Source organism: Herpailurus yagouaroundi, unplaced genomic scaffold, assembly GCF_014898765.1.
Source record: "Herpailurus yagouaroundi ecotype Mexico unplaced genomic scaffold, PumYag 139, whole genome shotgun sequence".
In the NCBI taxonomy this organism is placed as follows: domain Eukaryota; kingdom Metazoa; phylum Chordata; class Mammalia; order Carnivora; family Felidae; genus Herpailurus; species Herpailurus yagouaroundi.
In genome coordinates, this window is record NW_024412394.1 from 1,814,846 (window position 1) to 1,877,113 (window position 62,268).

Here is a 62,268-nt window from a genome sequence, read left to right on the forward strand (position 1 = left end):
TTCTATCCCCTCCGAAAAGAATCAACTCAGGGTGCCTGGGTGGCTCAGTTGGTTAAGCATCCGACTTTGGCTCAGGTCATGACCTAGCTGTTGGTGACTTCAAGTCCTGTATTGGGCTCTGTGCTGATAGCTCAGAGCCCAGAGCCTGCTTTGGATTCTGTGTCTCATTCTCTCTCTGCCCCTCCCCTGCTTGTGCTCTGTCTCTCTCTGTCTCTCAAAAATAAATAAATGTAAAAAAAAAAATTGAAAAGAATCAACTTCGGGTGCTACACAAAGGTGGGTTTCTAGAACTGCAATATTAAGGCCCAGATATTTTCTTTAAAATGTCTTTTAGAGCTAGTTTGTCCAAACCAGATCTAACCCTGAACTGTATACTACATCTGATTGTTATGTCTGTTAAAAACATTTTAATCTAGAATGACATCTTTTCTTGACTTGGTGAAGGAAAGGGGCCCTTTGTCCTAGCGACTCTCCCACCTTCTGGTTGTTTGCTGCCTTTTGCTTTCTTTAGCTTGATCCTCTTGTCTATCTTAGAACTTGATTGGATCCAAGTGGAACACTTTTGGTAAGAATAGGTCACAGTTGACTGTCTATTTAATGTTAGCATCCTAGCAGGAGATACGTAATACCCAATTGCTCCACCATCAATAATGCTAACATTGACCACTGTTAGAGTAGTGAAAGCCTGATAATTTCATCCTGCAGTTAACTTTTAAGAGAGGAAATCATCTTTATGGTACACTTAACCTTGTTGAAGCTCAGTGTCCCCATTTGAAATGTGAACGATAGGATTATTGAATAGATCAAATAAATTAATGCATTCAAAGCACCTAGGACATAGTCAACATTCAAATAAGGTAGCAATTATTATTATTTTGGTTGCAACTCCACCACCAGAGAATATGGAACAGTAGAATCAAAAGCTCTACCTCTCCATTCCCAACATTTATTCCCCTTTTCTGAGCGGTCAGGCCATTTGGGAGTCTGATTGACCAGGCTGAAAGTTTGGCCCTGTTGCTAGAACAGCTTAGATCTGTGGACAAGATATTTCTATCAATATCCTTTTATGTAAAAAGATAACTGCCATATGTGGAGGACTTAGTATGTACAGATATTGCCCTAAACATTTTACAAGCATTTTCACATTTAATCGTTCCTTAAGCCCCACAAGTAAGAATTATTACCCATTATTTTCCAGTCGAGGAAAATGAGGCTCAGAAAGATTAGATAACTTTCTCAAGCAGCGAGGCTAGGAAGCGGGAGATGGGACTTGAAACTGGGGGTTCTATCATCTCCTAGGGTTAATGAGACTTAAAAAAGAGACGCCATGTAAAATCGCTTGCACCAAGCTTATTGCTTTAGGAAACCTATTATTTCACAGTTGTCACCTTCTCAGCAAGCTGTCTTATTTAAAGTTGAAAAATCCCTTCCTTGCGTCACTCCCCAACTCCCGCTCCTCCTCTACTCAACTCCATCTAACCTACTACATACTGACTTTATTATTTGATTCCCCCAACTCCTAGGGCCTACTCCACGAGGGCAGGACATTTGTCTGTTTCGTTCACTGCTGTCTTCTCTCAGCATTTATAGCAGGGCCTGGTACATAGCAGGCGATCCTTAGAAAGTCGTCCAAAGAATGAATACCATGCTTCCGGGAAGCATCAAGAATCAGGATTACAGGAGCGTGGATTGAACCTCGCAGGGACCCTTCGACCACCCCTTCCCGCCTAGCTGTAAGTGACGGGATGAAGAGAAAAGCCCCGCCCCTCGACCGGCCGCAGCGGGTAAGGCGGTCGCAGCGCAGCGCGGCGGCGGATTGGACGACTGGGTAGGGTTCCTAGAGTAGCGTTTGACTCATCGGTTCCGCGGCGTCGGCGCTTGTTGTGTGCGTCACTTCCGGGTGGCGCGGGACGGAGTGGCCAACGGTCTGCGAAGCAACATGCCTAAGTGAGTGGGGGCTCGAATCTGGGGGTGTTCGCGGTCACGGTCGCCATTGTGGCCCAGGAAGGGGAGTGCAGAGCGGATTCTAGCTCTTGAAGTTTCCCGGGAAGCGAGGGCGTGTGGGGGAGGGAGCCCGGGAGTTCTGGATACTGTCGTCTTTCGGTGTGTGTAGCTCGACCCCGCGCAACGCAACAGAAAAGCCTGGTTTGTGTCAGGTCGCTTAGATTGACGTCTTGGGATCGTGCATAGGTCTTTTTATATTTTACCTTCGTTGAACTGCCCACGTGGATGGGCATCTGTTAACTGGTTGTCGTCTTTTTCTCTATCTTCCACCCCTTTCCAGGTTTTATTGTGACTACTGCGACACATACCTCACCCATGACTCTGTAAGTAGTGTTTCTTTTCAGTTTCAAAACACCTTGTCTGTGAAAGATAAGATTTTGGGGGGGTATAAATGTGTGCTTTTCATGCTGTTGAGCTTTAAGTGCTCCTGCTTGGAAAAAATAACCTGGGTTTCTTTTCCTGCTTCCTTCCTGTAACTGGTTTCGTAATTTGAAATGATTGGCCTTCCAGCAGTTAGTGTTTTGAGTTGAGACCCAAAATGATAAAACTGTAGCAGAATTGAAGGTGCAGAAAATTTACATGACAAGTAAAAATTGTAGGAACGTGTCTTAAAGTTCAAATATTTGATTGTGACAAGGCATTCAGACATTTGATTGATTAACTGGAAAGAAATGCCCAAATTTAAAACCCGAGTGCTGTACTTCTATTTAATTAAAAACTGCTTAACAAATAATAACAACTAAGATTGAATATTTACTGTGTGTCAGGCAGTGTTCCAGATGCTTTACCTGTATCATGTTTAATGCTCATGATGAGCCTATATGGTTAGCATTATCTCCATTTTACAGAGGAGGAAACTGAGGCAGAGTATAGATAAATGACTGACTGGATGTTACTAAACTAGTAAGTTGTACAGAGCTGGAAGAAGAGCCTAGACAGTATAACTTTAGGGTTTCTATGCCAGCAGCTCTCAAACATTTTTTGTCTCGTGGTCCTTTTACACTCTTCAAAATTACTGAGTTCTTTTATTATTATTATTATTTTAATGTTTATTTTTGAGAGAGAGAGGAAAAAGCATGAGTGGGGGAGGGACAGAGAGAGGGAGACGTAGAATCCGAAGCAGGCTCCAGGCTCTGAGCTGTCAGCACAGAGCTGGACACGGGGCTCAAACTGACAGAACTATGAGACCATGACCTGAACCAAGGTCGAACGCCCAACCAACTGAGCCACCCAGGCACCCCAAAAATTACCAATTAAAAAAAAATTCTTAAAAAGTTCTTAAGGGGCACCTGGGTGGCTCAGTCTGTTAGCATCTGACTTCAGCTCAGGTCATGATCTCACAGTTCATGGGTTCGAGCCCCACATAGGGCTCTGTGCTGACAGCTTGGAGCCTGGAGCCTGCTTCAGATACTGTGTCTCCCTCTCTCTCTGCCTTTCTCTTGTTTGCACTCTGTCTCTCTCTCTCTCTCTCAAAAAAATTAAAAAAGTTACAGGGCTTATATTGACTTAACTATTAATATTTGCTGTATTTGAAATATTTCTGTATTTGCTATATTTAAAACCTACAATTTTAAAAATACTGATTGATTTGAAAGTAACAATAACAAACTTTTTATCTGTGATACAAATAACCTTTTAAAATGAAAAATAGGAGCTTCCTCGGTGGCTCAGTCAGCTAAGCGACTGACTCTTGATCTCAGCTTAGGTCTTGATATCAGGGTAGTGATTTCAAACCCTGCCTTGGGCTCTGCACTGGACGTGGAGCCTACATATAAAATAATAACAGTAAAATAAAAGTGGAACGTAGCTATTTAGAAAAAATTAGTGTGAAGAATGGCATTGCTATAACCTTTTTGCAAACCTCTGTAATGTCCGACTTAATGGAAGACCACTGGATTCTTATGTTCTGGATTAAACTTGTTGCACTTTGTTTTGGTTCAATTATATGAAAAATCCAGCCTCACGTGGATAAGGAGTTGAAAAAAAAGAGGAGTACCTTACTAGCCTTTTTAGATAATATTGGATATTCTTTAATACTTTATGTTACTACACCCAGACTCAACACATGGTTAGTTGTAGTGTGGAAACTTAAACCATATTAGACTTTTCACACTCTGCTACATCAAAACTTGTTGGTCTGTCTTGCACTTTGAGTGAATCTTTTACCAGACAGGATTTTGTAACATGCTCTGGTCATATGGAAAATGAATATTGGAATATTGGTTCACTCAGTTACACAAATCTTCCAAGTGTTGACACATTTGATTATGTACCATAAAAATTCGCATTAATGAGGCTGTAATCAGAAATGGATTTTTAAAAATTTTTTTTAATTAAATTACAATTTTTTTAATTAAAAGAATTTTTTTACTGTTTATTTTTGAGAGACAGAAACAGAGCACGAGTGGAGGAAGGGCAGAGACAGAGACAGAGACACAGAATCTGAAGCAGGGTCCAGGCTCTGAGCTGTCTGCACAGAGTCTGATGCGGGGCTTGAACCACGAGCTGTGAGATGATGACTGAGCCGAAGTTGGACGCTCAACCTACTGAGCCACCCAGGGGCCCCAGAGTTTATTCTTGAGAGAGAGACAGTGTGCTAGCAGGACGGGGACAGAGAGAGACAAGGAGGGGGAGACGCAGAATCTGAAGCAGGCTCCATGATGTCAGTGCAGAGCCTGATGCGGGGCTGGAACCCATGGACCGCGAGATCATGACCTGAGCCAAAGTTGGACACTTAACCAACTGAGCCATCCAGGCACCCTCAACCTTGTGATTTTTAAATCAGTTTTATTGAGTTATACTTTATGTTAGATTAAATGCACGTTTTAAGTGTACAGTGTGATGACTTGGCAAATACTTAACAGTTTGCTGTGTGCGTTGAGATAATAGAACATTCCATCACCCCAGAAAATTCCTTTGTGGTTTTTTGCAGTCAGTACCCTGTACCCTTGGCCCCGACTGATCTGGTTTTTATTATGAAAGATCAGTGTTACTGGTTTTAAAACTTGATATGAATGGAATTTTATAGTATATATAGTATACATTCTGTGTTTCTCCTTTTTTTTTTTTTTTTTGCTGAGCATGCTTTTGAGATTTGTCCATATTGTATCCGTGATTGTTTCTTTCTGATTAATATTCCATTGTACCATGAACATGTGATTATAACATGATTGAGATACTGCTTGTGAATTACATAGCATGGTGTCTGGTATGTGGTAGGTGTTAAATAAATGTTAACTTAAACATATGGTTATAACTGTGTGGAGTTTATCTTATATCAGTTTTACCTTGGTAAAGGTCTTAAAGAACAAAAGGATTAGTGGGCTAGAGACAAAAGTTTGTATGTGATTCACATAGTCTGTATTCTAGACCCATAGTCATTTAAAAGAAGATATTCTTGTAAACAGTATAGTTTAGATGTATGTGGACTATATTATTTTGCTATAGAATGACCTAAGAAAGGGCATTAAAGGGGCGCCTGGTGGCTCAGTCGGTAAAGCATCCGACTTCAGCTCAGGTCATGATCTCACCATCCATGAGTTCAAGCCCCGCATCAGGCTCTGTGCTGACAGCTCAGAGCCTGGAGCCTGCTTCGGATTCTGTTGTCTCCCTCTCTCTCTGACCCTCCCTGTTCATGTTCCGTCTCTCTCTGTCTCAAAAATAGATAAACATTAAAAGAAATTTTTTTTAAGAAAGGGCATTAAAATGGCATTATGTTCTAGATCAGGAGTTTGCAAACTTTTCCTTAAAGTGCCACATTGTAATTATTTTAAGTTTGTGGACCATATAGTTTTTGTTGTGATGACTTTGTAGGGAAAAAAAAATAGTATAACTCAATTCTGCTTTGTAGGGGAAAAAAATGGTACATGCACAAACGGATGTGGCTGTGTTCCACTAATTTGTTTTACAAAATCAGGTGGCCGGCCCGTGGGCCATAGTTTGCAGACCTCTGGTTTAGATAATATAGTAGGTAGATTACCACAGTGTGTTATTGGATAATGTTTATAAATAATGCTTTAGCACCCAGCTTAAGCGTCTAGAGGTAGCCAGGCTACTTACATAAAGGAAAGGCTTTATAAAATTTCTAGTTTGGGAAACTTGTTTCTGCGACTGATCTGACCTTTTTGTTTTACAGCCATCTGTGAGAAAGACACACTGCAGTGGTAGGAAACACAAAGAGAATGTGAAAGACTACTATCAGAAATGGATGGAAGAGCAAGCCCAGAGCCTGATCGACAAAACAAGTATGTTTCAGTCTCTTGTTCTGATGCGGGAGAATGGTCCCATTCTTTCTCGTCCCTGTCTCTCTGTTGTTTTGCACAGAAGCAACTCATTCTGACTGATAAATAGGAACATTCTGGTGTGTTGAATGAAAGAATTAGAAGGTCATTAGTTTCTCGGGGGATATAGGAACACATTAATATTAATTGTTGAGGTTAGAGCAATCAGGTATTGATTACATTGGGAAGCGGGGCAGAGAAGAATGAATTGTCTAATGATTCTTTATTGACACGGACCAGATTTTGTAGCCAATTTATGTGAAATCTTTCTTGTAGTGATCATAGGTTTTAGAACTATTTTCCTTTTGTAATAGGAAAAGGTGAGAGGTGGGTTTATAGTTAACCTTCAAAGACTCTGAGAGACTCTCAGTTTCTTAGTCTTGTAGTCCTGACAAAGACAACTGCTCAAAAAGGAAGCTGATGTGACACAATAATCTGGGTATGTTTTGGACCTCTGTTGGACATGCCATACTCTTTTTGTTTAATTAGGAAAATTTTTGTTTAGGTTAATTGAGTTCAGGACACAAGAAGTGAGCCTGGAGCCTGACACACGGCTCGATCTCATGAACCATGGGATCATGACCCGAGCCAAAATCAAGAATTGAATGCTTAACCCACTGAGCCACTCGGGCGCCCCAGCATATTTTTAATTTTAATTCCAGTATGGTATGAGTATATATTTAAGTATTTATTTGTGACTTTTTGTAAAGCCCAAATAAATGATCTTCAATTTCTTTTCATTTGTGCCTCATATTGTCAGAAAGAAAAAAGTTGATTGTATTGGACATTTTTTAAGATCATACCTTCCTTCAGGGTGGGCTCTTTAAAATCTTTGGTTTCTCATTCATGTCTCTTCGCTCAGTACATTAATTTCAAAACTGGTAAACCATAATGACGGAAAGTTTTGTAAAGCCTGACCTTTGGGCAGGTATCACACTTTTTTTTTTTTTTTTTTTAAGTTTATTTATTTATTTTAAGAGAGCGTGTGGGGGGGAGGGTCAGAAATAGAGGAGACAGAGAATCCCAAGCAGGCTTTGTGCTGTCAGCGCAGAGCCAGATGTGGGGCTTGAATTCATGAAACTGTGAGATCATGACCTGAGCCAAAACCAAGAGTCAGATGGTTAACCTACTGAGCCACCCGGGTGCGCCCCCAACATTTTTCAAACAAAACTGAATGGTTCAAATTGGTTGTAAACCACATCTACAGATTAAAGATGATTGCTTGTCTTTGGTAAGACATTGGTAGGTAAGAGGTCTTCACTCCAGGTTCTCATAGTTAATTCAGCCATAGCAATATTGACTAAATAAATATAGGTTAGAAAACCCAAAGCAGTAAACCAGTTAATTGTAATTTTTGCTGGTAAGTACTTACAGTTGATTTAAAAACTGTAGAGGCCATGATGTAGTAATCTTAAATGAATACTTTTTGGAGTGAAATCATTGTGAAATGGAAGAAAAGGGATATTTTCGTAAATGTGTTGTTGAGTTCTTATTAGTGTGTGTTTTTTTTCTCCAAAGCTGCTGCATTTCAGCAAGGAAAGATTCCTCCTACTCCATTCTCTGCTCCTCCTCCTGCAGGGGCGATGATTCCACCTCCCCCTAGTCTCCGTAAGTTTATGGAATTTTTATCTTAACAGCTATAATTTAAGGAGGTGCAGATTATCCTTTGATTTTGTTGGATTATTTTACAGTTGGCTTTTGAATGCCCGTTGAATGAATACATAGACAGTAAAAGAAAACATCAGTGGTATAATTTCTGAAATGTCTGCAGAGTTACCTTCGGATTGCATTATTACTAGGATATTGTATTTATGACATCCCAAGCGGGTTCAAGACAGTTGATTCAGTGGAAAGGTCAGAATGTACCTGTGATTAGATGAGCTAATATATGAAGAGGTGTTGATGAGTACATTAAATTATTTATTGCTCTGAACCCAACACTGAAAGATTAAAGTGTAGCGGATCAACTCTTCAGCATTTCTTCCTATCTCCTAACCCACCTAACACAAATATATACACCTTGGGAAAACCAAGAATTGGACAGTTGAAAGTGGGGTGAATCAAAGGCCTCTCTTCTCCGAGGTTTTTTGTTTCTAAATGACAGAAGGAGATAACTAGGCCATAAGTTCTGTGGCTCTCCTGGAAGGGCTTAGGATTGAAATTGAATTCAGAAACCTAAAATCAGTCCTGTAAGTAGCCACGGATATGAACAGAAGTGGGCTGTTTATAATAGTTGCACACTAATGCAGGTAGACAGCTAATGGCCCACCAAACCTTCCTTGGGCTTCCACCATCCTGGGGCTAGTCAGGCCTTGGGTCACAGCAGCTCTCAGGTTACCTGTCTGTCTTATTCTGTATCTTGGCTGGCTGGCACCCAGCCCCATTATTTTTAATAGTAGAATCTGTAGTATGAATGTGCCATAATTAACCTCACCATTTTCTTATTGTGGGACATTTAAGTTATTCCAAACTATTGTAAATGATGCTATCAGGAATATCTCTGCATACATGTCTGTGTATTTCCAAAAAATCTTTTAAAGATTTTGATTTTTTTTTTAAGTAAAAGAAGATATATATTTTAAAAAAATTTTTAATGTTTATTTTTGAGAGAGAGCAAGGAAGAGGTTAGAAAGAGAGGGATGCAGAGGATACGAGGCAGGCTCTGTGCTGACAGTAGAGTCAATGTGGGGCTCGAACTCCCCAACTCTGAGATCATGACCTGAACCAAAGTTGGACATTTAATCGCCTGAGCTACCCAGGTGCCCCAGAGGTTTTGATTTTCTTAAAAACAGATCTGAAATTACTTACTTGTGGCTTAAATTTGTCAGGAACTCTACAGAAGGCATAATACCCTTTAAAAAAATATTTTAACTTTTGAAATTTTTTCTAACCTGTGCTGACTTCATTTTATACTTCTGTCTAGGCAGTATTGTCCTTGTTTTTTAGTCATAAAGTTTTGTGGCATATTGATTTTTGTGGATCTACTGTTATAAAAGAAACCATAAGAAGTCTATTATTCTAGAACTTGGGCTGGGCCATGAGGCCCTACTAGTTTCATAGAAGAGGAAATGTTAATATGTAAGCATATCTTAAACTCAGCCCCCATTCGTTATTCCAGCGGGTCCTCCTCGCCCTGGTATGATGCCAGCACCCCATATGGGGGGCCCTCCCATGATGCCAATGATGGGCCCTCCTCCTCCTGGGATGATGCCAGTGGGACCTGGTAAGTTTGAATCTCTTTCCTTTTAGGATGCTCCATTGTGTTTTAGTTCTCCTTTTAAATGGAATTCTTAATACATTGTCTAAATGTGTTATTGCAGTAAACTATACTTGGTGAATCTGTAATGATAAAGAAAAATAAATATGTGTTTTAGCAGTATAATTGGATGATATCCAAAGGCCTTGTGCTACTAAAAACGGGATAAGGCTGCCTTTTTTTCCTTCTCCCTCCCTCCTGTTTCCTTGCCTCTTCCTGACTTGTGGTCATTTATAATGAAGAGAAAGGTAGTTGAGGTTTTCCAAAGGGGATAAGGTAGGTAAATAATTGTACTGCTACTTTTTTCAGTTTTGATCTGGAGTGGTGCTCTTGTTGCTGATTCAATCTTTAGTTAACTAGGCCAAATTAGCGTATGAAAAAGGCCTTAGCCCTGTAGTTAGTCGTTTATTCAGGAAGGGGGGAAAAACCCACCTCAAACATTGTATTTTAACATAAACATAAATATGTACTAATTTGCAGATTTTTCTGATACCTGGTCAGGGCCTTTGCTTTGAAAACGAGTCTACTGATTGGAGCACCATATATTTCTTGCCTAAACCGATAAACCGTACCCATAATGCATCCTTTACCAACTTTAGTTTCTATTTCTTTCAAGGTTAGAAACCTTGTGAGGCCATCTACTTCCAATCTTTTATAATTCTCTCACCTATCAAATTTGTGAGCACTTTTTGGGATAATTGTTTTTCTAAATATCCACATAGTTTCATGGAAACAGTTCTTTTTTATATACTCATTTTTGTTGACTTGCAGAAGTTAAATTCTATAATAAGAATAAATACAATAGACATAAGCCTACAACTCAACTGGTAAGACAAGGTGCAGAGGTATTAGATAGAGTAGCTTTTTAGCTAGAAGCATTCACTGTGCTTGCTACGGGTATCATTTAGAATGATAGGAGTAGAGTATAGGTAAGAGTTCCTTATGAAGCCAAAACAGAGTGATTTAGATGACGTTTTTTGCATTCTTTTTTTTTTTTTTCCCTCTTTTTTGAGAGTGAGAGTGAGCCTGTGTGCACTCTGCATGTGGAGGAGAGGCAGAGGAAGAGGGAGAGAGAATCTTAAGCAGGCTCCATGCCCAGCCTGGAGCTCTGTTTTGCTACCCTGAGATCATGACCTGAGCCACCCAGGCATCCCTTCTTTTGCATTCTTAAATCAAGGTCACAAATTCAAATTCCTAGAGGGTTTAGGGATATAGCGAACTGGGAATGCATGACACACCTAAAGATAAGGCTTCTAGAACTTAGCTTCAGCCTGCAGTTGACATTTGAGAATGCAGGCTTGGTGTTGCCAGTTCTCCTGAGTATTTTGTTGTTTTCACCAGGATAAAATAATACTGTGGAATTTGAATTAAAATAATTAGTTCAGGGTGGGCAAGGATAAGAATGGGTTGGCATGAGATAGAACGTTGGCCATGGGTGAATAATGATGGAAGCTGGATGATGGGTACATGGATGTCCATTATACTCTTTTCATTCTTGTGTATGTTTGAATATTTCCATAACAAAAAGTTGAAAAAGGGTATCTAGAGTTACTACTAATTAGACTTCTTAGTTGCCAGTGTTGGCAACTGATTGAAAGTAAATGTACTGTGGAGACCAAAGTAAACAAGTTTTCAGGTGCCTCGTTTTCAGTCTTTGGTCTAGATGAGCTTCTTCTAGGAAATGCTGAATATAGGTTATGTTATGTTGGGGTTTTTAATAAGATCCTTAGAAGTTTAGTATTATTTTCTGTTCCTTTTGAAATTGATCTTTTTTTTTTAAATTTTTTTTTTTTTAACGTTTATTTATTTTTTGGGGACAGAGAGAGACAGAGCATGAACGGGGGAGGGGCAGAGAGAGAGGGAGACACAGAATGGGAAACAGGCTCCAGGCTCTGAGCCATCAGCCCAGAGCCCGACGCGGGGCTCGAACTCACGGACCGCGAGATCGTGACCTGGCTGAAGTCGGACACTTAACCGACTGCGCCACCCAGGCGCCCCTGAAATTGATCTTAAAAACATTTATACCTGTTGAATTTTGTGTCTTTGCATATACTTGTGTTTTACTTTTTGTGATAAGGCTGTATTCGGCTTTGAATATAGTTTTCTCTTGAACTATTACAAACCTTTCATCAAAATGGTTTAGTAAGTAATTAGGTAAATTTTTATATTTGAAGAGAAGATCTATAACATGAAGACCATGAGGCATAATAATAAAATGAATACCCGTGAACCCACCACTCAGCTGAGGAAGTAGAATATTGCCAATTCTGTGAAGCTGCCTGTACTCCTCCCCAACCCCCACCTCTGCTTGCCCTCCCTTCCCTGGCTCATTTATTTGGCTGGTGTATCGATGGGACACTTCAAAAAAGTCCTTAACAGTTTCTAAAATGAATTAGAAAAATTAGATTTGTGTGTGTGTGCTAATTGTTGTAAATCACATTATTGCCTGTTTTTCTTGACTTGAGCGAAGTATGGTTACTAACAGGTTCTCAGCATGGGCCTCCTGCTCACCTTTCCTACAACTCCGAACAAACGCTTAGTGGTAAGATTGTCCTCTGTGCCTGTGTACATTCATGAAATAGCTCCTGGTTATATGGTGGATAGAACTGATTAAGAGAGCTGACTGGGTAACATGTGACTTGGTTGTGAATTTCCCTGAGTGAGAAAAGGTCAATTTAGGGAACTAGTGTCCCTGGTGGTTTCTGGAAAGCACTCTATTAATAGTTCCCCCTTACTATCATTAGATCATGATTCCCATATGGTTCTTGTGTTGACCTTTGTTCTTTGTTTGAGAATGTCTAAGTAATTTACAGATGTGATGAATTTGTTGCATTTCTTCTGTCAAGTATGTCTTTCTTCCAGCATTTTGCAGGGGGGCTACTTTTTGTCTTTAATTGAAGTCCCATTAAGCTCTCATAAGTAGTAGTTTCTGACTCTCTTTTTCCCTTTTCTTTGTTTGGTCCTGCAGCTCCTGGAATGAGGCCGCCTATGGGAGGCCACATGCCAATGATGCCTGGGCCCCCAATGATGAGACCTCCCGCCCGTCCCATGATGGTACCCACTCGGCCAGGAATGACTCGACCAGACAGATAAGGAGAGACAGGAACCTCTTTATATCCATTTTATATTACTTGTTCTTCACCAGGAGATCATGGTGCTGTGACTCTGGGTGTTTTCTAACAGCATGACAAGGAAGACTTGCTCCCCCTTCCTATCAAACAGAGAATAGTTTTTGCAAGGGAGTAGTGGGACAAAAAAAAAAAAAGCAATTTCCATTTGTATCGTGAAATGTGAAAATAAAATTGTCAACTGTTTTAGTTAAAAATGTGTTCCCTTTTTTCTCCCCTCTGTATTCCTTGTGCATCATAAAAGAGATGAGTATTCCAGTTGATTCCAGTTGTATTTCTCTAACTCATTCTCTCTTTAGCATGCCCTCTTCTGCATGACATTTTTTCCCCCTTAGCTATGGAGTGAGTCCCTTTGGACACCCTGCCTTTATTTAGTAAAGTTTTCATGTGCAAGATTTGGTAAATCTAACACTTGTAGAGCTTTTTGTTGATTAAAATAATAAATAGCACAATTGGTTACTTTTTCACATGAACAGCATTTGGGGTAGTAAGTGGAAAATTTTAAGTCTTCTGCTGAAGTAGGGAAAAAGACTTTTCAGTGTGTGCATGTCAGCTAAAGATGGCAAGAATGGCCTTAACCTCAGCTTCTCGTTTCTCTTAGTTCCTCTTTTTCATGGGTTTCAATAATCAGAAAACTTTCTAATAGCCATGGTAAAATTATGCAGATTTCCATGGTACAGAAGTTGTCTACAGAATGTCATTTGTTGTATCACTGGGCTACAAAGTGGGATATTTTCAGAGCAACATTTAGAAAGTAAGTCATTGGCTGTTCGTATTCAGTTTGATGTAAAATCTGAACTGCTATTTCGCATTGCAAATGGGAATAAAAATTGTAATCTTTGGGGAGGGCAGTTTAGCAATATCTATCAAAATTACCTTTGATTTAACATTTCCATGCCTAGGAATTTATTCTACAGATAGACTTGCATATGTACAAAATAACATGTACAAGATTATGAGTTGTAGCAAAAGATTGGCAATAACATACGTGTCCATCGAAGGGGCCTGATTTATCAAGTATGATAAATCTACCAAATGGCATATACTAGGCATGTTAAAATAAAGAAGCTCTCTGTGGGGAAAGATCTCCAAGATACACATTGTTTTGAACCTTGATTTGTTTAAAATGTATTATTCACTGCTGTTCTTATTTAAAGGAAATATCTACATGTGTACGCATAAAGGATCTTTGGAAGGACATATAAGCAACTGGTAATACTGGTTGCCAATGAAGAGTAGGTGGGTGGCTGGGGGACGGGGATGAGTGAGAAAAGCTTGTCATCTTTTTGTATCTTTTAGATTTTGAATCATTACATGTAAAACAAAACGGGGGGCTCCTGGGTGGCTCAGATGGTTAAGTGTCCAACTTCTGCTCAGGTCACGATCTCATGGTTCGTAGGTTCAAGCCCCGTGTTGGGCTCTGTGCTGACACCTCAACCTGGAGCCTGCTTTTGATTCTGTGTTTTCCTCTTTCTTTGCTCCTCCCCTGCTTATGCTCTCTCTCTGTCTCTGTCTCTCAAAAATAAATAAACATTGGAAAAAATAAAACTATCTTTGCCATCTGAGGTTATTGTTATAGTGATTTTATGGTAGAAGGTGCCCTAAGCCAGAAGTTACAACCTGGCTGATTATTAGAATCGTGGGGGATCATTTTTTAAAACAAAGATTCCAGATTTTGATTTAATATATCTGGGGTGAGGCTTAGGAAATTCGCTATTTTGGAAAGCTCCCTGGGAAATGTTTATTATTAGTGGGTTGGGCAAACTCTGTCTTAGGATCTATTTTACTCAGGAATATAATACTGGAGGTATGTGTGTGTCTATACTTTTTTATAAATTTGTAGCTAGAAATTGAAATAGCACTAGGTGGATGCTTTTTTCCCCTAGAAACTTGAAGAGGGGCTAATTTAGGCAAATAACCTTACCTAGGCAAACAAGTAGTTAAAAATAGGCATCCTGATAGGGATGATTTTGTGCTCTCTCTCTAAAAGCTGAGTCAATTTCCTAATCTGAGCCTTTGCTGGGACTACTTGTTGCTTTTTAGTTTCTCATTGTTACATCTTTTAAAGAAGGACTTATCAGAAATTGATTATTTATATATCTGACTTTTATAGCTCAGATTTTTAATTTAAATTTGCAGACTTAAGAGGTTGTTAGAGGAAACTGCCAACTGAGCTTAACATGTGACTCAGCAAGTTTGTGGTTTGGATGGCTCTGTCAGGCTCAAGGTGCTGAGGCTGGCTTTTGTATATACACAGAAAGCCCACAGGTACCTATTTTATTTTTTAAAATAGCCTCGGTACTTAGGAATAACCTCGGTCTTCCTAAAAGAAAGCTTTTTCCAAAGTATGTTTTTAAGGTTGAATATCCATTCTAGAAACACCCACCCACCCTTCCTTCCTTTTCCTTCCTTCCTTCCTTCCTTCCTTCCTTCCTTCCTTCCAAGTTATTTGTAAGTAATCTCCACACCCAGTGTTGAGTCTTGAACTCAGCCTGAGATCAAGAGTTGCGCACTCCGACTGAACTAACAAGGGGCCCCAAAACATTTCTTTGAAGAACGTGTTTTTATATAGCTTTAGAAAAACAGTGTGATGAATTAAAAGTTTAACAAACTTTACAATGAACACAAGTAGGAATAAATAATTCGAAGTTTCTTTTTGTCTTTATTAACTCCTTCAAAGTCAAACTGGGGCACCTGGGTGGCTCAGTTGATTAAATGTGTGACTTTGACTCGGTCATGAACTCATGGTTCGTAGGTTCCAGCCCCACGTTGGACTCTGCTGACAGCTCAGAGCTTGCTTCGACTTCTCTGTCTGCCTCTCTTTCTCTGCCCCTCCTCTGCTCATTTTCTCTCTCTCGCTCTCTCCCTCTCTCTCTCTGTCTCTCAAAAATAAATAAACATTAAGAAAACCTCTTAAGGGGCGCCTGGGTGGCGCAGTCGGTTAAGCGTCCGACTTCAGCCAGGTCACGATCTTGCGGTCCGTGAGTTCGAGCCCCGCATCGGGCTCTGGGCTGATGGCTCAGAGCCTGGAGCCTGTTTCCGATTCTGTGTCTCCCTCTCTTTCTGCCCCTCCCCCGTTCATGCTCTGTCTCTCTCTGTCCCAAAAATAAATAAACGTTAAAAAAATTAAAAAAAAAAAAAAAAAAAAAAGAAAACCTCTTAAAAGCCAAACTTACAGCTGACGATCATAAGACATTTCCTTTGTAAGAGGCTGTGAAGAACCCAAACTTATTTACTGCTGTTGATCTATGCCTTTACACATCTGGTTTTAACTGTAAAATATGAGTTGACTATGATGTGAGATTTGTATAGTGCAAACAAGAATGCCACTAGATCTCAAGAATTGAAGAAGTTAGCGTAGATATGGGGTAACATACTTTCTTCCTTTTCTGTGGGGAGATCTAGAGTCACTGAAGTGCATTTGAAGTCTAAGCTAGCATCATTTCCACTCCCTTGGCTTTAGTGGTTTGTCAGAATGCCAGTCCCCTTAATTCCCAGCTGCATGAGAAATGGGATCCTTGCATAGAGCCACAGGCTAATTTGGTCATCCTGTATGGAAAAAGTCCGGTGGTGATTAAGTGCGTGTCCCAATTAAGTAGCTTCGGTCAGATGGTATCTTTTAGGTTCCTGGATACATTTGGTGAACAGAAGAAAAAAGCCTGGCCTGCCTGAGGTTTTTCTGACAGAAGTGTCCTGAATAAATGTTATCTAACAGGGGTCATTTCTTTCCCTCCCAATTGAAAACTTAAGCGTTAGATTTTCTGGCAGAGAATCAAATAAAACATCCAGAACAGTTCATTAGACAGGTGCAGGATTAAGGTAATCTGCATGCTGCTTATTGTCCTCACTCTTCAGGGGTGGGAGGGATTTCAGACTTAACAGAAAAGTTGGCAAGAAAAGAACTGTACAAAGAACACTTAGATACCTTCCGACCAGGGTATCCGCTATTGGCATTTCACTTCATTTGTTTATTTGTGTACGTGTTTTCTCCCTCTCTCCCTCTCTCTGTATATACATGTATATATTTTTTTCCTGAACCATTTGAGAGTAAGTTGCTTGTATCATGCCTCTTACCATAAATACTTACGTATGTATTTCCTAAGAATGAGTACATTTTCTTACACAACCATGGTTTAGTTATCAAGCTCAAAAAAATGTAAACTTTACTCAATAATTTAATCTACCCACCATATTTCATTTTTGTCCGTTGATCCAACATGGCCCTTACAGTTTTTTCCCCTTTCCTGTACAGGATCCTCTCTAGAATCATGTACTTTATTTTTTGGTCAGATTTCCTTAGCCTCCTTTAATCTAGAACAATTCTCAGCCTTTGTCTTTTATGACACTGAGAATTTCACCAGCTTTTGTTTAATACAATGTTCCTCATTTCTCATTTTGGATTTGCCTGATGTTTTCTCAGGATTACATTCTAGTACATGTCCTCAGCTCTGTCCGTAGGATATCACATCTGTAGGCAGGCACACAGGGTCCGTCTGCCCCTCGGTGATGATAATTTTGATGACCCATCAAGGTGTTTTCCAGTTTCTCCACACGTGTTCTTTTTGAATAAGTGTCTTTCCTCAGCTGCCATTTAAGAAAAGCCCATTAACTTAGTGCTCATCTAATAATAAGACTTTGAACACAGCATAGGAAGCCAAAATCTCAAATCCCTTTGCGAGGACTTTTATTCAGCTTTCACAGTGACACTGAGAAACAGGTCTAAAACTTTTCCCTTTTCTTTGCCTGCACATCGCATCCTAGTAACTTTGGTGGCGGGGGAAAGGGGGGCTAGTTGTTGAAAGAATAAAGAAGTAAAAGGTAGGACAAAGAATTTTACCTCAGTGTTCAAATGCTACATTTCTCCTCTTTTTATCCCTTTTATCTCTTAGGCCTCTGCTGGTGCAGTGAAACAGGTAGAGAGAGACAAAAAGATGAGTAAGGTAATAGAGCCTAGAATGGCAGGCAGAATTACTACTTGCCCACCCCAGTATCTATTACTATCTGTAATCACAGAACCCCTAATTGTTTTTAAAGTTTATTTAATTTGAGAGTGAGAGAGAGAAAGAGAGAGAGTTCGAGCAGGGGCGGGGCAGAGATTGAGGGAGAGAGAATCCCGAGCAGGCTATGTGCTATATGCGCAGAACCTGAACTGGGGCTTGATCCCATGACCCTGGGATCACCATCTGACCTGAGCTAAAGTCAGCTGCTTAACCAACTGAGCCACCTAGACGCCCCTAGAACCCCTAATGCCCTTCAGCAATGAATAGCACATTTGCCATAGCTTTTAGTTAGGTGAGGCCACATGGCAGGAGAGAACATGTCTGTTTTTCCCGCCATTTTTCTTTCCTGTTGATAGGAATGTGGATATGATATTTGTTTGAAATGTAAACAACATCTTGCACCACAAACTGGCAACTAAGGATGATGTTAGCAAGATAGAAGGAGTCTAGGTCCCTAATGATTGATGAGCTGCCTGAACTGCCTACCTCAGACTTCTTTTACATGGAAGGGATATAAACATACTTTTTGTTGAAGTCTTGTCATTTTTTGAGTTTTCTGTTACATGCAGGGGAATCTAACCTGACTGATTAAAAAGAGATGCTTGGGGCGCCTGGGTGGCTCAGTCGGTTGAGCATCCGACTTTGGCTCAGGTCATGATCTCGCGGTCTGTGAGTTCGAGTCCCATGTCGGGCTCTGTGCTGACAGCTCAGAGCCTGGAGCCTGCTTCGGATTCTGTGTCTCCCTCTCTCTCTGCCCCTCCCCTGCTCATGCTCTGTCTCTCTCTGTCTCAAAAATAAAAATAAAAATGTTAAAAAAAAAAATTTTAAAAAGATGCTCAAGGAGAAGAGTAATATTGATGAATTTGTCCTGCTAGAAGTCAGACAGTAAGAAACAACACCTTTGTATGATACATGCTGTAAAGTAAGTAGGAGACATAGGGAGTGCCAGATCAGGGGTGGCTGCGGAGATGACATGAAGGGGTGGGGGCTGGGGGAGCCATGGAGATGTCTAGGGCATAAGCTTTCCAGGTAGAGGAAACAGCAAGTACAAAGACTCTGAAGTAGAAGTCTACTTAAAGTACTGCCGGACCATCAGGGAAGTCGGTGTGGCTCAGAACAGCTAGAGCTGTTGAGAGGGGTGGACGCGTTCATTGCCTTGATTGTGGTGGTGATGTCACTGGTGTGTGTATATGTCAAAACTTTAAAAACTGTGTGCTTTTCTGTATGTCAATCATACCTCAGTAAAGTGGTTTTATTTTTTAACTTTTTTTTTTTTTTTAACGTTTATTTATTTTTGAGACAGAGAGAGACAGAGCATGAGCAGGGGAGGGGCAGAGAGAGAGGGAGATGCAGAATCTGAAACAGGCTCCAGGCTCTGAACTGTCAGCACAGAGCCCGACGCGGGGCTTGAACTCACGGACCGTGAGATCATGACGTGAGCCGAAGTTGGACGCTTAACCGACCAAGCCACCCAGGCGCCCCAGTGAAGTGGTTTTAAAAACGTCATAGAGGGGCGCCTGGGTGGCGCAGTCGGTTAAGCGTCCGACTTCAGCCAGGTCACGATCTTGCGGTCCGTGAGTTCGAGCCCCGCGTCAGGCTCTGGGCTGATGGCTCAGAGCCTGGAGCCTGTTTCCGATTCTCTGTCTCCCTCTCTCTCTGACCCTCCCCCGTTCATGCTCTGTCTCTCCCTGTCCCAAAAATAAATAAACGTTGAAAAAAAAAAAATTAAAAACGTCATAGCTATCACAAACTAGAAAACTACTCTCGAGAATCCTAATAGGCAATGATAACCCATCTCTGCTTCTCAACACTCTTGCTCTTGAGTTCTCTATAAAATCACCTTTCCTTGTTTGCATACTCTTCTCCTTCTCTGGGTATAGGTGGGTAGAATATTGCTCAGTAATAAGAAGGAATAAACTACTGATAAAACTTGATGGATCTCAAGGGCAGTATGCTTGAGTGAAAAAAGCCACTCTGAAAAGTCACATACTGCATGTTTCCATTGATGACAAAATCAAGATGAAGAACAAATTAGTGGTTGCTAGGGGTTAGGGATGTGTTGGGAGTGAGGAGAGTAGGAAATGTCTGTAAAAAGGTAGCGTGAGGGAGATTTTTATAGTGACCGAGTAGGCTGTATCTTGATTGTGGTAGTAGTTATATAAGTCTATCCATGTGATTAAATGAGGAATTATACACACCTATCAATATTGTGCTCTTTTTTTTTTTTTTAAGTTTACTTATTTTGAGAGAGACAGCAGAGGAGGGGCACAGAGAAAGGGAGAGAAAAAGAACCCCAAGCAGGCTCTGTGCTGTCAGCATGGAGCCCAACATGGGGCTTGAACCTATGAACAGTGAGATCATGACCTGAGCTGAAACCAAGAGTCCAAGTTGGGAAGTTGGATTTGGATGTAAATTTTAAAAAATAAAAAATTAAATTAAAAAAAAAAAGTGACTCATTTTGAGAGGGTGTATGTGTGCTCGCAGGGGAGGGGGGGGGCAGAAAGAGGGAGAGAGAATCCCGCTATCAACGCAGAGCCTGATGCAGGCCTCGATCTCATAAACTAAGAGATCATGACCTGAGCTGAAATCAAGAGACATAACGCTTAACCGACTGAGCCACCCAGGCGCCCCACAGTAAGGTTTTTTTAAATTAATTATCTTTTAATTTACACCCAAGTTAGTTAGCATATAGTGCAACAGTGATATCAGGAGTAGATTCCTTAATGTCCCTTACCCATTTAGCCCATCCACCCTCCCCCAATCCCTCCAGCAACCCTCTGGTGTTCTCTATATTTAAGAGTCTCTTATGTTTTGTCCCCTCCTTGTTTTTATATTATTTTTGCTTCCCTTCCCTTATGTTTATCTGTTTTGTAGCTTAAAGTCCTCATATGAGTGAAGTCATATGATATTTGTCACAGTAAGGTATTTTTTTAAAAAGGTATATACATTGTTTTTTTCAGACCTAATGCTATTGCACACTTAATAGACTACAGTATACTATAAACTTACATGTAGTAAGAAACCAAAAAACTTATTTGACTTGTCTTATTGTGATATTTGCTTTATTGTGGTGGTCTGGAAGGAACCAAACTCAGCCTGCAATATCTCTGAGATATGCCTGTATCCATTTCCTGGGTTTTATGTTTTATTGTAGTTATGTAAGATGTAACCATTGCAGGAAAGCTGGTGAAGGGTACACAGGGCTTCTCTGTATGATCTTCACAACTTCCTATGAATCTATAACTAATTCAAAATAAAATGTTAAAAACATTAAAGAAAATGTTTGGACTTAGGCTTCCAGAAAGATGGAGTAGATGTACTTTACCCTATCCTACTGCTAAGTATAACTAAAACCCTAGAATGAATGTGTGTGTATGCGTGTGTGTGCGGTGTGTGTGTGTAAAACAAGCATAAGAAGACTGAAAGGTGGAAAGAAGGCAGACCTTGGGACCCAAGGAACAACATAATGAGCTCTGGATTTTTCTTTTTGCTTCATATATCCCAGACTTGGGAGCAGAAGAAGCTAGCAACCAAGAAATACTGATAGGCCATAGACAAAGCACACCCCAAGAAAAGCCTGCTTGCTTTCTTTTAAAAAAGTTTTTCAAATGTTTATATATATTTTTGACAGAGAGAGAGAGTGAGCAGGGAGGGGCAGAGAGACAGGGAAATACAGAATCCAAAGTAGGCTCCAGGCTCTGAGCTGTCAGTACAGAGCCCAACGTGGGGCTTGAACTCACAAACCCAGAGATCATGACCTGCACTGAAGTCGGATACTTAACCAACTAAGCCACCCAGGTGCCCTGGAAAGCCTGCTTTCTACAGCCAAAGGACTAGAAAAGAGACAGCAAGATAGAAAACTTTTAGACAATAACCACTTTACTCCAGCCAAACACCACAGAAAAAACCCTGGCCCTATTCCTACTTGTGCCACAAAGACCAAGCGGGGCACTTACTCTTCTACCTTTGTGAGGGTGTATTGAAATTCCCCAGTATTGAAATTCCCCAAACTCCTGCTGGGGTGGTATCAGAGAAGGCCAAATAAGGAGCTGAGATTAGCAGCCCCATCAGTCAATAACAAGGCACTCAGCCTTCCTGACAGAGGTAATGGCAGAGAGGCCTAGGTAGGACCTTAAGGACTTTCAACAATGTCCAGTGGTCATGAGGCTGCACACCCCCCCCCCCCATGTCAGTGGATCCCTTATGAGGGGCTGTGTGCTACACCCTGCTAGGGAAGTATACGTTGAGCCCTACTAGAGAGCCAGAACGCCCATCTTAGCCTCGCAGTAATGAGGAACCCTTCCCTTGTGTGTCCAAGGAGGCTGATTGTCAACCTGGACTTCTATATAGCTTCACCTGACAGTAGCAAGAGGGCCCCTCTCCATTTTGCCAGACCAGTGTGAGAAAAAGTCAGCTAAACAGAAGGTTTAAATAAGATCCAGAGTCTTAAAATACGAAAATGTCCAGGTTTCAATCTAAAATCACTCATCATACCAAGAATCAGGAAGATCTCAAATTGAATTTAAAAAAAGGTAATCAGTAGATGTCAATACCAAGATGGCAGAGAGGCTAGAATTATTTGACAAGATTTTAGAGCAGCTATCATAAAAATGCTTCGATGAGCAATTATGAACATGCTCAAAACCAATGAAGAAATAGAAAGTCTCAGCAAAGAAATAGAAGACATGAAGAAGAAGCAAATGGAAATTTTGGAATCAAAAAACAAAAAATTCAGTGGATGGGCTTAACGGCAAATAATCAGTAACATGAAATAATCAGTAAACTTAAGCATAGAACAGTAAAAATACCCAGTCTGAACAATAGAAAATAAACTAAAAAAAAGAAAAAAAAGGTAGAACTTCAGGGACCTGTGGGACATAACAAAAGTCTAATATTCATGTTGTCAGAGCCCCAGGAGGAAAAAAAGGAAAGAGCCAAAGAGTGCACTAGCACAAATAATTGTTGAAAACGTTCCAGATTTGTAAGAGACATAAACCTATATATTCAAGAAATTGAATGACCCTCAATCAGGATAACTCATATACTTTTTCCCCCAGATTTTATTTTTAAGTAATCTCTCTGCCCAGAGTAGGGCTCAAATTTACGACCCCAAGATTAAGAGTCACATGCTCCATCAACTGAACCAGCCAGGTGTCCTTCAGTCAGGATAATTCAAAGAAATCCACATCAAGTTATGTCAGAGTCAAACTTGTGAAAACTAAAGACAAAAAGTTTGAAAACAGCCAGAGAAAAATGATACCTTATTCTTGAGGGAAAACAATTTGAAGGACAGATGTCTCATCAGAAACAATGGACACCAGAGGGAAGTGGCAGAATAGTTTTCAAGAGCTGAAATAAAAGAGCTCTTAGCCCAGAATCCAATATCCAGTAAAAATATGCTTCAGGAATAAATGGAAAATAAAGATGTCCTCTGATGAAAGAAAACTAAGAGAATTTACTGCTAGCTTAAAAAGAATGCTGCTACTTTAAAAGAATGGCTAAAAAGTTCTCAAAACAGAAAGGAAATAAATGAATGAATCCCATAACATCAAGAATGAAGGAAACACAGTAAGCAGAACTGTGGGTAAGTATAATAGACTACTTTTCCTGAGTTTTCTAAATTATGTTGGATGATCAAAGCAAAAATTATGATGCTGATTAATGTAGCTCCGAATGTATACAGAGAAAATATTTAAGGCAATTATACCTATGGGAGGGAAAAGAGACCTAAAGGGAGGTGAATTTTCTGCACTTCACTTGAACTGGTAACTGACAGTAGAGTAGACTGTGATAAGACTGTGATATAAATAATGTAATAACTAGAGAATCAACTAAAAGCTATGCATCTAAAAGCTCTAAATACACAAAAACACTATAGATTCCTCATTTCAAAACTTCTTACAAAGTTATACTAATCAAGACACTGTGCTATTGGTGTAAGGATGGACATACAGATGAATGGAATAGAAAGAATCAAGAATCCAGAAATGGATTGTGACTTTTATCAGCAATTGATTTTCACCAAGACATTCCAACGGGGAAAGATTACTCAACAAATGATGCTAAGACAACTGGATATCCACATAAGAAGTAAATGAAGTCGGTCGCATTTATCGCACCACATACAAAAATGAACTCAAAATGGATAAAATTCCTAAATATCAGAGCTAAAACTTTTAGAAGAAAAATAGATGTAAATCTTCCTGACCTTGGATTATACAACTATTCCTTAGATGTAACACCACAAGCACAGCAACAAAAGAAAAAAAAAGAAAGAAAGAAACTGAATATCATCAAAATTAAAAATTTTTGTGCTTCAGGGGTGCCTGGTTGGCTCAGTCAGTGGAGCGTGCGACTCTTGGTCTCTGGTCATGAGTTCGAGGCCCATATTGGGTGTAGAGATTATGTAAATCAACAACAACAACAACAAGCAAACTAAAAAAAGACTTTGAGGGGGGGATTGGCAGAGCCATCTGAGGCTTTATTTGGGAAAAGACACTTGAATTGGCTTTTAGTTGGGGGCATGGGCAAGAGGGGTACCCAGGGCAGTGGACTCCCCCTAAGGATAGGCTGAGGATGGGCTGAGTATTAGGTGGGCCTCCTGTTCCCAACGCTGCCCTGCATGGCTCCTTCCCCCCGCAGGCTGGTTGTTCACTTGGATAGGACATCAGACGACTCGGACACCAGCTTCCCGTCACGGATCTCAATCTTCTATACCACCACAGCCTTGGAGGAACTGACACAGCTGAGGGAAGTGGAGCCCCTGCCAGGACCGAAGCTGGACTGGAAGGTACTCAGGCCATAGCAGAGACCAGGGCTCTTGAGGCTCCCATAGGCTGAGCCCAGCCCACCTGAGTAGCCGCTAGTGGTCTTAGTGTGGATACTCATGGTCTGTATCCCAGACTCCAGCCTGCTCTCCTCACCTTCTAGCAGCTTGTGGCAGATGGTGATCTCAATGTTCAGAGCCAGCTTGATGTTCATGAGCTCCTGGTACTCCCGCAGCTGCTGGGCCATGTCCTGCTTGGCTTGCTGCAGGGAGGCTTCTAGCTCAGCCACCTGAGCATGGGCATCCTTAACGGCCAGCTCCCCACGCTGCTCAGCATCAGCTATGGTGGCTTCCAGGAAAGCCCTCTGGTTTTTGAGGCCCTTGATCTCAGCATGGAGTTGGCTGATGTTCTGGTTCACGTCGGAAATCTCCGTCTTCGTGTGATGGAGGTCATCCCCGTGCTTCCCAGCCAATGTCTGCAACTCCTCATACTTGATCTGGTACATGGTCTCAGCCTCGGCCCGGCTGCGGTTGGCAATTTCCTTGTACTGGGCCTTAACCTCAACAATGATGCCATCGAGGTCCAGGGAGTGGCTGTTGTCCACGGACAGCACCACAGACGTGTCCCAGAAGTACAGCTGCCTTAAGAAGTTGATCTCGTCGGTCAGCCCTTCCAAGTGGGACTCCAGCTCCACCTTATTCATGTAAGCTTCATCCACACCCTTCTTGGTGAGGACAAATTCATTCCCCATGTCTGCACATTCTTTGATCTCCTCATACTTATTCTTGAAGTCCTTCACCAGGCTCTGCATGTTGCCAACCTCCACCTCCAGCTTCAACTTCTCCTGGCCCAGGGTGTCCAGCTGCCGCTGAAGGTTGTTGATGTAACTCTTGAACATCTTGTTGATGTTGCTCCGAGCAGTGTTCTGCTGCTCTAGGAGGCTCCACTTGGTCTCCAGAATCTTGTTCTGCTGCTCCAGATGCTGCACCTTGTCGATGAAGGAGGCAAACTTGTTGTTGACGCTCTTAATCTGTTCCTTCTCCTGGGTATGCACAGCCTGGATGTTGGGGTCCACCTCCAGCTTAAGGGGGTTCAGCAGGCTCTGGTTCACTGAGACAGCCGTGATGCCCCCCATACCCCCCAGCCCTGCTGTAGCCCCCAATCACACTCATGCTGCTGCCCAGGCCACCCCTGAAGCTGCTTCCCCTGCCCACCTGGGACAGGGCAGAGCTGATGTGGACGTCAGGTGCATTAGTGAAGGGGTGGCTGCTGAAGGCCCGGGGGTCGGAGGTGGACACCTTGTAAGACTTCTGGGTCACCCTGCTGGACATGGTGGAGGCTGGAGTGGAGGCGAGTAGGCTGAACCTGACCGAGGTTCGAGAAAGAGCTGAGAAGTTGCTTCTAGGGTCTAAAAAAGACTTTTTGTGCATCAAAGGACACAATCAGGAAAATGAAAAGATGACTCACAGAATTGGAGAATTTTTTGCAAATAATATATCTGACAAAGGATTTGTATCTGGAATATAAAAAGAACTGTTGCAACTCAATGACAAAAAGACAACCTGATTTAAAAGGAATCTGAATAGATACTTCTCCAAAGAAGATATACGAATGGCTTCTAAGCCATGAAAAGATGCCCAACATCATTAGCCATCAAAGAAATATACACAAATTCTTAAGCAAATATTAACAATAGAATTCAGCAATCTATGAAAGTAATTATATACCGTGGCCAAATGAGGTTTATTCTAGGGATGGAGGCTGGTTCAGAATTTGAAAGTCCATCAGTGTAATACACCATGTTAACAGGGTAAAGAAAAATCATATGAACATAACATCCAATGCAGAAAAAAAACATTTGAAAAAATTGAACATTTATTCTTGATAAAAACTCTCAGAAAAGTAGGACTAGAGGAGAACTTCCTTAACTTGATAAAGAGCATCCACAAAAAATCTACAGTTAACATACTTAATGGTGAAAGACTGAATGCTTTCCTACTAAGACTGGGAACAGAGAAAGTATGTGTGCTTTCATTGTAACAGCATTCCAACTGGTCTTAAGGGTCCCTTTGCTTCAAGCTTATGCACTCCTTGCTTGCTGACCAAAGTCCCATCGTCTGTAGCAGAACTAACACAGTCTCCTTGAGATTTTCAGACCACTGGCCTTGAGCAGTGAAGGACCCATCTTTCTCAGAAGATAAGATCTGACTACGTTCGAAAACAGTCGCCACTGGTGTCAGCAAATCTGTTCAGGGTCATGTCGACAAAGGACAAACCTAACCGCCTGGGCACCAGCTTCTCCTGCACATAGCCCCCCTCCCTTCTTCCCATAACAACTTCTTCTCCTCCCCCTCCTCCTCCTCCTTCATCTTTCTTGTTTTAGAGAAAGAGAGACAGAGCATGAGCAGCAGAGAGAATCAGAGGGAAAGAGAGAGAATCCCAAGCAGGCTTCACGCTCAGAATGAGGTCTGATGCAGGGCTTGATCCCATGACCGTGAGATCACAACCAGAGCCAAAATCAAGAGTCATTTGCTCACCTGATTGAGCCACTCAGGCGCCCCACCCCCATGACTACTCCCTTAAAACCTTCCATCTTCCCTGGTTGCTGGCTTCCTGAATAAAGCAACCTTTCCTTTCACAGGGATCACTTGCCTCCCAAGTATTGATTGAGTGGCAAGCAGCAGAACCTGTTCTCTATCTGGTAACATCACCAGACCTATTAAACAAAGTGCCAGGAATTGTAGCCTGCTCTATAAGTCAAGAAAAGGAAATAAAAGACATTCATATCAGAAAAGTAGAAATGCTCTGTATACGGAGTGTATTAATGTCAATATTCTGGTTTGTGATATCATACTGAAGTTTTACAACATGTTACCCTTGGGGGAACTGAGTAAAGGATATAGGAATATCTTTGCATTATTTCTTCCAACTGAAAGTTAACATACAATCATCTAAAAATGTTTAACTTTAAAAAAAAGTATGGATTGGGCCCAAGTTCCTTTTATTTATTTATATTTTATTTTAAAAGTATTTTTAAATGTTTATTTATTTTGAGAGAGTGAGAGCGAGCATGAGTGGGAGGGGGTAGAGTGAGAAGAGAGAGAGAATCTTAAGTAGGCTCCACGCTGTCAGTGCAGAGCCCATCATGGGGCTTAATCTCACCAACTGTAAGATCATGACCCGAGCCAAAGCCAAGAGTTCGTTGCTTAACCAACTGAGCCACCAGGGTACCCTCTTTTATTTTTATGTGCTTTGCATTCTTAGCATTGCAGGAAAAGATAAACACATTAATATTATTTGTTAGACTATGAATTCTCCTATTCCACTGTCCCTAGAGGGGACATATTTTTTTTTTTTTTAGAGCATGAGTTTTTCCTTTCAACAAAAACAATTCATTCACCGGGCATGATGAATTGTTCAACAAGGATTCTGAGTCTCTGAGCTTGGGGAGGCTTTGCTTTACATAGCTGATGTCAGATATCCAATCAGCTGCTAGGGTTCTCCAGGAAAAGAAGTACAAAATGCAAGAAATTGCCTCAAGGTCGCTACAGCTGGCAGATGAATTGGGAGGGAGTGATAATGGTCAATAATCCTGGCAAGAAACTTCTTCCATAGGATCTATTGGTTCCTGGAATGTTTTCAGTTGAGAAGTGGGCAGAGGGACAAATAATGATAGACTGTGCAGTCCTGCTGGAGGGATTTGGGTAGTAGAGCACCCAGGCTGAGGATTATTTGCTTCCCTTTTAAAAAGGTAATTTTTGGGGCGCCTGGGTGGCGCAGTGGGTTAAGCGTCCGACTTCAGCCAGGTCACGATCTCGTGGTCCGTGAGTTCGAGCCCCGCGTCAGGCTCTGGGCTGATGGCTCGGAGCCTGGAGCCTGTTTCCGATTCTGTGTCTCCCTCTCTCTCTGCCCCTCCCCCGTTCATGCTCTGTCTCTCTCTGTCCCAAAAATAAATAAATGTTGAAAAAAAATTAAAAAAAAAATAAAAAGGTAATTTTGGGGGGCGCCTGGGTAGCTCAGTCCGTTGGGCATCTGAATTCGGCTCAGGTCATGATCTCGCGGTCCGTGACTTCAGCTCAGGTCATGATCTCGCGGTTTGTAAGTTCGAGCCCTGCGTCGGGCTCTGTGCTGACGGCTCGGAACCTCGAGCCTGTTTCGGATTCTGTGTCTCCCTCTCTCTCTGACCTTCCCCCATTCATGCTGTGTCTCTCTGCCTCAAAAATGAATAAACGTTAAAAAAAAATAAAAGGGTAATTTGGGGAGCACCTGGGTGGCTCAGTCGGTTGAGGGTCTGACCACTCTGCTCCTGAGTTGGAACCCCGCATGGGACTCTATGCTGACAGCTCAGAGCCTGGAGCCTGCTTCGGATTCTGTGTCTCCCTTTCTTCCCCTTCCCCACTCATGTTCTGTCTGTCTGTCTCTCTCAGGAATAAACTTTTTTTTTTAAAGGTAATTTGGGGGAACTTCTAGGGAAAATTGAACTTATTACAAGGTACACATAGGAATACACGAATTTTGTTGGTTATTTAAAAAATTTAACATTTATATAGTTGACCATGCTTAAACTATCTCTGGAATCAGGCAACAATTGTATTATGTGCACGTATTAGGTGCATACATTACCTATTCACAAATATGAATAGCTGGCCAGATTTCCTATAAGCCTGTCTCAGAGAGTATTTTACCGGGAGTTTGTTCTACGATTTAAGTCCAGAAAACTGCCATCTTTTCATCTTTGCCACCGGTTCTACAGGTGTCCCCCAGCATATGGGTTACACTTTTAAATGCATGAACGAAATAGAGTGGAAATAGCAACTAGATTGAGAGGAAGAACACTTGGGTTCTAGTCCTGAGTCTCACTAAGTAGTTGTGGCTGTGGGCAAGCTTTTTCAACTATTTTCCTGGGCTTCAGTTCCTTACGTGTTGGGTAAACATTTGCCTATTGGTTAGCCAGGGAGAGATTAAGAGGAGCACCAAGATAGACGGTGACACGGCGCCCCCTTCTCAGTTCTTTAGCACAAAGCAGCAGACCGCGGTGGTTCTAAGGGTCCGTGACGTTCTTGAGACTATTTGTCACTCCTCAGTCCGATTCCTGGAGTGGCGTTAGTTGGTGCTCAACCAATAAAGAATGACCGTATGAAGGAAGTGAACGAGAAATGGGCCAGGGGCTGCGCAATTATCTGGCGAATTCCTGCCAAAAATCACAAACATGCCGTCTTTTCCCTTATGTTTCAAAGCAATTGCCGGAGTGTGAACCTTGTATAGTTCGGAGGCGAAACCTTTCAGCGGCTGACCGCAGGGCAGAAAGAGAGAGAGTACGGAGTTAGCTCTCCCACCCGTCGCTGCGCGTGCGCGCGCTCGCCCCGCCCCTCACCACGCGCCAGCCCCGCCCCTCGTCACGCGCGCCCCTCTCGCCGCGCGCGCCTCCGGCCGCTGCGAGCCGGGCTAGCAGCGCGCGGTCTTCGGGTCGCTCACCGCTGGCTACCGCGGCGCCGCGCGGGTGGGTGGGATCGTGGCGGAGCTCCCGGCGCCGGGGCAGGGGCGGGAGAGCGCCATGGCGGCGGCTGTGGCGGCGGCATCCGGTCCCCGCGCTGCGGCGAGTTGAGGGGCCGCCTCTTCACGACTGAGGAGGCCACAGCTGCCCGCCTGCCTTCCACGCGGGCCGCGGCTCCGGCATGGCCGGGATCATTAAGAAGCAGATCCTGAAGCACCTGTCCCGGTGAGAGCGCCAGCGCCGGCCCCCAGCCGTCCCGGGGCCCTTTCTAACCCCCTTCGACCCTCCTCCCGTACCCCCTGCTTCGGGCCGGTCTCCCTCTCTTCAGCCCGAGCCGGGACTCCGTGGCGGCCCTCGCCTCAACTCGAGCTGGACAGCCTCCGGCCCGCTCCGCTGGCCCCGACCGTTGTCACCACTCTTCTTCCCTCGCCCTGGGCCCTCCAGTGCTGGGCGCTCCTGCCCTCGGGGGGCACTCCAGGCTCTCCCCTCCACTCTTGCAGCCTCCGTATCCCTCCTGGCCGTCCGCCCCCGCACTCAATTCCCACACAGCCGAACAGGTCACCCCGTCCTCGCTTGCACGTCCCCCAGACACTCAGACCGTCCCCTCCGAGGCCCCCAGGGATGCCACCCTTTCCTGTCCGACCCTGCCTTTTCCTCTCCCCTTTGGTTCCTCTGCCCGCCTCCTTACCGGCCCCACCAACCCTTCCACCGCTTCCTCTCTCTCTCCTTCCTGGTACTAGGTCCAGACTAGACCCTTTATCCTCCGGCCTCTTCTAAATAACCGTGACCCCTAGTCCTTCATAATCCATTTTCCGCTCGGATTTCCAACTCCGACACTGGTTTCTTCCTTCCTAGAAGCTCCCAGCTCCTCCACTTCTTTGGCTGACCCTGTTGCATCACCCCTGGAAAGGATATAATCCCTGCACCCAGGGCCATTCCCTTGATCTGTTTTCTCCCTCCTTTGCTTCTCTTCTCATTACACAAACTAAATGGATAAAGGTGATGAGAGTTGGGCATAAAGTTTCAACAACCTTCCCTTTAAGATGTGGAGGATTTTTGACAGCCTGTGAAATGAACTAACAAAGTTCACTTCTTTGCAGCCATTTATTAAGCAATGTTATGTCCCTCAGTAATGGGGGGGGGGGCAGGCTGGTGTCCGACAAAACAGTTTCCAGTAACTGGGTAACTGCTGACTCCTGTGTTACCGTTGCAGGTTGTCAGAACCGGTATGTGCAAAAATTGGAAGCCTTTCACTTAGTTTTTGCTTCTTATTCCAAGGCAGGATTTGGGAATGCCTTAATACTTTTAACCAGCCTTTGTATCTCAAGGGGAGACTGATTCAAGCCTTGTCCACACTGATCAGTGGTTTTCAGGAGGTGGGATTAGGGGGTGTCGCTAGTCAACAGGGGGCACAGGGGCCTTGGACCAATGTACCTTTCCTGGTCTTTTCACTGGATTGATGAGTGGTATGGTGAGAAGCTTTTGCTGCCGCTGCATCCCCCTTTCTGGCTGATACTCTGGCTTATTTACTGTTCTTTGATTTTAGACTTTAGTAATTAGATTCAGATACATCTGTTAGTTAATCACCATGTTGTAAAAGTAAAAGCGGATTGGAGGCTGGGACTGGAAAGTGCCTTTGGACCCTTTACTCAGATTAGTTTTCTAATGTATTATTTTTCAGGTAGCATTCATCTGGGATGTTCCATGAGTTTGGTTGTTCTGTATAAAGATTTAAAAGTGGGACTAATGGGGGCACCTGGCTGGCTCAATGGATAGAAGATCTGACTCTTGATCTTAGGGTCCTGAGTCACTTAAAAAAAAGGTAGGACTAGGGGCACTGGGTGGTTCAGTCTGTTGAGGGTCCTACTTTGGCTCAGGTCATGATCTCGCGGTTCATGAGTTAGAGCCCCGCCTCCGGCTCTGTGCTGACAGCTCAGAGCCTGAAGCCTGCTTCAAATCCTGTGTCTCCCTCTCTTTCTGCCCCTCCCCCACTGGTGCGTGCGCTCGCTCTCGCTCTCAAAAATAAACATTAAAAAAAAAGGTAGGACTAATGAATGTGAGTGGTACAGAAAATTTAACTAAAGGAAAACTATTCATTTAAATAAACATAGAATCAGAGAATTTTAGGATTTCGAGATGATCTCACCCAACATAGCCTCGTGTTTAAGAGCCCAGGCTCTTTCTGGTTTACTTTCTTCAACTGTAAAATGAAGACAATAATTGTATCTAACTCAAAGGGTCATTGTGAGGGTTACATGAATAAATATATGTAGACTTAGCACAGTGCCTAGCACATAGTAAGTGCTCAGTTAAACATGGGCTGTAGTTATTTTGGGGGCCATGACTTGGCTGACAATTTGATATAAGCCATAGACTTCTCCAGAAAAATACACATATGCAAACAGGTGATTTTTATATAAATTCTGGGGGAGAGTTATTAACCCTCAAAGCACATGCCTGAATCTTTCAAGGCATCCTGGAACTAGGTGAATAACCCCTGACTAGTTAGTTTCACTCTCCTCATTTTATGGCTGAGAAAACTAAAGCCCAGAGAGGATAAGCAACTTGCCCAAGCTGCAATGGAAGGTAAAGTAATGGAATAGAATCCAGCTTAGTGCACACATATTCTGTGTACTCTCTATGAATATAAAGTTTTTAAAGAAAAAATTTAATACTATACACTGACTTATTCAGTGGATCCTTGGAGATGAACAAAGTATCTCTTTTAGATGAGGTAGGAGTAGGTATGACAGACATTGGGAGAAATTTCTGGGTTCCTCAGTGTTGTGCGGTTGATAGGGAAGAGGAAGAGAAGGTTATTTGGGTCTGCAATATCAGGGCTCCAGGAAAAGTTGGTAGGACATGGATCTATTTGAGGGACAGATCAGACTCCTTGGGCCTTTGGCCTAATCATGTATGACATTTGTGTCTTTGTATGGTCTCTACGATACCTGCAGAGGCTGGCCTGCCTGGAGGGAAGCCACAGCTTCTGTGGCTTGCCATATCTCATGGAGAAAGAGAAGAGAAGGTATACTGAGTTACCTCAGTATGTTAAATAAATATTTGTAGGTGTTTAATAATTACTTGTGGATGATGACAGTGCCACTTGACCTGGAGGAGAGTGTCTTAACAGCAGGAAGGATATTTCAGTGACTCTCTCTCATGTTTAATTTTGGTCATGAAGTATAAGATATTAAAGTGTTTTGTTAGAATGCATCCTTCTTATCAGTAGAGTGTTTTGGTAAACAAGATTTGAGAGAAGTGGTCATCAAGATGTTTTTGTTAAGTGCCAGCTCTAGGCCTGGCCCTGATCTGGTCACTGGGGATTCAGCAGGGAAGAAATGTAAATATCTTTTAAGGGCTTTAACCTATGGTTTGGATGACTGCTATGTAATACAAATAGTTTCAATGCGCAGTATTCATTTAAATTGACCCAGGAGGAGACCTTTACTTAGAAACAAAAGTAATCATTAAAAAAAATCCAAAATTGATTTTTCACTAAATTAGATTATTTTTGTTTTAGCTCACCTTAGCTAATGTCCTTTTGTAAGAAACGTGATTGATTGTCAAGTAAGTCAAGGGACTGTGGCTCGTGGAAAGAGCATGGGACTCTGGAGCCAGAGAAGCCTGATTCACCTTCCAGCTCTGCCCTTTTGAATGGGTCAGCCTTTCTGAGCCTTAGTTTTCTTATCTGTGAAAGATGAGAATAATGAAGAATACTAAGTACCTAGCACATTGTTTTGAAGATTGGGGATAAAGTATTTATTATACGGCCCAGCATATAAGTAGGGTTTAATAAAGAGTAGCTATTATAACATGACCAGAGAAGTTAGGAATACCTCCGTAGTATGGGTGACAGCAACCCATTTGAGTGGCTCTTTTAGAAACCTACCAGAAGTCTTAATTATTTACTCTAAATAGCTGCAAGAAATGTGACCCCGAGTGACGGAGAGACAGCTGATAGGCATGATAAGTATTTTAAAAACAAGTATTAATGAAATCCAGAGGCATACAAGATTTCAGAGTCCTCTTGGAGAATAAGAGACCCTACTGTGAGCTCAGCCCTCGTAGTTTGTGATCAGTGCCTCCCCTTGTTATTACTCATCATCGTGAGGAGATCATTGTGGCCAACCCCCAGTGGACAGTGGGGAGCTGCAGGCTCAGAGAAACTGACTGCTGGCCCAGGGTCTGTTTAGGTGAAGATTTATAGGAGTAGTTTTAACTTCCAGGTCATGCCCCTTTTTACTAAACTTTACTTATTATTGCCTTCATTTCCTAAATAATTATTTTGTTCATTTTCTTTTCTTTTTCGCATGTGCACAGAGCAAGTGGGAAAGGGGCAGAGGGTGAGTGACAGAATCTTAAGCAGGCTCCACACCCAGTGTGGAGCCCGATACATGGCTGAGACAAAAGTACTCACGATGAGTGGGACGCCTGGGTGGCTCAGTCGGTTAAGCCTCTGCCTTCGGCTCAGGTCATGATCTCACAGTTCGTGAGACTGAGCCCCACGTCGGGTTCTGTGCTAACAGCTCAGAGCCTGGAGCCTGCTTCAGATTGTGTCTCCCTTTCTCTCTGCCCCTCCCCCACTCATATTCTGTCTGTCTCTCTGTCTCTCAAAAATAAACATTAAAAAAAAAAAATTAAAAAGTAATCATGACTGTGAGATCATGACCTGAGCCCAAATCAGGAGTCAGACACTTAACTAACTGAGCCAGTCAGGTGCCCTGTGCATTTTCTAGTAATAGTCAAATCTTATATGTCTTTGTTTCCCTTCTTCATTTTCTTGTGTTGCTTCAGAATAAAGCGTTTTTTTTTTTTTTTTTTTTTTTTTTTTACTTAGCAAATACTATATATAATAAGCACTTTACAAGTCTTATGATGATGTAATTCTCAGACTAACCCTATGTGGTAGTTATTAGGCCTATTTTATAGATGAAGAAATGAGGCACAGGGAGGTTAAGGAACTTGCCCAAAATCATAACTAGTAAGTGATGGAACTGAGATTCAAATGTAGGCGTTCTGATTCTCTTTACTGTTAGGCTACTATAAGCTTCCCATCTTCTGAATATTTCAAATTGAGTATACTCTTGTCATCAGCATCCATATGAAGAAACAATATTACCAGCACCTAAGAAGCCTCCTTGTGTCTTCTGTCATTATCTCTACCAAAGAGTAACCACTGTCCTGATTTCTAACAATATAGATTCTACCTGTTTTTGTATTTTATATAAATGGTATCATATAATATATATGCTTCTATGTCTGATTTCTTTAGTTCAGTGTTATTTTGTGAGATTAATCAAATTGTAGACTCTGCATTTTCATTGTTGTGTGGCATTCTATTATGTGAATATACCTCAATTTATTGATATGTTTTACTATTGATGGACATTTGGTTAGCTTCCCAGTTTGGGCTATAATGAACAGTGCTGGTAGAAACATTCTAGTATATGTCTTTTGGTGAGCAAATGTACACATATCTATTGGGTATATGCATAAGAGTGGAATTTCTGGGTTGTGGGATATGCATATGATAAATTTTAATAGATGTTTTTAAACAGTTTTTCAAAGTGGCTGTATCAATTTCCATTTCCACTGGAAGTGTTTGAGAGTTCTGGATGGTCTGCACCTTTGCCAACACTTGGTATTTTTCGTCTTTTTCATTTTAGCCATTTTGGTGGATATGTTTTGAAATTTTTTTTTTTTTTTTACACTTCATTGTGGTAAACCAGATGGCTACTTTATATTTGCCTCTGTTTAGTTTTTAAATTCTGATCTATTTGTAAATTTTAGTCACAAGCAAATGTCAGAACATCGAAAACATAAGATCTTTTTGGAGAAATGTTCAAATTAGGCAGGTTAAATAAAAATAATTAGGGTAATTTATAACTACCACCCCATAAAATTTCTTACTTGGAACGGTGTCTTGTGTCTTAAAATGTAGCATTTAAAAGTAATAAAAATTTCAAAGCCATACGGTTGTATGTATCTGACACACAATAGCTTAATGTATGGTTCACAAATCATGAAATTACCTGCTTTGAAAAATTGATTGAGACGCACGTCAGTGTAGCAGAAAGAACCAGGACTTTGGATTCCAGAAAGTGGCCACACATTTTGACTCTGCTGCTTATAAGCTGTGTGTTCAGCAAGTCTTTCAGCTTCTTGAAGCTCAGTTTCCTTATCTGTGAGGAGACAGTAATGCACAGTGTGGTTTTGAGGATTAGAAGTAATTTATAAAAATGCCTGGTCCTGAAAAAGTATTCAATAAATAGTGACTATTACTATTTATCTAGAAGTTGAGCAATCTCAAGAGAGATTGCTATTAGTTTCTTTATTTTCTTTCTTTCTTTCTTTTTTTTTTTTTAAAGTTTATTTGAGAGAGCATGCAAGTAGGACAGGGGCAGAGAGAGAGAAAGAGAGACTATCCCAGGCAGTCAGTTCAGAGCTTAGCTAACACTGTCATTTCAGAGACTAGCTCGGGGCTTGAATCCACAAACCATGAGATCTTGACCTGATCCGAAATCAAGAGTCAGATGCTTGACTGACTGAGCCCAACATCTTTAAGGTTGTGCCTAACATATCTAAGGGATTAGACATTTGGGGGGCACCTGGGTGGCTCAGTTGGTTAAACGTCCAGCTTCAGATGCTCTTTGTATCAGTGCTTAAGGAGAAGAGAGAACAGGGGCTATTCCTGTCTATTGCTTTTTGGTTTTTTTTTTTTTTGTTGTTGTTGTTTTTAATATCAAGGCATACTACGAAGAAGAAACTTTGACCTCAGCATGGATGAAATAGCAGAAATATATACATGGAATTGGGTCCAGTGAATTTACTTATACATAATCTAAGAACATAGCACAATCATATATTGTATTCTTAGAGTGAAAAAAATCAGAGGTCATTTAGCTCTCACCTAATATAGAACCTGGTTGGATAATAAATCTGTAAGTATGGCTTTAATCATTGAAAGAAAAAAAAGATTCTTTTCATCACAGCTCAATTCTCTACACACACTGGAGTGTGTCTTCCTTGATGGCAGGGATAGTGGTCCATTGTCTGCCTTGAAAACCAGAGAGTTTGAAGATGCTTTGAGTGGGTGCAGAAGATATGTGGAATGGGAATGCATGGCTAGAATTCCGGGAACCTTAAACTTGGGGAGTAGGGATAGTGGTGGGAGGAGACAAGGGGTCAAGGAAATCCAGTATTGTTAAGAGACCTTTTATCATTGTGTGATGAGGCAAGTACTTGCTACTGATGTTGACTTATTAGTATCAGATACTGTAGAACATTTTCCAGTATTTATAAGCAGTAGAATCAATCAGTATCTATATAGTAAAGCAGAAAACAAGTATAAAATATTATAGGTTAGAATTTAGGTAAAGGGTATGTAGTTTGTACCTTCTTGCTACGAAAATAAGAACTAGATGTATCATAAATATTTGTTGGATTGACATTGTTTTATGTGCCTACAGCAATGATCATTTTACATATATACTTAATCTGTATAGTCCATTGGTCATGTGTAGCTTGGATGTTAGCCCATTGTTTAAGAAAATTAGAACGGTGGTGCATCTAGGTGTCTCAGTCAGTTAAGTATTTGACTCTTGGTTTTGGCTCAGGTCATGATCTCACAGTTTGTGAGTTTGAGCCCTGCATTGAGCTCCATGCTGTCAGTGTGGAGCCTGCTTGGGATTCTCTCTCTATTCTCTCTCTGGCCCTCCCTGCTTGTGCACTCTGTCTCTTCTTTATAGTTAAATAAATAAATAAACTTTAAAAAAAGAGGGGTGCCTGGGTGGCTCAGTCAGTTAAGCGTCTGACTTTGGCTCAGGTCATGATCTTGCGGTTCATGGTTCGAGCCCCACATTGGGCTCTGTGCTGACAGCTCTGAGCCTGGAGCCTGCTTTGAATTCTGTGTCTCCCTCTCTCTCTGCCCCTCCCCCTCTCTCTGCCCCTCCCCCACTCATGCTCTGTCTTCCTCTCAAAAATAAATGAACATTAAAAAAATTAAAAAAAATTGGAACATTGATGGTGAGAGGTTAGTATATGTAAGTCTCTGACTTATGGAATGATATATTCTCAAATTTTATTTCTAAGTTTGGAATTGGGAGTGTGTAGTTTAGTAGAAATATTGTATTGAGTGTTGAATAGGTTCTCAGGTTAGCCCACAAAACCCATAGTGGGTTAACTACATATAAACTCAGTAGATGGGAGTTTTGGGTCTTGGTTGTTAAGGAACCATTTGAAGGAGGAGTGGGGATGAAATAGAAGAAAAAAGTTTTTTCTCTCCCAATCCTTGGAGTAAAATCTTTTAGGTCATTGAGATCGCAGCAAGGACTTTTTATGGTTGTGATTTAGGAGTGTGACCAGCATTTAGCGGGCTAGAGATGCTGAGATCATGCAGAATAATGTCACACAAAGAAGCATTGTCCTTTGTCCTTTTGAATTTTGAGTATTTGTTAGACTTTACATAGGTGAGTTGCCTGTTTATATAAACATAGAGTCTAACTCTGTTGTAATAAACACAAAATATTGTACGACTTTAAACTACAGTGAATATTCTAGATTGCACCTACCATGGGGGGAGATTTTTTTTTTTTTTTTTATGTTTATTCACTTTTGAGAGAAAAAGAGACAGCATGAGCTGGGGAGGGGCAGAGAGAGAGGGAGACACAGAATCCGAAGCAGGCTCCAGGCTCTGTGCTGTCAGCACAGAGCCTGATGCAGGACTCAAACTCACGAACCGTGAGATCATGACCTGAGCCAAAGTCGGATGCTTAACAGACTGAGCCACCCAGGTACTCCGGGAAGATTGTTTCAAACTTTACCAAGTGTTTGTCATTATTTTAGAAAATGTTGTCACTCTTGGCAGTGCCACTCATGAAATTGAGTCTCAGGGTTGAGAATCGCTAACTTAGACTAAATTCTGAAACAGCTGAAGTTTGCTCTTGATACGCTCTCTCTTCTCTTGATGTCTCTTTCTCACCTCCTCATGCACCCCGTTGCTCTAATTCTGCCCTCAGCCCTCTACTACCATACCGCCCTCCCAAGCCTGCATGCCTTCGTCCTCTCACTTTCGCACCAAAATTCCCAGTTCTTTAGGATATGTGATTTCAGCTAAGTCAGGGGTGAATGTAGAGAACATATTTTGGAGAAGGAATGCTACTCTAATTAGACCAATTCTCATTCAGAAAATGTCCCACAGGGTCAGCTTCCCTAACTTCCTCTTACTTTCATAGCTTTTGAATCCACAAATACTCTTAAAAGTTCCCAATTTGTTTTTTATTTTCCAAAAATGGTTTCCACGGCAGTGGGGGAGGAGCAGGGGTCTGGGCAGCTGTTTGTGGCATGTGTGTGTCGTTGGAGAGTTCTAAAATCTAGAAAATCCAGAAAAGGATAGGCTAAGTTCATTGACGCTGAGTGCCTCCAGCTCTGTGGTCTAGTGCTTTCCCAGGCAGAGCTGAAAACATGCATTTCTCCTTTCTTAGATAAATCTGTTTTCCTTTTCTTCTCCTCTTTCCTTCTTTCTCTCTCTCTTTGAAATCTGTGTGTTTTTTAAATTCATGTTAAAGAAAGGGCTGCAGTTCAGGAATACAGTTCATTTGAGAAAATGTCTTAACAGAGGTTGATTTCTCTCATTGAGAAAATGTCTTAACAGAGGCAATGTATTTTTCCTGAACCTCAGCAGAGTCCTTACTCTCTCCCTTCCTTTCAGATGGAGCTGACTTGTGGCTCCTTAGTCCTCTGAGCCCATAAACCTCTGAGAGGTTCTTCAGTTTCTTTGAGGAAGATTTGCTGCAAGATAGTTGGATGGTCAGGTGCAGGTGGTGGTTCACTCTTTCTCAGATACGGAGCTAGCCTTCACCTCAGCTAATCCCAGGCCCCGGGCTGCCTTTGAGGACTCTGTTTCTGAGACCATTTATCCATTAATTCTATCAGGAAACTTGTACTGACCACCTGAATTGTGTGCCAAGCACCAGCAACTCCAAAAACAGTGAGACAGGCATCCCTTTCAAGGACTCAACTGCATCCAGTAAAAAACAGGCCTGTAAACAATAAGCTCAGCAAGGCATTAAGAAGTTATCTGTGGAGCCTGAGGGGCACAGATAGTCAGGGGCAGAGAGGTGATGCCAGGCAGAGGGAGCTGCGTGAGCAGTGGTACTGAACTGAGAAACAGTAGGGTGCCTTTAAGAGACTGCATATGGTTCTGTGTCCCTGGAATGTAGGGTTTGAGGGTGGAACATAGATCGAGATGATACTGGGAAGGTAGAGGCTAGATCATAGATGTCTGTATACTACACCAACACATCTAGGTAGGGCTCAGCTTATTCTGTATTGCCATTGATCCAGGTCTGAGGCAACAAACTTCTCCAGACCTTTACACCTCTGTTGACTTTGTTAAAAGTCAGAGAGATGGCATAGTGTAGTTGAGGCTGCAAGTTCTTGAGCCATACTGCTTGATTTTGAATCCTAGCTTGCTGTGATCTTGGGCAAGTTACTTAACCTTTCTATACTTCAGTTCTCTCTTCTGTCAAATGGAGATAATCGTTGTCCTTTATATCATGGGGTCATTGACAGAAATCAATTAATTAAAACAGAGTGCTTATTAGGACAGTGCCTGGAAGAAAGTAAGCAATTATTAAATGTTAGCTATTATTTTAAAAATAATTTTTATCTCAGAGAAATATCCTTTTTTCATTTTTCCTGATACATATTTTTTTATTCTAAAGGCTTCTAGACAGAGCTTATATTTAAATTAAAAAAAATGTTTTTTTTCAACGTTTATTTATGTTTGGGACAGAGAGAGACAGAGCATGAACGGGGGAGGGGCAGAGAGAGAGGGAGACACAGAATCGGAAACAGGCTCCAGGCTCTGAGCCATCAGCCCAGAGCCCGACGCGGGGCTCGAACTCCTGGACCGCGAGATCGTGACCTGGCTGAAGTTGGACGCTTAACCGACTGCGCCACCCAGGCGCCCCTAAAAATTTTTTAAGTAGGCTTCAGGTCCAGTACAGGGCTTGAACTTAAAACTGTGAGATTATGACCGTGAGATCAACACCTGAGCTGAGATTAAGAGTCAGTCACTTGGGACACCTGGGTGGCTCAGTTGATTAAGTATCTGACACTGGGTTTCAGCTTCAGGTCATCATCTCATGCTTCATGAGTTGGAACCCCTCGCTGGGCTCCACCCTGACAATGAGGAGCCTGCTTGGGATTCTGTCTCTCCCTCTCTCTCTGGCCCTCTCCCACTCCCTCCCCCCCCTCTCCTTCTCAATAAATAAATAATCTTAAAATTAAAAAGGAAAAAGTCACTTAACTGACTGAGCCACCCAGGTGCCCCTTTTAGACACAGCTTTTAGAATCTACTTATTTTTCTCTCTCTCCTTTTAAAAAACCTTGCACTTTCTACTTGTCTCTAATGGGAAGGGTGTGCCTTCTACCTTAACTTCACAGATAAGTTTATTTCCATGTTTACATATGACACTCTTAAACCTGGTTTAACATGTCCAGTTAATCAGAGTATTATAGTTGGCTTACAGTGTGTGATAGAATGTGGTTGGATTGTTGGATATACCCTTTAGTTCATTCCATCTCTTTGGCAATTATCATTTATTTGCTTTGTATTATAATCAATAAAAATTAATTGAGCATTCTTGTCCTAGACTTTGTGCCAGACACAGATGGAAATGACACAATGTTAGCTCTAGAGGAACACATAGTCCTTAGGATTAGAGACCTTTGTTTTTGTTGTTGTTTTAAAATTTTTTTAATGTTTATTTTTGAGAGAGAGAAAAAAAATGTGAATGGGGGAGGGGCAGAGAGAGGGAGACAGAATCTGAAGCTGGCTCTGTACTGTCGGCACAAAGCTTGATGTGGGGCTCGAACCCCTGAACCGTGAGACCATGACCTGAGCTGAAGTCAGACACTCAACCCACTGAACCACGCAGGTGCCTGCCCTAAGACATTTTTTTTTTTTAAATGTTTTGTTTTTGAGAGAGAGAGAGAGAGAAAGCACCAGTGGGGAGGGGCAGAGAGAGAGAGAGACAGAATCCCGGGCAGGCTGCAGGCTCCAAGCTGTCAGCACAGAGCCCAACACAGGACTCAAACCCATGAATTGCAAGATCATGACCTGAGCTGAAGTCGGACACCCAACAGACTGAGCCACCCAGGTGCCCCCCAAGACCTTTGTTTTTATTTTAAGCTCTTCTTTGTTTCCTCCACAGCTACTTATATGGTTTGAACCAATTTGTACTAGTCAGTGAATATGCTATCTTAGGTATTTGTTCGTTGAATGATCTCTGTGGGGGAAACTACTCAGAGGTTTGCCAGGGCTTTTCTTTCACCATCAGATGTGAAACATAGCTCATTTTGAGCAGTCTGTGCTTTTTAAAGTAAACATACATGTTAGCCAAAATTATGGCCAATTCTGCTAAAAAATTAAGGACAGCCTTGTGTATGGAATCTTTTTTCCTCAGTTTCCTCCTTGAGTGGTTTTCAAAACTCAGATAATTTATGTGCCACACTTCTCTAAATAATTGTTTGAGGCTATACCATGGAGAAATCTCTGTTCACATTTCAGTAGTGAATAACCAACAATATCTGTTAGTAGAATAGGCCTCTTCTGAGCATTAGCAATGGGCAGTTTCACTTTGGCTAATCCAAGAGCCTGTGTGTAAGTCTTAAAATTAGAAATATAATATTCAGATTTCATTAATTCTAAGACTTGGGACATGAGGTGTAATATCTTCAAGACTGGTATAGGGGAAAGAATCTGGGACCTAATCACTATGGGAACTGAATGGTTAAAGAATTGAGAGGGAAGAGGGCAGCTATTTCTGAGTTACAGTTGATGAGGAGCCCCCACTATCTTAGTTCTAATTCTAGAATGACCAATAAAAGGTTATGTAGAAAAGACATTGGTAAGAAATTGCAGCCATAATTCCAGGTGGTACTCAAATACATTAACAGTCAGTAAGATGAGGAGGAGTCCATATGTAACATGCCTTACATGCCTGGATCCTTGCTAGTGGGCCACATTGCAAGTATTCAGTTCTAGAAGAAGACTGGTTTGGGTCACCTGCTGGCTCAGTCAGTAGAGTATGCAACTCTTGATCTCGGGGTTGTGAGTTCGAGCCTCAAGTTGGGTGTAGAGATTACTTTAAAAAAATAAAACCTTTAAACAAGAAGAAGAAGATGAAGAAGGCTGGCTCAAACCAGACAGGGTATTAGGGCTTCAGCTAAATAGGCTAGGTTTTAGCAAGGCTTCCAGCTTAGGGAAGGGCATTAGAATGTTCATCAGGGCAACTGTTGAGCATTAAGGAAAGAGAACTCTCCAGAACCTCCAGAATATTAACTGGTCTAGTATTGGGATGGGAAGGTAGGGTAAATGGGAGGGCTTCAGTTCATTGACTACATAGCTACCATGGATGTTCAGAATTTTGTATAATTGGTTACAATTATTGAGAGTGTAAATCAATATCATGTCTATGGGGGGAAATTTGTCAGTATCTGTCAAAATGTAAAATGTATAATTCCACTTTTATGAATTCATCCTATAGAAGGAATCAAACAAGTGAGAAAAACCTATAAGGCTATTTAATGAGAGTAATGTAAAAGAGTAATCAATAGGGACTTATTAAATAAATCATAATGCTCCATACAGAAGTGTTGCTTGTGGGTAGTCTCCAATTATTAAAAAGAAATTTGACAGTATGAAATGCCTAAGATATATTGTTCATTGAAAATAAAAGCAAGTTTTAGAAGAGTATATATGGGATAATTCTATTTTATACATCTATCTATCTTACAGCCATAATTCCAGGTGGTACTCAAATATGTTAACAGTCAATTAGATGAGGGGTCCATATGTAACATGCCTGGATCCTTGCTAGTGGGCCAGATTGCAAGTATTCAGTCCTAGAAGACTGACTTGGGTCACCTGGTGAGCTCAGTCAGTGTGTGTGTGTGTGTGTGTGTGTGTGTGTGTGTGTGTGTGTGTGTGTATTAGAAACTTATTTTTTCCTTTTATACCTTTCCTTTTTTCTTTATATTTTTTATATTTTAATTTTTTATGATAAGCAATCACTAAGAGGATGATTTATCTATTACCATTTATCACACTGTTTTGAGAGGGCACATTTGTGCACATCTGGTCATATGTGTTTTCGGTAACTCAAATCATGGTTGCCTTTTGGGGAGGATATAATACCAATGAGATCTAGTATAAAAGGTTTCTTCTAATGCTATAGCAGTATCTTATGTTGACTTAGCTTTTTCTCAGATAACAATTATGAACTCTGGACAGTATATTAAAAAAAAACCACACAACTATTTAAACACATTGGAGAGTGACCAAATCAGGCAGAAATTGACAGAAAATTTGGAAGATGGGAACTGTACTGGGTAGGTTTCTCATAAATCTTTTTTGCCTGAGGATACTCCCCAGTTTGCATGGTGGGCGGTGGCTAGAACTCAAGCAAAAATCTATGGTTTTACTAGCTTGGGGAGTCAGAGAATAGAGTTCAGGACTATAAGAGGGGCTGGGAAATGAGGGGAGAAATCTCAAAAAGGAGAGAGTAACGGAAGAGGGAGCCCTACAGTCTGCTTTTAAATTCTGTCCAAATCCTTGATATGCATGGGGAAAGGTTTCATGAAGCCTAGAAAAGGCAATAGTTAGCTGAAAGAATTGAGCTGAGATTTAGCTGCTGCCTCTTATGGGGGTGACAGAGTTTGGAGTATGAATCTAGACAAGTGAATTTCCCACTAGAACAAAATTCACTCTTCAGAGGAAGATTGACAGGATTTAGAATCTCAATAATGTTCAGTATACAATAATAAATGACTAGATGTGCAATGAAGGAAAATGTGACTCGTTGAGAATAGCAGTCAATAGAAATTGACCCCAAGATGACTCAGATGTTGAAATTATCAGACAAGGACATTAAACAAACTTGGTAATAATAAGTGAACAGATGGAGAATCCCAGCAGAGAAGTGGGAACTATAAAAAGAACTAAATGTACAATCTAGAACTTAAAAGTACAATACCTGAAATGAAAAATTAATTGGATATTCTTAACAGCAGATTGGAGATGGCTAAAGAAAGGGTCGGTGAACTTGAAAATAGACAGGAATTATCCACTCTGAAGAAAAGAGAAAAAAGATTGAAAAACAAAAACAGCCTCAGGGACTGTGAGACAATATTAATATGTTTGTATTTGGAGTCCTAGAAGGCAAGGAGAGAGAAGACATGTGGCAGATTGTATTTTCCAAAGATGGCTGCAACAATATCTACCATCATACGTGTTCTTTTCTTGGCCAATAGAATCGGGTTGGAAGTGACATCCAAGCTACACAGAGCAACCACGTGTAGGTGCTTCAGTTAACAGTCCTTGCTGAGCTGGTCTTTGAGACATTCCAGTCCAGGAGCCAACCATGTGAGTGAAGAAGCCACTCACTTCTAGGTGATCCCAGCTCCCAGCCATTCATGGCATCCCAGAGGAAGCCCCAGAATTCTTGAATCAGAGTAAAGCTTTCCCAGTTATCCCTTGAATGAATTTCTGATGCATAAATCTGTGAGCTTAATAAGATGCTTGCTGTTTTATGGCACTAGGTTTGGAGTGGTTTATGCTGCAGTAATTAAAACAAGACAAAAATATTTGCAGAAATAATAGCTGACAAGTAAACAAAAGACAACCCAATTTAAAAACAAGCAAAGGATCTGTATAGACATTTCTTTAAGGAAGATGCATAAATGGCCACAAACACATGAGATACTCAACATTATCAGCCATCAAGGAAATGCAGATCAAAATCACAATGGCTACAGGATGACTGTAATTAAAAAGCTAATTACAGTGTTGGTGAAAATGTGGAGAAATAATAACAAATGTTGGTGAGTATGTGGAACAATAGGAACTCTCAAACACTGCTGGTAGGACTGTAAAATGGTGCAGCCACTTTGGAAAACAGTCTGGCACCTCCTCAAGAAGTATCAGAGTTATCATTTTGCACAGCAATTCCACTCCTACTTGTATACCCAACAAATAAAAGCGTATGTCCACATAAAAACTTGTACTTGCATGTTCATAGTGGTATTATTCACAATGTCTCAAAAGGGGAAACAACCCAAATGTCCCATCAACTGATGAATGATAAATGATGATAAACAATAATGATAAAACATTATATAGATGGTATATCTGTATAATGGAATATTTTTGACCATAAAGAGGAAAGAAGTGCTGATTCCTGTTACAACATGGATGAACTTTGAAAATATGCTAAGCGAAAGAAGCTAGTCACAAGAGACCACATATTATGTAATTCCATTTATGTTAAATGTCCAGAATAGGCAAATCTATGGAGACAAAATAGATAATGGTTACCAGGTTAGGGGGAATAAGGAGAGTGGAGATGATAGCTGAAGGGTACAGGTGTTTTTGGAAGAGGGTAATGAAAATGTTCTAAAATGGATTAAGCTTATGATCGCACAACTCTGTGAGTATACTAAAAACCATTCAATCGTACATTTAATTTTTTTTAATGTTTATTTATTTCTGAAAGAGAGAGCAGGGAAAGGACAGACAGAGGGAGACACAGAATCTGAAGCAGGCTGCAGGCTCCAAGCTGTCAGCACAGAGCCCGACGTGGGGCTCAAACCCATGAGTCATGAGATCATGACCTGAGCCGAAGTCAGACGTTTAGCCAACTGAGCCACCCAGGCGCCCCCAGTCAATTGTACATTTTAAATGAATGTGTCTATGGTATGTGAATTCTATTTCAATAGAGCTGTTATTAAAAAAGAAATAGTGGCTAAAAGTTTCACGTTTGGTGAAAAACAGATTTATAAAATCCAAGAATCTCAGTCAATCCTAAGTAGGATAGATATAAAGAAAATTACTCCAGGCACATCACAGTCATGTTACTGAAAATTAAAGAGAAAATGAGAGCAGCCAGAGGAAAATGACTTCTCACATAAAGGAGAACAATGATAGAAATTAATGGCTGACTTCCCATCAATAACAGCAGTGGCAAGAATACAATGGACTATATCTTTAAATGCTGAAAGAAGTTCTCAACCTAAAATTACATATCCAGCTTAAATGTTTTTTAAAAGTGGAAAGTAAAGGCATTTTTAGACTAAGGAAAACAGAATCCTAGCAGTACTATAAGAGATACTGAAGAAAGTTCTTCAGGTTGAAGAGCAATGATACCAGATGGAAATTTGGATCTATAAGAAAGAGTGAAGGACACTGGAAATGTAGATGCACAAGACTATTTCTGTAATAGACAAGACTGTTTAACACTGTCTTATGGGTCTGTACCATATGCATGGTAGTCCTCCCTTATCCACAGTTTTGCTTTCCATGGTTTCAGTTACCTGTGGTCAACTGCAGTCCATAGCAGATGATCCTCCTTCTGACATATCATCAGAAGGTCACTAGTAAGCTGATGCTGTGTCTTAGTACTTACATCAGTCACCTCACTTCAACTCATCAGGTAGGCATTTTATCATTTTATATCAACACAAGAAGAAGAAGGGTGAGTACAGTAAAATGAGCTATTTTGAGAGAAACCACATACACATAATTTTTATTGCAGTATATTATAATTGTTCTATTTTATTATTATTGTTAATCTCTTACTTGCCTAATTTATAAACTTTGTCATAGTTATGTTTTAATAGAAAAAAAAAGGTAGTATATATAGGATTCAGTACTGTTTGCAATTTCAGGCATTGACTGGGGACGTATCCCTCGTGGATAAAGGGGGACTGTTGTATATGTAATATATATGACAACTATGGTCCACAAGGTGAAGGACAGTAAATGAACTATTTTGTTGCAAAGGTTCTTAAATTTTTACTTAAAGTAGTATAATGTTAACTGTAAGTAGATCGTGATAAGTTTACATTGTGTGTCCCTAGAGTAGTCACACATAGGTAAGGAGGTTTAGCTAAAAATCCCATAAAATTACAATGAAATACTAAAGATAATTAGGTTAACCTAAAAAGAGGGCAGGGAAGGAGGAATAGAGGAACAAAAACCAGATGAAACAAATTGAATGCTAAACCAAAATCAACCAATATCAATAATTACACTAAGTGTAAATGGATTGACCACTCCAAATTAACAGTACAGGTTGTCAGACTGGATAAAAAAGGGATAGACACAAATAGATTGAAAGTGAGAGGATGAAAAAAGGTACACCATGTGAACAGTAAGCACAAGAATGCTGGAGTGGCTATATTATCATCAGACAAAATAGACTTCAAGACAAAGATTACTACTAGAAATAAGAGGGGTATCTGGGTAGCTCAGTCGGTTGAGTGTCCAACTCTTGATTTTGGCACAGGTCATGATCCCAGGGTCATGGAATCGAGCCCTGTATTGGGCTCACGCTGAATGTGGAGTCTGCTTAAGATCTTTATCTCTCCCTGCTCCCTCCCCCTTCCCCTCTTGCCCTTCCCCTGCTCAATCTCTCTCTCAAATAAAAAAAAATTACAGAGATAAACATTTCATAGTAAAAGGATAATTTCATCAGAAAGACACAATCATTTCATCAGAAAAACTGGCTCAGTTAAGTGTCGACTCTTGATTTCAGCTTAGGTCATGATCTCACAGTTTGTGAGATTGAGCCCTGTGTTGGCTTGGAGCCTGCTTGGGATTCACTCTCTCCTTCTCTCTCTGCCCCTCCTCTTCTCTCTCTGTCTCTCTCTCTCTGTCAAAATAAATAAACTAAAAAAAAAAAAGACACAATCATTAATGTATATGAACCTAATAAAATAGCTTCAATACACATGAAGCAAAACCAAACAAAAGCTGAAAAAGGCAAATCCATAATTATAGTTGGATTAAAAAAAAATTTTTTTTTAATCTTTATTCATTTTTGAGAGAGAGACAGAGTGTTAGCAGGGGAGGAGCAGAGAGAGAGGGAGACACAGAATCCCAAGCAGGCTCCAGGCTCTGAGCTGTCAGCACAGAGTCCGATGCGGAGCTCGAACCCACAAACCGTGAGATTATGACCTGAGCTGAAGTCGGACGCTCAACTGACGGAGCCACCCAGGTGCCCCAACAATTATAGTTGGATGTTTTTAATACTCCTCCCTCAGTAGTTGATAGAACAACTTGAAAAATATCAATATAGATATAGAAGATCTGAATAACATTATGCATTGCCTTGCCTAATTGACATTTATAGAACACTATACATAACACAACTGGAGAACAACAATATTCTTTTCAGGTGCACAGGAAATGTTTACCAACATAGACCATACATTAAACTATAAAATATGTCTCAACAAATTTCAAAATATTGAAAACTTACATAGTATATTCTCTAACTACAATGGCATTAAGTTAAAAATCAATAAAAAATAAGATCACTAGAAAAGTCCTGCAAATTTGGAATATTTAAAATACATTTCTAAATAACTCATGGTGAAAGAAAACATTTTGTAAAAGAGATTAGAAAATGTTAGCTAGTTGGCAATGAAATTCACCATATCAAAACTTGTGGGATGTAGCAAATAAAGTGAATACTAGGAAACATATAGGTTTAAATGCTTATGTTAGAGAAAAGTTTAAAAATCAGTGAATGAGGTTTCCAACTTAAGATGCTAGAAAATGATGAACGTAATAAACCCAAGTAAGTAGAATAAAGGAAAAACAGTAGAAATCACTGACATTGAATATAGGACAAAATAGAGAAAATTAATAAAGACAAAAGTTTTTTTTTTGTTTAAAGATCATTAAAATTAACTGTTAGTGAAACTGACCAAGAAAAAGAAATCATGAATACTATCAGGGATGAAAGAGGGGATATAGATCTTACAAGTGTTAAAAGGTATTAAGGGATTATTCATATCTGTTGTTAAAAAACTCAACAATTTAGATAAAGTGCACATAATTATTTGAAAAACGTAACTTAGCAGAATTGAACATGAAATAGAGTATCTGAGTAGCCCAATGTCTATTAATGAAATTGCATTTGTTATCAAAACTTTATTTTACAAAGAAAACTCCAGGTCCAGATAGTTTTATTGATGATTTGTGTTGAACACTTAAGTAAGAAATAGAACCCATTTAACACAAATTATTTTGGGAAATAGAGAAGGAAAGCACTTCCCATCTTGTTTAATATGTCTATCATAATCTTGGTAACAGAAAACTGACAAAGATGTTGCAGACTATGTGAATGTCTTTGTAGGACTCTTTCGGCCTCTTAAAAAAAAAGTTATTAGAACTAGTAAGTTCTAGTAACTAGAAAGTTATTAGAACTAGTTATTAGAACTATACTAGCAAGTATAGGACTAGCAAGTATTAGAACTTGCTAGCAAGTATTAGTACTAGCTAGTATTAGAACTATACTAGCAACGTATAGGAACAATATATAAATACCAGTTTTCACAGAGATCGGAAATGAAGAAGTAAAGCTGTCTCTATTCCACAGATATAATTGTTTACATAGAAAATCCTAAAGAACCTACAAAACAACCATTAGAGCGAATAATTGAATTTAGTAAGGTTGTAGGATATAAAGTCAAATACAGTGGCACCTGGCTGGCTCAGTTGGTGGAGTGTGGGACTCTTGATCTCAGAGTAAGCTTGAGTTCCATGTTGGGTGTAGAGACTACTTAAAAAAATTTTTTAAAAAAACCAAAATCAATATGAAAAAACTTCTATCTTCCAGCAGCAAACAACTAGAAAAAATTTTAAAGTTTCCTTTATAATTCAAAAATATAAAATACACACATAAATTGAAAAAAAGGTGTATACCTGAAAACTAGAAAATGTTGCCTGGAGAAGTTAAAGACGACCCAAATAAATATGCCATCCCTTGGTTATATACCGTCTTCAAGGATACACTGACTCATCTTTGCTAATATGTCAGATCTCCCCCAGCTGAGCTATGCAGTCCCAATCAGAATTTCAACAGGTGTTTTTTTCCTCCATCCTACAGAAATTGGCAGGCTGACTTAAAAATTTGTATGGAAGTGTAAAAGACCTAGAATGACTAAAATAATCTTGGGGCGAAAAAGCAAAATGAAATTTATACTACTTTTAAGACTTAAAATGAACCTACCATAATATGGCCAGTGTGGTATTGGCATAAGGATAAGTAGACCAGTGGAACAAAATAGAAAGTTCAGAAATAAGCTACTGTAGGGGCACCTGGGTGGCTCAGTTGGTTAAGCATCTGACTTTTGAACTTGGCTCAGGTTATGATCTCCTGGTTTGTGAGTTTGAGCCCCATGTTGGGCTCTGCGCTGAGAGCATGGAGCCTGCTTGGGATTCTCTCTCTTTCCCTCTCTCTCTGTGCCTCTCCCCTCCCCCCCACTCAAAATAAATTAAAAAAAATAAGCTACTGTATATAAATTGCACCTTAAATAACACAAAAACAATTAAAAAACCCAATATTGGAAACAAAAATCCAGAAGGAGAGAGAATTTTCTTCTAAGAAAAGCATATATCCGTTCATGTAGCAGTTTTGGGAGTAAAACCTATTAGGACAAACCTCTAAGATTGAATGGTATATTCTATCACATGGTCCAGAGTGGACTAATGTTAGCTACTTCAATGATTGAGATATTTTGTTTAGATGATTTAGGGGTCCACAGCTTGATGTATTATATTTTTGCTGAAAGTCATGCCTGTGGTGGGCTGAGCAGTGAAAATACTTTGGTATGGATTTGCTTAGGAAGCTTAGAAACCAAGGCCTGGGCTGTGATCACCTTAGTGGAAAAAAATAGTGAAGGAAGCAAAGCATATTTGCAGGCATATTTGCTTTTGTGGGGTTTCGATTTCTTTGGGACCTCAAGCAGACTGATTATTGCAACTTATTGACTGTATTATCAGCAATAAAAGTACTGAATTACAGGGTACAGGGTAGTGGGAGAGTTGAACGAATGCTGAGTTAAGTCTCATTTCTGCCATTTACTTAGTCCCAGGTTAACCACTGGCTAGCTATGACTCTTGGGCAAGTCATTTAACTTTCTGGCCATTTGCAAATTATAGATTTGGTCTGAATGATTATTTAAGATGCCTTCTACTCTGAAATTCTGTGAATCTAAAAATCTAAGAATTCTCACTTCTAACATTGTGGTACATTTTCACAAAGATATCTGAGAATTTTTCTCTGTTGTCTCTTTGGCAGATTGCAATCCTCTGGCAGAAATGAAACCTGATCAAGATCTTTTCCAACTTGATTTCATCTTAGCTTCTATGCTCTGTAACAGTAACAGATGGCCAGAAAATGTTTCCCCACATACTTAAAGTGGAATAGCAGGCTTCCATTAGCCTTTTCAGCAACCCTGGAATCAGAGGTATCATCCTCAGTTAGGAACACAGATACTGAATAAAGTGGTTTCAGATCAGATTCAGATCTGGTTTCCTTGTTTGAGCAAACCTCCGCAATCCTCCACAACCGGCCTCGTGGATTACCATTTTACCTATTCTTTGTTATTACTGTAAAATGCAGTCAAAATCAGTTGAGGAATTCTTACTGCCTTTTTTGAGAAGCTAATAAGGTAATACCCACTTTTTGTTGAATCATAAAAGTAAATTGACAAATTTATTATTACTCTTAGGGGAGAACAGCCATTGGTGGTCCATCAGACCTGCATGTAATCTCTGTAGATTGATTCTCTACTCTGATAACCAAAATTATATAACAAAAGGAAGTTTATCCTCTCACTTGCTTATTCTTCTGTACCCTACCTGGAAATATGAGTGATCACTTTTCCTCTGGGGCCTCATCTAGGAAGACAGGTTCTTCTGGGTTTTGTGCTTTTCCCGTTTTTCCTCTGTGTTGGTGCTGTTGACGAAGGCAGTATGCCGAGAGTCTGATGACCAGTCCTCACTGAGATTAGTCTCTAGTCCTGGCTGCCTGATGTTCATACACTTGTAGTCATTTCCAAGATAAGTCCACCTGGTTACTATCAGGATAAAATGAGCACAGGGTTCTCTATAGAACTTCCCTGAAGAAGTCAGTGCTGTCATTTGCCAGATGACATGGCTACAAAGTTCATAGAACTCTGCTGATTACCACCTATACACCTGTTGTTTTCAATTGGTTGGTCTTGCCTTTACAAGCTTGATTTTGACTAGATTAATTGATAACTTTGTTCCATGTCCTCAGTTCTCTTGTGACCCAGTAGTACTGGAGGGACAAAGGATGAAAATCTGTTCTTGGAGCCAGAGTGGGGACTCTGGAAAGGCTTTCTGAGGAACATTAATTCAGTTTTAACCTTGTTCAGATTTCAATTTGTAGACGCCTGGTGGAAAGGATAGAAATAGGCATACTGGGAATGGAGGAGGATACATTGAGCTAGAAAGAGACCTGAGGGGTTGTCTCTTGAAGACAGCTTGAACCCTAGGATTATAATCCAGGCCTCCTGAATCTATTTTTTAAGATAATAATGTAATCCTTTTCTAAAGGCAGCAGTGGAATCCACAAATAATACTGATTACTTTTTATTGAGCACTTAACAAATGCCGGATATTTAGTGTATGTTAGTTAGCTCTGTTAATTCCACCAGTCCTGTGAAGTTGGTTGAACAGTTTGCCTAAAGTCACAGCATTAGTGAGAGAGCCAGATTTTGAGCCCAAGTCTAACCCTCAAGCCTGTGCTCTTAAACACCAAGCCATGATAAGAATAGAATTTAAAAACTTCTCTGTTCTGGAAGAATGGATTTATGCATCTCTTTTCTATCTTGAACCTCTCATTTTCCCTGCCTTCAATCACTTTAACTGATTAACTGTTAAACCATTCAAATTAAACCATTCTCAAACTTTAGAGAACAGAAGAATCACCCTGAGTTTGTAAAATGCTGATTCCTTACTCCCCTCCCCATTGTGAATCAGCATATCTGGAGTGTGGCCCAATAATCTACATGTTAAAATAAACATACACCATGGTGATTCTACCCATGTGATCACAGGACCATAGTTTGAGACACAATTGCCCTAAATCCTGGCAAAGTTAGGGTGAAATGTAACACAAGTCTCATACTTTTTTATTCACGACTGGAAAAATGACATGTATTTTTTTATATGGAGCTGTAAATGGAGTTAGATTTTGCATAGAACACAATGTACAAATTAGGTACAGGTTGCCTGTTCAGTGTAACCACTTTGAGAATGTCAACGTTAGCATGTGTGTAACTCATTGTTGACTGTGGTTGTTTCATTTTATTCAAAGTATGTTCCTCCTGTTTTTAGAGAGATTTTTATCATAAGGGAAATAGCTTATCTTAGTGACTCTCAGCCTGTTCTCTCCTGCATATTGAAGGGGTCCTGACTCCCATCTCTGACAGGGTCTCACACCTACTATGATTCTCAGTTGAGGCAGAGAGGTGGGGTCTTATCACAATCTGGGGAAAAGAGGACATGTACAGTTATAGTCTTTAAAACTAATTTTTTTTATCTTCAAAAATTCTTATCTTTAAGACTAATACTTCTGAAGGGTTACTCACTCCAATTTCTGAGCTGATGTGGCTTTCCTGAATACTTAAGAGTAGAGGAAGTGTTGCTAGGAAAAAATAATTGTAGTATCTTATTTAAATATAAAGGACTTGAAAAAGAAAGCCTGCCTGTACCTAGTGGTTACAAATAATGTTAAGTTCTGTTTCTGTGTTCTTTCCTTCCCACAGGGCTGTGTTTCCTCCAAGTCCCTAAGGGGCATGCACTGTATATCTTCCTTTAGTTTCACTTGTTGTTATTCTTGTTTTATGTAGTGGAAGTGTTTAAGATGTTCTTTTCTTCTTTCACACCCCAGTCCTATTTCCTTATAGGTAGCCATTCCTTGAAGGAAAAGAGAAATTCTCTTTCCCTCTGTAGCAAGTTAGTTTTCAGATGATAGGAGCCATTGTAGAAAGCTTGTCTTTTGGGTTCAGAGACTAACATTCGTTCATACCCAGTAAATGTTGACTAAACATTTTTTGTGAATTAAAATCAGTAAAAGTATGTTTAAGGGTATAGAATTTTATTTTACCCTATTTAAAAGCTAATAATTAGCTTGTTGTAGTTTATGGATGCTGACAGAACACATGAGACTCCTAGATCAGAGATAGAGGACTTTATTACTCACAGCCCTGCAAGCAGCATAAGCAAATGTTTGCATTAGTTCCCCCTTATCCCCTCATGTCCCATGGGAGTGACACAAACAGACCCAGATGGATGCTTGTACATATTTTATAGGAATGGAACACTGAAGTAAGTGGTAAGCAAACCTGCTCTTTGTCCTAGGGTGGGGCACATTACTTCATCCCTATCTTTGCAAACCCAATCCTGAGAAGTGGCCCGGGTAAAGAGTGGTCAGGATCATGTGTTTTTGGTATACTCAGCAAGACATGTAGGAGTGTGAGAAACCCATGGAGGAGTAGCGCTTCAAACAGTAAGTACATACAATAGGTAATTGATAGAAATCTTAGAAAGAATTACTATGAAATATTTGCCATACAAAAATATATAAAGAGTAATATAGCCATACGTTCACCTCCCATACAGTCACTTCCCAATGTGAGAAATACGTATTTATACAGAATGTGAGAAATAAGTATTTATATAGTTGCAGCTTCCTGTGGACCCCTCCCCTGTCCCACAGGTAAGCAGTTTCCTTGAATTTGTTATCATGCCATTGATTCCTATGAATCTCTAATTATCATATAGTACTTTTTTTTTGCATGTTTATAAATTTCTAAAAATTTTTAACTATCATTTAAAAATTGTTAAAGAGTCTTTTTATATAGTACCATTTTAGGCTCTGTAGAAAAAAAATTGTGAAGATAAAACTCATGCACATCATGATGATATAGTCCAAGGAAAACCAAAACACTAAAATACACCTTAGTAAAAGGAAAGGATGTATGTGAACAAATAAAAGTTGGTAAATAATATGTAACTCTGAAGTCAGTTATTAGCATCTAATATGTATAAGGGCCAAGTGTAGTTATGGATGGAGGGCAAGATACAATTTATTATTGAGGTGAAAAATAGTGACTCTGAGAGGCAGCAACAGTGAGAATTACAGGGATGAGATTCATCTAGACAGTTTGTCATACAGGAGAGAGGGATATGCTGTGAGGAACTGCCCTTAAATTGATCTAACCAAAAAGATGAGAAGGGAACTGGGAGGAGTTAGGCAGCAGGATAGTTAGCTGAGAGGTATGTGCGTATGTCAGGTAACCATTTTGATTAGGAGGGATGGCTAAGACTAAGCCTCTGACCTCACAAGGCTTCACATCTAATTACACAGGGGTGGTTACATATGGGAGAATTAGAGAACATCCTAAGACCCTCCATGATTATGACTTAAATGTGTGTAACAGATTCTAGAGATGTAGAAAAAAAAAGTTTAATGTGAGTTGCAGCAGTTGGGGAAGGAAAGCCTCAGTGAGAAGTCTTGCATTGGGCCTGGCACGGCAGACTGTGATAATGATGCTCCAGGAAAGGGGTGGCAAGAACACGTGAGCAGACTGGAGACAGTGAGCATGGAATAATGAGAAGACTGGCCTGTGTGAATTATGTCCAGGCCACTTGACCTGTAGAGTTTCCTATGGTCTGTATTTTGCTGATTGCACGCTTATGGTGCAGTTCAGCGTTTTTTCTCTGTCCTCTGTATTTCCTGCAAATTCGCAACTGGACCTAGTAGCATGATGAGATTTAGGTTCATTTACTTTGGCAGGACTATAGGTGAGGGAGTTGTTCTTTTGTCACATGAGTAAAGGGATGTGTAAGGGTCTGGGGTTTCATTTGACTATACTTAACAAGCCAACAATTAGCCTATTACCATTTCACACTATGGAATACTACGTGGCAATGAGAAAAAATGAAATATGGCCTTTTGTAGCAACGTGGATGGAACTGGAGAGTGTGATGCTAAGTGAAATAAGCCATACAGAGAAAGACAGATACCATATGGTTTCACTCTTATGTGGATCCTGAGAAACTTAACAGGAACCCATGGGGGAGGGGAAGGAAAAAAAAAAAAAAGAGGTTAGAGTGGGAGAGAGCCAAAGCATAAGAGACTGTTGAGAACTGAGAGCAAACTGAGGGTTGATGGGGGGTGGGAGGGAGGAGAGGGTGGGTGATGGGTATTGAGGAGGGCACCTTTTGGGATGAGCACTGGGTGTTGTATGGAAACCAATTTGACAATAAATTTCATATATAAAAAAAAAAAAAAAGTTTATTTTTGAGACGGGGGTGGGGAAGGAGGGGCAGAGAGAGAGAATCCCAAGCAGGCTTTGTGCTGTCACCGCAAAGCCTGACCTGCAGCATGATCCCACCAACCACAACCTGAGCCAAAATCAAGAGTTGGACGCTTAACCGACTGAGCCACCCAGGTGCCCCCGTCTCACATTCTAACTTCATAGAGCTCCCTCGTCTGTTTCAAGTAGTGTTAGAAATCTAATTTGCTTTCTGAGATATCCTGGTCTGTCTACTCTCCACCTAGCCCCCCCCCCCACTTTTGTTTGTACAATCTCTTTTCTTCATTTGTTTTCCCTATCTTGCTCAGTTTGGATTCCTCTCCCAACAGTTTCTTTTCAACATGGGTGCTGTGTCCTAAGAAGGAACCTTGATTAGTTTCCTGAGTTTATAGGGCTAGCCTGCTCCAGGTCCTTTGGACCTCACTGGGGACCCCTTGCAGTTGACTACACCCCACTAATTTCAACTGCTATGATCAAATTGGCCCACGTTGCTTTTCATTTAAAACTTGGTTATCTTGTAGTTCTTCTGTTCTTTGGTTTGTCAGATGACTTATTGCTTTCATGTTGATTTTCACAGCTGCTTATAGCACATATGTCTTGTGGCTATTGATGCTTTTTCCCTCTTGCTTTATGTGGGGGTTTATGAGGCTGCTTTGTCTTCTAGTTTTGTTATAAGTGTTATCCGTGGGCTTCTGGTGTTGCTATCTAGTTGCTCTGTTTTTATGTGGGGATTCAGAAATATCAAAAGTCTATATTGCCACTGCTATAGCCATTTCTCCAGAATCACTTGAGTAAAAAGGTGATACAATCGTGAGTAGAATGATAGGTCTCACCTAACATCTTACTTGGCACAGAGACAGTGTGGTCATTAGTCAACATTTGTTCTGTAACTTTCTCTTTTCTCCAAACTAAAAAACGTTATTGGCTATAATGCCCATTTAGTGGATTTCCATAGAAATAATAGGTTCTTATTTTTACTCTTTTCAGGTTCACCAAGAATCTTTCCCCAGACAAAATCAATTTGAGCACTCTGAAAGGGGAGGGTCAGCTGACGAACCTGGAGCTAGATGAAGAGGTTCTACAGAATGTGCTGGAGCTGCCCACCTGGTTAGCCATCACTCGGGTCTACTGCAACAGGGCCTCCATCCGGGTGAGATTGGGGGTCAGAGTGCTGTTGCTGTCCTTGGCCAACAGGCATGCTTTATTGAGGGACAGCTCCCACAGCCCTGAGTCTTTGCTTTCTTCTTTCAGATCCAGTGGACAAAGTTGAAGACACATCCCATATGCTTGGTAATGGCTTTTCTTGATTGCAAGTAATCACATGGGGATGACTGGGGTCAGGTTTTAAAAGATCTGAGAGAAGATGGGGAGGAGTCCTGATAGGCTATCTTTTTTGGGAGTGATGATTGCTCTTTCTGGCTTGTCAGCTTCTCTCTCAGACAGAGTGACTACTGTCTGGGCTTATTCTGGTATTGCTATGAGGTATAATGTTAGCATTGAGACACAAGACCCAGGAGTCCTGAGTTGCTTGTTTTGCTTTTTGTTTTTTATAACAAATTTGCTACCCAGGTTCTACTTTTACATTTCCTTTAGAATCCTGACAGAGGAAAAATGAGAAATGTAGTTGATGTTGACTATCGGGTGATTATCAACTGAAAGCCCTTCATCAGTGAAAGCCCTGATCCATGCATGCCTTTACTCAAAGAGTGGAATCTCCAGGAATAGTAATCTCTGTAACTTGGATTTATGTTTTAGTTTTCTGCTATGAGCTAATCCCATACTTGTCATGGAGTTCTGCTGCTACTGGACATGGAAGAGGGAAGATGAGGCCTGTCTTTGTGTTTCAGTTTGTTCATTCATTCGACAGACATTTAATGTGTGCCCACTGTGGGCACAGCACTCAACTAGGCATTAGAGTATAGAGATGGGTAATCCGCAGCGTGTGCTGTGTGGGTTTTTGTGCAGATGCTTAGCTCTTCGTGGCTTTTATTTCAGTGTCTGGATAAGGTAGAGGTGGAGATGAAGACATGTGAGGAGCCTCGGCCCCCCAATGGACAGTCTCCCATTGCCCTCGCTTCAGGACAGAGGTTAGTTGCTAATGGCCCCATTATTTCCAATATATTAACTGTTCCATATCAACTTTTACTAAAAAACAAAAGCTTTTGGGGTGCCTGGATAGCTCAGTTGGTTGAGTGTCTGACTCTTGGTTTTGGCTCAAGTCATGATCTCACGGTTAGTGAGTTCAAGCCCCCGTTGGTCTCTGCGCTGATAGCAGAGACTCTCCCCACCCCCTTTTTTTCTACCCCTCTCTCTGCCCCTCCCCCGCTTTCTCGCTCTCTCCCAAAAACAAATAAATAAACATTTAAAAAACAACCTTTTTGGGGCACCTGAGTGGTTCAGTTGGTTGAGCATCTGACTTCGGCTCAGGTCATTGATCTCACAGTTTGTGAGTTTGAGCCCCACATCGGGCTTGCTGCTGTCAACCTGTCAGCACAGAGCCCACTTTGGATCCCCTGTCCCCCTCTCTCTTCTCCTTCCCCACTTGAACTCTTCCAAAAAATAAATAAAGTCATTGCTGTACTCAAGGTCATCGAGGTTTTCTCTTATGCTGTCTTCCAGGAATTTTATATCAGTTTGTTTAAAAATTTTAAATTGTTTTTAAATTTATTTTTTAATTATATAAAATAAAAAGTTAAAGTACCAAAGTTAAAACCATAAAACAAGATATGTTATACGTATGTATGTTTGTGTTGTCCCCTTTCTTACATAAAATACTGCATACCATAAACACTTTCCACATTGTTTTTTCTTTTAAAAACATATCCTGGAGATCAGTCTATAGAAGTATATAGAGCAACATTCCTTATTCCTTTTTTTTCTTTTTTTTTTTAAGTAGGCTTTATGTCCAGTGTGGGGCTTGAATTCATGACCCGAGATCAAGAGTTGCATGTTCTGCCATCTGAGCCAGCCAGGCACCCCCCGCCCCCCCATTTGTTTTTGAATCTACAGAATACTCAAAATATTTTCAGGAGGCATCATAGTTTCTATAGCCTGTTCTCTATTGATAGATATTTGAATTATTTCTAGTTTTCTTGCTGTTACAAATAGTGCAGCAATAAATGACCTTGTTCATGAGTCACTTAGTATTTTTCCAGCATATTTTAACTCTATTTTTTAAAATTTATTTATTTATTTTGAGAGAGAGAGAGAGAGAGAGAGTGAGCGAGCCGGGGAGGGGCAGAGAGACAGAGGAAGAAAGAATTGCAGGCAAGCGCCATACTGGCAGTGTGGAGCCCAACGCGGGGCTCAAACCCACAAACCATGAGATCATGACCTGAGCCTAAACCAAGAGCCGGAAGCTTAACTGACTGAGCCACCCAGGTGCCCCTTCCAACATATTTTAAAAACCATTTTATCGAAATATAATTCACATACCATAGAATTCATCCATTTGTAGTGTATAGTTCAATTGTTTTTAGAATTTACTCCAGGTTGTACAACTATAACCACAATCAATTTTTAATCACCCAAACAAACCCCATACTACCTATTAGCAGTCACTCCTCATTGTCCCTTGCCTTAGTCCTAGGTGACCATTAATGTACTTTCTGTATCTATTCTGATCATCATTCTGATCATCCTATAAATGGAATCATTTACTCTGTAGTCTCTTATAGCTGGCTTCTTTCACTTAGCATAATATTTTCAAGGTTTAGATGTATTTTAGCACTATCACTACTTTATTCCTTCTTGTGAGAAAATAATATTTTATTGTATGGATAGATATACCACATTTTATTTATCCATTCATCAGTTGAGGGACATTTGGGGTGTTTCTCCCTTTTTTGCCAGCATATTTTGGGATAGATTCCTAGAAGTGGGACTCGTGGGTTAAAGGGAAAATGTATGTATAATTTTAATAGTAATTGCTGAATTACCTTCTATAAGGATATAATTTTATGTTCCCATCAGCATTGTGTACTAGTTCTTGTTTTTCCAGAGACTTGTCAATAGAGAATATTGTCAGGCTTTAGGATTTTTGCCTAATCTAATAGATGACACATGGTGTTTCAGTGTAGTTTTTTGGTAAATTATATTGAAGTGTACCATATTGAAGAACACAAGTCATGTGTATATAATAGTTGAGTGATTCTTTACAAAGTTAACACATCAAGAAACAGACTACTAACTTCCAGAATCCTAGAAGTCTCCTGTGGCCTTTCTAGTTATATCCACCCCAAGGATCACTTTCATTGTGATTTGTAACACCATACATTAGTTTCCCTAGTTTTAAAGTTATGTAAATGTAACCGTATAGTATGTCATCATTTGTGTCTAGCTTCTTCAGCTCAACATGGTGTTTGTGAGAGCCATCCATATCATTACACATATTTGTAGTTCATCCATCCTCATTACTTACATTATTCCAGTACATGCCACAGTCTGTCCAGTGCTGTTGTAAATGGACATTTGGTTTGTTTGTAGTTTCTGGCTATTAAGTGTACTGTTGCCATGTGGAACTATCTCCATCATGACTGTGGTGGTCTGTATGCATTTGTGAAAACCCTAGAGCTGGGCACCACAAAGAATGAATTTTTCTGTATGAAAATTAAACACATGTAAGAAAAAAGCATAGTGCTCCTGTGAGTATTCTGGTACTTATCTCTTGGTGGACACATTTCTGTTTTATATATGTCCAGCAGTAGAGCCGCAGGGTCATAGGCTGTGCGTGTGTGTGTTCTGCTTTAGTAGATACTGCTAGACAGTTTTCCAAAGTGCTTGTACCACTTTTCCTACTAGCAGTGCATAAGAGTTCCAGTTGCTAGCACTTAGTATTTTTTATGTTTTAATTTTAGCCATCTGATAGGTGTGTAATTGTATCACATTATGATTTTAATTTGCATTTTCTTGATGGTTGGTTTGTAGGAATTTTGAATATCTTGATTAATAAAATATTGATACAAGTATTTTTCCTAGTTATCTCTTAGGTTCTTTGTCTTTTTCTTATTAATTTGTAGAAGTTCTTTATCCTAAAAACAAGTCCTTGGTTACATACATGTATTACAAATATCTTCTACTCTGTGGGTTCACGATGACTCTTTTTTTAGTCTTCTCTCTTTTTTTTTTTT

The 62,268-nt window shown here is 40.6% G+C and overlaps 3 protein-coding genes across 3 annotated transcripts; 2 read left to right on the plus strand and 1 right to left on the minus strand.

Moving 5' to 3' along the window:
* The first annotated feature begins 1,857 nt into the window (after positions 1-1,857).
* On the plus strand, positions 1,858-13,141 carry SNRPC (small nuclear ribonucleoprotein polypeptide C). The gene is made up of 6 exons (XM_040473253.1): positions 1,858-1,947; positions 2,285-2,327; positions 6,140-6,248; positions 7,803-7,892; positions 9,403-9,507; positions 12,509-13,141. Exons 1-6 carry the CDS (start codon positions 1,940-1,942, stop codon positions 12,631-12,633), a joined length of 480 nt encoding a protein of 159 aa, XP_040329187.1. The 5' UTR covers positions 1,858-1,939; the 3' UTR covers positions 12,634-13,141.
* Positions 13,142-24,124: 10,983 nt separating this feature from the next.
* On the minus strand, positions 24,125-26,297 carry LOC121029324 (keratin, type II cytoskeletal 8-like). The gene is given in 2 exon segments (XM_040473254.1): positions 24,125-25,585; positions 25,587-26,297. Coding segments are annotated over 2 exon segments (1,545 nt in total). The 5' UTR covers positions 25,866-26,297; the 3' UTR covers positions 24,125-24,319.
* A 3,558-nt stretch (positions 26,298-29,855) lies between these two features.
* Positions 29,856-60,728, plus strand: LOC121029229 (UHRF1-binding protein 1-like). Its single transcript, XM_040473113.1, has 5 exons — positions 29,856-30,154; positions 58,127-58,289; positions 58,391-58,429; positions 59,135-59,326; positions 60,723-60,728. Exons 1-5 carry the CDS (start codon positions 30,111-30,113, stop codon positions 60,726-60,728), a joined length of 444 nt encoding a protein of 147 aa, XP_040329047.1. The 5' UTR covers positions 29,856-30,110.
* The last annotated feature ends 1,540 nt before the right edge of the window (positions 60,729-62,268 follow it).

Coding starts and splice junctions, on each gene's coding strand:
- SNRPC (XM_040473253.1), top strand. Junction 2,328..6,139: donor CATACCTCACCCATGACTCT/GTAAGTAGTGTT, acceptor TTTGTTTTACAG/CCATCTGTGAGAAAGACACA. Junction 7,893..9,402: donor TCCACCTCCCCCTAGTCTCC/GTAAGTTTATGG, acceptor TCGTTATTCCAG/CGGGTCCTCCTCGCCCTGGT.
- LOC121029229 (XM_040473113.1), top strand. CDS start 30,111: ATGGCCGGGATCATTAAGAAGCAGATCCTGAAGCACCTGTCCCG. Junction 30,155..58,126: donor ATCCTGAAGCACCTGTCCCG/GTGAGAGCGCCA, acceptor TACTCTTTTCAG/GTTCACCAAGAATCTTTCCC. Junction 58,430..59,134: donor AGACACATCCCATATGCTTG/GTAATGGCTTTT, acceptor CTTTTATTTCAG/TGTCTGGATAAGGTAGAGGT.